General features: G+C 32.8%; 1 protein-coding gene and 1 long non-coding RNA gene across 2 annotated transcripts; one reads left to right on the top strand and one right to left on the bottom strand.

Annotated features, from left to right (window-relative positions):
* Positions 1-8,730: 8,730 nt before the first annotated feature.
* On the top strand, positions 8,731-12,833 carry LOC127725200 (uncharacterized). The gene is made up of 2 exons (XR_007992837.1): positions 8,731-8,894; positions 11,288-12,833. It is a non-coding gene; the product is annotated as an uncharacterized LOC127725200 (long non-coding RNA).
* A 5,105-nt stretch (positions 12,834-17,938) lies between these two features.
* On the bottom strand, positions 17,939-36,067 carry LOC127725196 (E3 ubiquitin-protein ligase XIAP-like). Its single transcript, XM_052232058.1, has 6 exons — positions 35,806-36,067; positions 27,275-27,429; positions 26,155-26,203; positions 24,368-24,493; positions 23,980-24,062; positions 17,939-18,281 (listed from the first exon to the last, which is right to left on the bottom strand). Exons 1-5 carry the CDS (start codon positions 35,990-35,992, stop codon positions 23,992-23,994), a joined length of 588 nt encoding a protein of 195 aa, XP_052088018.1. The 5' UTR covers positions 35,993-36,067; the 3' UTR covers positions 17,939-18,281; positions 23,980-23,991.
* Between the last annotated feature and the right edge of the window lie 27,522 nt (positions 36,068-63,589).

Raw genomic sequence — 63,589 nt, 5'->3', positions numbered from 1 at the left:
TTATTTACTATCAATGACTGTGAAACAAGAAAGGAAAACATTGTATATTATAAAACGAGAAATAATTAAAGTTAAATACAAATTCTTGTTTAGTGAAATCAAAAACGAAAAACGGAAACACTTTTGATTTTCATTTTGGTTTTAGAGAAATCAAAAACAAAAAATGAAAACACTTTCGTTTTCCGTTTTGGTTTTAGAGAAATCAAAAACGAAAAATGAAAACACTTTTGTTTTTTCGTTTTGGTTTTTGAGAAATCAAAAACGAAAAATGAAAACACTCTCGTTTTTTGTTTTTTGTTTTTGATATTTCAAAATGAAAAACGAATGGACGCAAATATACACGGACCGGGGGGTTCGAACCCCCCCCCCCCCCAATGGTCTTTCAATGTCCATGAAATTCGACGAAATCATAGAATCTGTATATATAAAGATGGTGTCAAAAGGATTGCTCAGGATAATGTCATCTTCGATATCTACGGAGGGCTTAGAATGTCACTTTTCAGCTAAAAATCGTCAAAAATTCAGGTCAAAGGGCACAGGGTAGTGGTGAGACCCCCCTGATCTCTCAATCTTCCTAATATTATGCAGACAGTTAGTTAATATGTAGATTCAAACGTGACTAAAAGGAATTTGGTAAACTTCCTGTCTTCTATGTTTACGTAGGGCCCAAAGTGCCAGTTGGATATTCAAAATATATAGCAAAAACCTACTTGAGAACGCTTAAATGACGGTGAGACCCCCCTGGTCTTTCAATGTCCATAAAATTCGACGAAATCATAGACTCTGTATATATAAAGATTGCATTAGAAGGATTTCACAGAATAAAGTCATCTTCGATATCTACGGAGGGCTTAGATTGTCACTTTTCAGCTAAATATTGTCAAAATTTCAAGACAAAGGGCACAGGGCAGTGGTGAGACCCCCTGATCTCTCAATCTTCCTAATATTTTGCAGACAGTTAGATAATATGTAGATACAAACGTGACTAAAAGGAATTTGGGTAAACTTCCTGTCTTCTATGTTTATGTAGTGCCCAAAGTGCCAGTTGGATATTCAAAATATATAGCAAAAACCTACTTGAGAACGCTTAAATGACGGTGAGACCCCCCTGGTCTTTCAATGTCCATAAAATTCGACGAAATCATAGACTCTGTATATATAAAGATTGCATTAGAAGGATTTCACAGAATAAAGTCATCTTCGATATCTACGGAGGGCTTAGATTGTCACTTTTCAGCTAAATATTGTCAAAATTTCAAGACAAAGGGCACAGGGCAGTGGTGAGACCCCCTGATCTCTCAATCTTCCTAATATTTTGCAGACAGTTAGATAATATGTAGATACAAACGTGACTAAAAGGAATTTGGGTAAACTTCCTGTCTTCTATGTTTATGTAGTGCCCAAAGTGCCAGTTGGATATTCAAAATATATAGCGAAAACCTAGATGAGACCGCTTAAATGACGGTGAGACCCCCCTGGTCTTTAAATGTCCATAAAATTCGACGAAATCATAGACTCTGTATATATAAAGATTGCATCAGAAGGATATTCTATAATAATGTCATATTCGATATCTACGGAGGACTTAGATTGTCACTTTTCAGCTAAAAATTGTCAAAATTTCAGGACAAAGGGAACAGGGCAGTGGTGAGACCCCCCTGATCTCTCAATCTTCTTAATATTATGCAGACAGTTAGTTAATATGTAGATACAAACGTGACTAAAAGGAATTTGGATAAACTTCTTGTCTTCTATGTTTACGGAGGACTCAAAGTGTCAGTTGGATATTCAAAATATATAGTGAAAACCTACCAGAGACCGCTTAAATGACGGTGAGACCCCCCTGGTCTTTTAATGTCCATAAAATTTTATGAACATTTAGACAATGTATATATACAGATGGTATCAAAAGGATTTTACAGAACAATGTCATCTTTGATATATACGGAGAGCTTAATTTGTCACTTTTTAGCTAAAAATCGTCAAAAATTCAGGTCAAAGGGCACAGGGCAATGTCTAGACACCCCTGATTTCTCAATCTCCCTAATATTATGCAGGTAGTTAGTAAATATATAGATACAAACGAGACCGAAAGCAATTTGGATAAACTTCTTCTCTTCTATGTTTACGGAGGGCTTAAAGTGTCAGTTTGATATTCAAAATATATAGTGAAAACCTACCGGGGACCGCTTAAATGACGATGAGACCCCCTGTTCTTTCAATGTCCATAAAATTCGAAGAACTTTTAGACAATGTATATATACAGATGTTATCAAAAGGATTTCACAGAACAATGTCATCTTCGATACGTACGGAGAGCTTAATTTGTCACTTTTTGGCTAAAAATCGTTATAAATTCAGGTCAAAGGGCACAGGGCAATGCCTAGACCCCCCCCCCCCCCCCCTTCCTGATCTCTCAATCTTCCATATATTATGCAGGTAGTTATTAAATATATATAGATACAAACGAGACCGAAAGGAATTTGGATAAACATCTATGTTTACGGAGGGCTCAAAGTGTCAGTTTGATATTCAAAATATATAGTGAATGAATTTATTCTGATTATAAAATTATAACAATGTTGAAATTTATACAATAAAACAGTTAAACCCGAACATCATAGAGACGCTTGTACAATTAATTTTTTTTTGTAAACATGACGTAAGTTATATAGCTATTGACAACAGAGTCTGCAAAGATATGCTTTAAATAAACATAGTTATGTGTGATATGAACTGGTACAATTCTAAAATTTAAAAGGTGACGACAGTTACGATGTTACAACAACGATTGAGTGGAAATACATTCCCAATAAACAGCACTGACCGATCCAAGCTGGAATAATATTTCAAATTTGACAACGGTATACCTCATTGTATACTAACATACCTCATGATGACGGAATACGATCGTGTAAGGAAATATGGGACTCGCGCAACATTTTATAACCACCTACCGAATGTTTAGTCCAGCTGCTTACTCTGGTTCTGAAATGCAAAAATTTTACCTTTTATGGTGAACATTACCTTCAGATAAATAAAACAGCGATGGGGACGAAAATGGCACCGTCTTACGCCAATATTTTCATGGGCAAAAATTAGAGAAACAAATCATTTCAACATTTTTATCCAAACCTCTGTCTTGGTTCCGTTTCATCGATGACGTTGACATGAAATGGATTGAATCCCAACAAAAATTGGATGATTTTATCAAACATGCAAACAACGCCCACCAGTCAATTAAATTTACATATGAAATTTCCGACTCTAAAATATCTTTCTTAGACACAACTACATTTATAAAGGACGGTATCATATCAACAGACCTCTACTGTAAACCTACAGATAAACATCAGTACCTTTCTCCCCAAAGCTGTCACCCCAAACACTGTACAAAAAGCATCCCGTACAGTCAAGCTCTCAGAGTAAAGAGGATTTGCTCCTCCGAGGAGGCTTTCACTAAACGGATTTTTGACCAAACGAGGTTATAAGAAATCGGACATAGATAAGGGGTTTGAGCGTGCTAACAATAACAGCCGCAATGACCTATTACAGTACAAACAGAAGAGGCGCAGCAAAATAGTTCCGTTTGTTTTAACATGCAACCCCGCCTTCACTAACCTTTCACATTTGATCGGTGCCAATTGGCAAATTATTGCCAAGCACCCAAAATTATCCAAGATCTTTCCCAAACCTTCTGTCTTAGCTTTTCGGAGACCAACAAGTCTGAAAGACCTATTTGTGAGAGCTGACGTCTCCTCTAATAAAAGCTGTTCAACTGCAGGATGGTGCAAGTCGTGTGGTAACAGACGATGTCTGACTTGCCAACAAATACTGAATACTCAAACATTTACTTGCCACTCCACTGGGTCTGTGTACACTATATTTTGCAATGTAACTTGCAAAACCCAGAATGTTGTATACCTTCTTCAGTGTCGATGTGGCATGCAGTATGTTGGCGAGACAGAATAGCCATTCAACAAACGCATGAATGGGCATCGAAGCGACTACACCTGCAAGCCCGACCTCCCCGTAAGTCGTCATTTGAGATCACCTGGGCACGCCCAAGCTGATCTCAAAAACCTTACCATCACAATCATAGACCACAACGAGGTTTGGTCAAGGGCCGACAGACTTGCTCGGGAAAGGTTTTGGATAAGAAAGCTAAGGACAGTTTCCCCAGAGGGCATAAATGAAAAAACATAGAATGAGTCACTCATTTTCCCTACCATCACTCTTTTCCTATCATCACTTGTTTCCAGTAACTTAGGCTTCCGTACTGGACTCTGACTTACTTGACTTAAACCACTTCGTCCCAAGGGGGACATAGGGCGACTACAGTTTCTCTCCATTTCTTCATGTCCATGGCTGTTCGTTTTGTTTCTTTCCAGGTCTTCCCAATTTTACTCAGCTCTGTTATTAGTCCCCTGCGCCAGGTGTTTTTTGGCCTCCCCTTTTTCGATGTCCTTGGGGGTTCCATTCTAGGGCTTGCTTGGTGATATTTGTGTCTTTTTTTCTGGAGTATGCCCGATCCACTTCCACTTTCTCGTACAGTTTTAATGAATATTTTTATTATACCAGTTTAAAATACAGTGTTCCTTTCATTTGGGAGAGATGTACAAGTACGCAGTCACGTTCAAAAATGTAACCTTAGTCAAAATTTACTATTATTTTTTTCTAATCATTATCAAACTGCTATTTGTTTGGGATGTTAAAATACGCAGCCTCTGTTATAAATACTCTACCGTTGTCAAATTGGAAATATTATTCCAGCTTAGATCGGTCAGTGCTGTTTATTGGGAATGTATTTCCACTCAATCGTTGTTGTAACATCGTAACTGTCGTCACCTTTTAAATTTTAGAATTGTACCAGTTCATATCGCACATAACTGTGTTTATTTAAAGCATATCTTAAAGTTTGCAGACTCTGTTGTCAATAGCTATATAACTTACGTCATGTTTACCAAAAAAATTAGAATTGTACAAGCGTCTCTATGATGTTCGGGTTTAACTGTTTTATTGTAAAAATTTCAAGATTGTTATAGTTTTATAATGAGAATAGATTCATTTTACATCATATTCATACTGATGAAGGATATCTGTTATCCGAAATATTTCACATTTGTTCATTTTATTGTTATTGTTTGGTGATGTTGTACCCTTTTAGACTTAATATATTATATTTTGTAGTGTACTGTATCATAACTATATGATCCATCGCCCCGTAAGATTTATCGTTGACTATTATTCAGTCATTTTATATATATATAAACTTGCGGAAAAGATGATATACCGCAAACAAAAGGTGCAAAGGTTTTTGTACACCATATCCGGATTTCGACAATTAATGTCTCTTCAGTGATGTTAGGAATCGAAACGGTATTTGGAAAGCCATACAATTTACCTCAATTTAGGATAGACTCTTAAATTCTGAGGAGTCAAAATAGGATGAACAGATCATATAAACCCGAAGGCAAATATAATACAAGCCCAAACGAAAAAATATAAACAAGTCTAAATTGAAAACAACGTTCAAACCTATGATTGCGTTGGATAAAAACCGCAATTTTTATACGTGTGCATGCAAAACAAATTTCTTGTTAGAGGGTTCTAAATACAGCACAAACAACAATTTCCAAAAGACCAAAAAAGTGAAAAAGTATATTTTAAGAAAAACGCATTTGACTAACAGGTCGAACAACAAATGTTCTTAAACCCTGCTGACTGCCATTGGCGATTGCCAAATAAACAGATCACCGATGTAATAAATGGATCTTAATTATAAATTTAATACTAAACAGAAAACAATAAACTTGCGGAAAAGATGATATACCGCAAACAAAAGGTGTAAAGGTTTTTGTACACCATATCCGGATTTCGACAATTAATGTCTCTTCAGTGATGTTAGGAATCGAAACGGTATTTGGAAAGCCATACAATTTACCTCAATTTAGGATAGACTCTTGAATTTTGAGGAGTCAAAATAGGATGAACGGATCATTTAAACCCGAAGGCAAATATAATACAAGCCAAAACGAAAAAATATAAACAAGTCTAAATTGAAAACAACGTTCAAACCTATGATTGCGTTGGATAAAAACCGCAATTTTTATACGTGTGCATGCAAAACAAATTTCTTGTTAGAGGGGTCTAAATACAGCACAAACAACAATTTCCAAAAGACCAAAAAAGTGAAAAAGTATATTTTAACAAAACGCATTTGACTAACAGGTCGAACAACAAATGTTCTTAAACCCTGTTGACTGCCATTGGCGATTTCCAAATAAACGGACCACCGATGTAATAAATGGATCTTAATTATAAATTTAATACTAAACAGAAATTAATAAACTTTCGGAAAAGATGATATACCGCAAACAGAAGGTGCAAAGGTTTTTGTACACCATATCCGGATTTCGACAATTAATGTCTCTTCAGTGATGTTAGGAATCGAAACGGTATTTGGAAAGCCATACAATTTACCTCAATTTAGGATAGACTCTTAAATTCTGAGGAGTCAAAATAGGATGAACAGATCATATAAACCCGAAGGCAATTTATAATGCAAGCCCAAACGAAAAAATATAAACAAGTCTAAATTGAAAACAACGTTCAAACCTATGATTGCGTTGGATAAAAACCGCAATTTTTATACGTATGCATGCAAAACAAATTTCTTGTTAGAGGGGTCTACATACAGCACAAACAACAATTTCCAAAAGACCAAAAAAGTGAAAAAGTATATTTTAACAAAACGCATTTGACTAACAGGTCGAACAACAAATGTTCTTAAACCCTGCTGACTGCCATTGGCAATTGCCAAATAAACGGATCACCGATGTAATAAATGGATCTTAATTATAAATTTAATATATATATATATATAATATATAAGTACGTCTGAACCAGTGACAACTCTACAACAGATTTATCCATCGGATCACCAGCAGTGATGGTGATACATGGCTGTGTACATTCAGTATATACAACTCGTCTCAACATCAGCCCAACAATGTTAGACCTGTAAATTTGCTTTCACAGATCTAACATTGTTAGGCTGATGTTTAGACGAGTTATATATATATATATATATATATATATTTATATATAAGTACGTCTGAACCAGTGACAACTCTACAACAGATTAATCCATCGGATCACCAGCAGTATGGTAATACATGGCTGTGTACATTCTTTATATACAACTCGTCTAAACATCAGCCCAACAATGTTAGATCTGTAAATTTGCTTTCGCAAATTTTTTTGTTCTTCCTTCGCCGGGATTCGAACTCATGCTACTGAGATATCGTGACGCCAAATCGCCTGCACTGTATCCGACGCGCTAGACCACACGACCACCTAGGGTTCACAATAATAAAGCTTTCGGTGGCCGGGTGTTACCTTTCCTCGTCAGTTTTAATCTAGCGTCGTAATACAGTACATGATATATATATATATATATATATATATATATATATATATATATATATATATATATATATAATCGACCTCATTACACTAAATGCTGATGGCATCATTGCTTCATACTGTAATAATATCCTATATTGCTCATATTTTACTTTATTTCTTTGTGTATTGTGTATTTTCACTAAAAACTTGCACTTTTTATAATAATTATTGTACTATGATGTTTATGTATCTTGCCTGGCAAGGGCCCATGATTGGTAAATAAAATAATTTCTACTCACTAAAGTCTATTGTCTTTTTCTGGTTTGATTGCCAAAACCTGAACTTTTTGCTGATAAATGATAACACTTCTATGTAAGTAATGAAAAAGTAAGATGCATGTATGCAATAAACACAATCTACAAATAACCCCATTCATAAAAAATGAAATAAAATTTAACAAACACATTTGCCACTTTTGTCTTCTTTGAATAAAAATTTGTATGCACAAAAGATGCGGGTTTACTTTTGTATTGCTTTGGTTAAACTTGACAGTCAGTATGATAACAAGAAAAGTGTTGCGTTAAAAGAAAAGTGACACCGCGATATAGAAGCATCAATTGAAGATAAGCTAATGTTAAACGCAACATATTTGATAAATGCTTTGATAATTTAGTAATGCCTCATACGTTTTATATCTGTATCGCTATATTCTGCATACATCGATCACGCTCTCTTAGCTGATACCACTGGACGTTAAGCAACAATCAATCAATCAATCAATATTGGCTGATAAAATCGAATTCATGTGGCATCATAGTTACTTCATTGGGACTTAAAGCGGACTTTTACCGGATATACCTTTCCATTTGAACCTCACCTCACTTGTCGCACACACACACACTACCTAGCAGCTTTACAGGTGTTCCTTAAACATAAAAAATGTGTAAAAAAACCAGACTGAAGGTGGGAGTTCCTTCTATATGTTAATAAACAGTATTGTAAGTTAATTACCAATGCTATTGGGATTGTTCGAAAACAACTTGTCAACTGTCAACATAAGATTTTATCTTTCCATTGAATGTAAGACTTCTTACAAATGATTTAAAAAGAAAAAATAGGAAATGAAAACGTGCGTCCTTTTAATATTAGATTAAAACGTCTTCCTAGTACACATAACTTATTGTTAGGAATTGGTCGGGTATATCAAATTCTGCGAAAATATAAATATATATGTACGAACAGTTAATGTTTATAAAAATAAATCATGGGTAAGAATTCAAAATTAGATTTTAAGAAAAACCTTACATGGTTATAGGAATTATAAATATAAGAAATAAGTTAGATCTTGTAAAGTAACCTAGTTATATAAGAAGTACAGGGGAATACGAACAAGACAAGAAAGGACATACATGTTTTGATAGTGATAAATTCCGAAACTACATTTTATTTTTCACATTAAAAATACTAAAGGTCAGAAGCTAACGGTGAGTACAATTATTACTTTTATACAAATGTAAATATGTACTGTAAAAATTCAGTACTTGTTATATAATTATATTCTATAATCATTTTTTTTTGCTTTACTACGATAGAAGAGGTACAATGATTCTGTGAAATACATTGAAATTCAAATAAATACAATTCAAAGTATAAAAATAATATATATATATATATAAACAAGTCTAAATTGAAAAGAACGTTCAAACCTATAATTGCGTTGGATAAAGGTCGAACAACTGATGTTCTTAAACCCTGCTGACTGCCATTGGCGATTGCCAAATAAACGGATCACAAGATGTAACAAAACAGATCGTATTATTACTAAACAGAAAACAATAAACTTGCGGAAAAGATGGTATACCGCAAACATTTGTACACCATATCCGGATTTCGACAATTAATGTCTCTTCAGTGATGTTAGGAATCGAAACGGTATTTGGAAGGCCATATAATTTACCTCAATTTAGGATAGACTCTTGAATTTTGAAAGAGTCAAAATAGGATGAACGGATCATATAAACAGGAAGGCAAATATAATAAAGCCCAAACGAAAAAATATTAACAAGTTTAAATTGAAAAGAACGTATATATATGGTGTGATTGCCTATGAGACAACTCTCCACCAGAGACAAAATGACATAGTTGTTTACAACAATAGTAAACAACTAGTAACCGTATGGCCTTCGACAATGAGCAAAACCCATACCGCATAGTCAGCCTTAAAAGGCCCCGAAAAAACTACTTTAAGTGTTCAACATGCTATTGTACATACGCTATAATCGTATATGAAAGGAATTGTAGGTAAAGTCTTGCTACCGCATGAAAGACAATTCCAATAGATAAAAGGAGACGTGGGTAATACGGCAATGAGACAGCAATCTAACAAGATAATTACTTGAACATGAACACATTATCAACAACATATATGTAAAGGAGAGGCGATAGATACCAAAGGGATATATAAACTCATAAAACAAACTGACTACGCCATGGCAAATACGAAAAATGACCAAAAGATAAACAGTATACAAAACACAACATAGAAATACTAAAGACTGAGGTGTTACTTCTTCTCACCACTTCTAATGGACTGTTGTTAACACAACATAGAAATACTTAAGACTGAGGTGTTACTTCTTCTCACCACTTCTAATGGACTGTTGTTAACACAACATAGAAATACTAAAGACTGAGGTGTTACTTCTTCTCACCACTTCTAATGGACTGTTGTTAACACAACATAGAAATACTAAAGACTGAGGTGTTACTTCTTCTCACCACTTCTAATGGACTGTTGTTAACACAACATAGAAATACTAAAGACTTAGGTGTTACTTCTTCTCACCACTTCTAATGGACTGTTATTAACACAACATAGAAATACTGAAGACTGAGGTGTTACTTCTTCTCACCACTTCTAATGGACTGTTGTTAACACAACATAGAAATACTAAAGACTGAGGTGTTACTTCTTCTCACCACTTCTAATGGACTGTTGTTAACAAAGAAACTCAATACTGAACGTATTGTGTGTACTTATGCAGCTCAAACTGTCAAAATATTATAACGTACAGATACTGATAATTGTATTCACCAATTAAGGTGCCCTTTTAAGTAATTATTCATAACATCAATAAATACGATGCACAAGTATTTCTGTTGCAAAATACCTATATATATTTGATGAAATAAATTAAATATCTTTAGGATGGTATACTAGTAATTTAGGCCAAGAGTTTTAAATATTTTTATATAATAACAACCTGCATTCCAGACTGAGCAAATGAAGCGAACCTTCCACATTTAGAAATGTATACTGCTATTATATTGTATTTCGAATTCTACATATATATATATTGTTAGAAAGACGTTTTTGTTTTGTTTGTTTCTATTGTTAGTTAAGTCTAATATACTTGGAAATTTAAATTATAAATAGATATTGGTATTCACCTTAGTAATTTATCTATTTTTAGATATTTGAATAACAATTTCGGGGGTTTTACTTAACATTTAAATGAATAATATGCACTACAAACCGACCAAACCTTTAAAGAGAACACTACAAAGAGTATAAAGATATATATACTGCAACACTTATAAAAACATGGAATTTCTTAAGCATGTTAAGGATGGTTACATTTTTTTTTATATATTACTTATAACAGGTACAAGACAAGATTTTTATTTTTAATATATGTATATATACAGAATAGTGTATTCAGTATATATTCAGTATCTAAACATATATTAAAAAAAATCTCGTCTTGTAGCTATGTGCCGAATGTATGAAGTCAAAGAATGTTGTCACTTCTCTCAATGATAAGGTTATATTACTTGACATTACATTAAATCATTGTAACTTGTTAATATTTTACAGCTCATTAATAGTTTTGAATAAACAGCTACATCAAAATATACAAAGGAACAAGAAAGAAACCAGCTAAAACGGAATCGAAGTGCGTATTAAACTTTACAGATTGCATGAAACAAACATGTGGAAACTGCTTCAAATACTTTGGGATGTTACTCGCCTTCGTAATCTTTGTTGGGCTCATAGTATTCCTGGCTAGGATAATGCCAAGTGGCGATAAAGTAACATTGCGGCATCAATCAAATAACACTCCATCAACTCGTCGGCCACAACTACTATATAAACCTTATATAGGGAAGCCACCAGTGTGTCGTATGAGTTGGGTGAGCTGGTTTAACGTGAATGTCACTGAATTTGTTTCTTATGATCACAAGACAAACAGATTTACCGTACAAGAAAGCAACATTTTATCACTTCGATTATCACTTAAAATTGATGGGGAAAATGTGAGGAAAGACACGATTAACGTTGTGTGTATTGAATATAGTGACGAGACACAGAAATGTAAGGCGACACTTTTCAAAAAGGGGGAACATGGGGTACTATATATCAAAGACAAAATATTCGCACTCCCTGGATTCACATTTACTATAACAGTTCTACATACCACTATACTTAAAAGACATAGTAAACACAATAGCTTGATAATAGCCAAGTCATTTACTAGTGGCCCGGAATAACCGTATTATTACGCATAGCACCATTCTACCTCAATCGTATTTACAATGCTCATTTCATATGATATACGACTTCCGTTAAAGATCTAAAGAAGCCAAATGAAGAAAATCAAAGTTTAAAAGGAGAACAATTGTGCAAGTGGCGACATCAGTCCAGTTATATCAAAATGTACGCACCTGCTAATGAAAATAGACACACTAGGATATGTGAATGAAATGATTTGATATGCAATAACGAAAAAACGAAAAATAAATGTACTATATGTTTTCAGAGCTATCAGAGAAGTAAAGTTTTACTCCCATGTATGTCTTGACGTTTGTACTGTATTGCTGATTTCACAATGATTTCATGTTCCCCTTATTATTTACCATGATTTAAGGATGTTCGCTCCTCTTGTTTTTGAATTTTTGCCAGATATTCGGAATCCTCTGGTTTTATCCATGTAGTGCCATTAAGATAAATTCCCCACTAACCCCTACTTTTCCTTTCATAATTTTATTACATATAGTTTACAAAGCCATCTTTGAAAATGCTATAAAATCCTTGTTATTTTTCATAATTTTTGGAAGAAAAAGGGTGCCAATGTTATATGTATGAAAAGTCTAGAGAGAATTATTTCCGCCAAATTTTTAATAACTTATATCTCGAAAACAAGCACACGGACCCTTAATTTTTTCCTGCTTTTTTAGTTCCATTATTTATATACTATCAGTTTATAACAGTCTTTAAAAAGCTTTATATTTTGAAACAGAGTAGCGAACATCCTTAACGTCCAATATGTGTTCAATAAATGTATGTATTCTAGACTTATACTCTTTTTACTACTGATGAACAAGACTGAAAAAATAAAAATAATAAAAGCGTAAAGCATGTTCATATTCAGTTATTTCAAACAATTCACTAAACAATAAACAACGGATGTAAATAGCGGTAATCATAATAGATATACATGTTACACACATTATCAAAAGTAATGGTATATTAAAGATATATAGATGTAGATGATTGATTGTTTAACGCCACTTTCAACGCTATTGGATTTATCGTTTAGGCCAGTTTAAGATCGGAGTCGAAGGCACCTGCCACGTGTGGGTATCAAACTCACAACCCCAGTGCTGACAGGTTAGTTATACTGTAAAAAAACAACATAGACCACTCGGCCAGCAAGGCCCTGAACCATATAGACCGTTTTTTTTGTTTCAAACGTGCGAGTTATAGATGCTTCCGGCGACATATGTTAGTATCTGACATATGTATAATACATTTGTAATAGGCGAGAAAACAAAATACATCTATATAAGTTATCTCTTTGAAGAGATTTTCTGTGATAACCGGAAGAGATTTTCTGCGATAACCGGAAGAGATTTTCTGCGACAACCGGAAGAGATTTTCTGCGATAACAGGAAGAGATTTTCTGTAATAACCGGAAGAGATTTTCTGTGATAACCGAAAGAGATTTTCTGTGATAACCGGAAGAAATTCAAATTAAATTGACACATGTTTCAATTCCCTTTACACATGCATTATGTCTGAGGAATTGTTATTTAATTACTGTCTGGAAGTTTCGTACAACTTTATGATATGAACCAATTTTGAAAAATTGATGTTATTATACCCCCGCTTTAAAAAAAAGTGGGGGTTTACTGTTTAACCTCTGTCTGTCCGTTTGTCCGTCCGTCCATCCGTCCGTCCGTTCAATGAATATTTTTCGTCGCATCTTTCTCAGTAACTACATCATAAGGATCTCTGAAATTTGGTTTCAGGGTTTATTTAAATCAGCTATACTGTGTACTGCGTTTTCAGATTCATCACTCAACAACTTCCTGTTAACCGAACACTTACATCATTGTACACATGACATCCAAGTTGAAAATTTTCGTCATGTTTTTCTCAGGAACTACATTACAAGGATTTTTGATATTTTGTTTCAGGGTTTGTATGAGTCAGCTATACCGTGTGATGCGATTTCAGATTCATCACTTAACAATGTCTATACCTAAAAAACATTGTGGTTTAAATATTCCAAATGCATATTTGGGCGGGGGTATCATCATTGAGCAGTAGCTCGCAGTTTCACTTGTTTATCTAAAATTGATTGTATCTCCTTAATCGACTTCGTCAAGAACATTAATGAAATATTTGCCACTGGCCGAAAAAGTAAAAATCAAGAAACCCTTAATCGAAAACATTTCATTATCGTTTTCAAATGCCACAGCTTAAGATTTGAATAACTTAATATAAATAATAGCCTCAGAATCTCTTATCGGTTTAAAGAGAACATACAACCTTAACATACAGAGATCTGAATTTTCTCCTTCTGCGCTCAGGATGAAATTAAAGAAGGCAATTAAAAATCATAATCGAAGAAAGACACAAAACTAGGAGGTCAAACGAACAAAAAAAACCACATATAAATATTTAGCTGAAAGAATCACTTGCAAATGTCACGGGGCTTTACTCTGTGTGTATTTTGTAACTAGTCATTTTTCGGATCTATGTATCCGGGATCGATTACTCCATATTTTCTCCATTACCTTACTACTGTCTATAACTAAATCTATTTAATGTTCACATGTTTAATAGAAAATGAAAGGATATGGAGTAAATGTACATGGGACAAAATCGCACACAATACATACAAAACATAGAAAATTATCAATGAACAGGGCTTTTATTCCTGTTCTTCATCTTGACAGTTGATGTAGGGTCTTCAACAATGAACGAATCATTCATACCCTACAACAAGGTCAAGACGGCCCTTAGCGTCGACTTAAGCGGTACTATTGATAAAAATAAACCACAGTTCACCTTCTTGCTCCCCACCCGCCTCGGAGTGCCAACTTGTGCGATGCTTGTGTACGACGGTTCTCCCGTCGAAAGCACAAGGGATACAAGAAAAGTGCAGTAATTTTGAAAGACATCGATCGCCGCTAAAATATGCCTTGAAGTTACACATGTTGGGAGCGGTCAATGAATTACATAATTTATAATTACGGGCGAGGTTTTTCAACATATATTTGTCATAGATTGCCCAACAAAAGACCAATAATTTCGAAATAACAAATGATAGACAATACATATAAAACTAAAAAACAAATGATAAACAGAACGGAGCACATCGAAATAAATGTAAGAAAACCTAGCAGTTTAAAATAGTATGAAAAGGCAATATACAAAACAGATGACCAGACCAGTATTTTGAAGAAATTTAACCAAACATGAAATTTTGACATGAACAAGCACACCATAACTGTAAATATTATAAGAGCATACATCTCAAGCACGGGGAAACGTTCTACTGCCTCCACACAGCACTAGAGACAAACTCTAGAATCAATAGAAAATGAAAGGATATGGAGTAAATGTACATGGGAAAAAATCGCACACAATACATAGAAAACATAGAAAATTATCAATGAACAGGGCTTTTATTCCTGTTTTTCATCTTGACAGTTGATGTAGGGTCTTCAACAATGAACAAATCATTCATACCCTACAACAAGGTCAAGACGGCCCCTAGCGTCGACTTATGCGGTACTATTGATAAAAATAAACTACAGTTCACCTTCTTGCTCCCCACCCGCCTCGGAGTGCCAACTTGCGCGATGCTTGTGTACGACGGTTCTCCCATCGAAAGCACAAGGGATACAAGAAAAGTGCAGTAATTTTGAAAGACATCGATCGCCGCTTAAATATGCCTTGAAGTTACACATGTCGGGAGCGGTCAATGAATTAATGTTTATTGATCTTCATATAACAGTACATGTGTAATATATATAAAAGTTCACAATTATAACTTCCAATTAATATTCGTGCATACAACTTGTTACTTTAAACTCATATATAAAACTACTTGTTACTTCAATCTCATCACCAATATAAAGTTTCTTACAAGATCGTGCCATTAACATCTGTTCTTAATTTAGGCTAAACATTGCTTTATAGTCTTAGAATATTTTGATAAACTTATCAATGCTATTGCAACTTTACTGTGCATCCCATGTACCGTATAAACTGTCACATTAATGAAGATGCAAGATCATTTAACTGATAAAGTATTGACCATCAACTCTTTGATGTAATTGACCAAGCCACACATAGATAGTTATTTAATATACAATCATATCACATCTCTATTTTTCTATACATGTATGTACTAAAAATCAGATTATTTTATAAGGAGAAACTCTGCACTTGTTCCAAAGCTCCCTGTTGCACATCTATAGGTATGTGTCACATTTGTTTTTCTCTTCTTGTCTTGGTAATAAAAGGGGAGTCTATACAGCTTCATGGGAGATAATTATCATCGCAATACTGTTTTAAGCATAAATCTGACCGTTGGTTTTTCTCTTTTGAATTTTTTCACATTTTTCCATGCCGGATCTTTATTTGACTTACATAATGATATGGTTTTGCTCATTGTGGAAGGACTACGGTGACCTATAAGTGCTTTCAACTCCGTCCTTTAGTTTCTGATGGATTGTTGTCTCATTGGAAACTATGCCACATCTCATCCTTTGTATACCAGTTTGCATAATTGATATTTACAACTAGTACTATTCTGACTCATTGCCAGTGGGAGAGTGTATGATATAATTTTACAAATTAAAAGACATTTCTAATCTATTGATTTATGTGTCAAATCGGCATTTCATTTGGTTCAATGACAATTATGTCGCTGTTTTGTTTATTTCATAGAAGATTATAGATTTACAAATGTTTCGGGTCAAAGAAAGACAATTCGGTTATTTTAAGAACTGAAAGGGTATGAGATTCACTATAGAAGTCTTTTAGAAAAAGAAAAAATTGAAAAAAAACCAATTTCAAATGGCCACAGCTTAAGAACTAACGAAAATAATGATGAGGGTTCTTCAGTAACTATTGTAAGACTATAATGGGATGATTTTGTTTTTGAATAGGTGGTGGTGGTGGGGGGTTGCTATTTTTTGTGGAGGGATAGGTGGGGGAGAGTAATTTTTACTTGATATGTTCCATTTTCAGAATTAGTTAGTGATCCTTCATTATACCTTCTATTTCAGCATACCTATATGGGGTGAATGTCCCCCCTCCCCAGACCTGTCGGGTAAGTCGTATCTGAGGAACCCCTGCAGAAATTGTTTTGAAGGTTGTTCCAAAAACACATTTGAAGGCATTTCCAGCATGATACAGGTTATGTGGGTACACATTTTAGGGGGCGGGAAATTTAATTATTGTTCTTTTGGGAGACTTTCGTAACGTTATACTGTTACAATGATATATTTGGTCTTTTTAAGATCTGCATGACTTGTCTATAAAAATGCATCAACAATGTTTACAATTCATAATTACTCACTACATTGGTTTGCATATTAATTTGTAACTATAAAGTCGCTATTTTACATAGTATGTTTTAAATTTCCATTTCTATAGATAATAGCTCGTGCGTTTATAATGCCAATAGAAGTTCATATCATGTGACGAGATTATCACATTAGTGTAAAACATATAAAAATAGGAAGATGTGGAGATAACTCTCCACCAGAGACCAAAATGACGTAGAAGTTAACAACTATAGATCACAATACGGCCATTATGTGAACGTTTAATATTCAAAGAAGCGTAAAGAAAAAAATCCGTTCATATTTTATTCAGGAGCCTGTAATTCAGTTGTTGTCGTTGGTTTATGTCTGTCATATTTGGTTTTCGTAATTTTTTTATATGAATTAGGCCGTTAGTTTTCTTGTTTGAATTGATTAAAATTTTTAAAGCTGACTATGATACGGTATGAGATTTTCTCATTGTTGAAGGTCGTATGGTTTCCTATTGTCGCTTATACATACTCTGGTGGGTAGTTGTCTCATCGACAATCATACCACAATTATAACATTATTCAAAATATCTTTTTTTTTCAAATTCTAAGAGCACCACATGAAAAAATAATATTCAATAATCATGAGAAATGAATACGTCTTGTCTATTGGAAATAAAAACAATGAGACAATATGTTTATTTTTTTATTTCTTGTAAAGCTCCGGAAGATGGATACAAATCAGCAATACAAATACTAAAACACATTTACAAAATGTACCATAACTGCAAAGTATCATAATGTTTAGTTTGTTACTACTTTATAAATAAATAAGAACATCAGAATTAATTAATCAAGAGTTCATTGAAAAAAATCAAATCACATGCAGCTGAACATGAACTATCTGTGTGACTAGTGTTTGTTATAGTAATCTATAATAAATGTATAGTTTTTGCATGATTCTCTATTCGTCTTTTTGTGTTAATTTTATTCCACACCGAACCGTTAGGTGCCTTTAAGATCACTTGATGGTGTCTACAAAACAAAACAAAAAGCAATAAGGAGGTGGGTAGGTCTGTAACAGAAAATTACACAATCTTATTCAACACTCTAATTGTTTGTTGTATATATACACAATAGACTGGATACAATGTACGTGTCTTTTTACGACCAATGAAATTAAAATTTGAAATAACAGTTTGTTGTTGATGACAAATATATATATTATTGCCTGTTAAATTTCTATCCCGAAATTTCTATTTATTCATATGTTATCACTAATACTTATTATAAATGGTTTTATTAAATTTCGTAGACATTTGACAACTTATTTTTAACGTTTGGAGGACGTGTTTTTCAACAGACTGTCGGAATTCAAATGGGAACCAATTGTGCCCCTCTTCTTGCCGACTTGTTTCTTTATTATTATGAGGCTGACTTCATACAGGAACTTCTTAGGAAGAAAGATAAGAAGTTAGCAATATCCTTTAACTTTACGTTCTGCTATATAGATGATGTTCTCTCTCTAAATAACACAAAATTTGGAGACTATGTTGAACGAATCTATCCAATCGAACTAGAGATAAAGGATACTACAGATACAGTTAAGTCTGCCTCATATCGAGACTTACATCTAGAAATTGACAATGAGGGTCGGTTGAAAACAAAACTTTACGACAAAAGAGATGATTTCAGCTTCCCATTTTGTGAACTTTCCATTTCGATGTAGCAACATTCCAGCAGCGCCTGCATACGGAGTATATATCTCCCAATTGATACGATATTCCCGGGCTTGTATTTCCTATCATGATTCCTTGATAGAGGATTGCTGCTCACAAGGAAGCTATTAAACCAAGAGTTCCAAATGGTGAAGTTGAAATCATCCCTTCGTAAATTTTACGGACGCCATCACGAGTTGGTTGACCGTTATGGAATAACCGTTTCACAGATGATATCGGATATGTTCCTTAAGTCGTAGCTACAATACCCTTCCCCTTTCACGAATGTGACCTACCGAATTAGACTATTTACCGGATTTGTAATAACATAAGCAACACGACGGGTGCCACATGTGGAGCAGGATCTGCTTACCCTTCCGGAGCACCTGAGATCACCCCCAGTTTTTGGTGGGGTTCGTGTTGCCTTGTCTTTAGTTTTCTATGTTGTTTCATCTGTACTATTATTTGTCTGTTTGTCTTTTTATTTTTGGCCATGGCGTTGTCAGTTTGTTTTCGATCTATGAGTTTGAATGTCCCTCTGGTATCTTTCGTCCCTCTTTGGTATAGTACGTATATAACAAACTGCTTGAGCTCAAAATGGTCGAATTATATCGTAACATAAACATCCTAGGCGTATTGTCTACTTGTTTACTGCAATGTTTCCACATGGAACTAACTTCAGAGCTAGTATAGCACATGATGTCATGATCATGGTTATTTTTATATTGACGTATAATGTTATGTAAAAGTTTGAAACAGAAGTTACACAAGCGTATCAATTTGTAACTAAAAAAGTAATTTTCACCGGAACTGTCCTTGACCCTTCCGGAACACGGTCACCTTAGATACTCCCGGTTTTAAGGTAGGGTTCGTGTTGATCAGTCTTATGTATTTTAAGTAGTGTTCGAGTACTTGATTTATTTTCGTATTTTTTCGATGTTTATTGAGTAGTATTTTGTGTACCTACATTTTTGTGTAATAATTATTTATGTATTCGTAGTTTATCGTTGTTTACTAAGTAGTGTTTTATGTAACTGATTGTGTTCTCGTAGTTTATTGTTGTTTACTAAGTAGTGTTTTATGTAACTGATTGTGTTCTCTTAGTTTATCATTATTTACTTAGTAGTGTTTTATGTAACTGATTGTGTTCTCGTAGTTTATCGTTATTTACTTAGTAGTGTTTTATGTAACTGATTGTGTTCTCGTAGTTTATCGTTATTTACTTAGTAGTGTTTTATGTAACTGATTGTGTTCTCTTAGTTTATCATTGTTTACTAAGTAATGTTTTATGTAACTGATTGTGTTCTCGTAGTTTATCATTGTTTACTAAGTAATGTTTTATGTAACTGATTGTGTTCTCGTAGTTTATCATTATTTACTAAGTAGTGTTTTATGTAACTGATTGTGTTCTCGTAGTTTATCATTATTTACTAAGTAGTGTTTTATGTAACTGATTGTGTTCTCGTAGTTTATCATTATTTACTAGCTAGTGTTTTATGTAACTGATTGTGTTCTCGTAGTTTATCATTATTTACTTAGTAGTGTTTTATGTAACTGATTGTGTTCCCGTAGTTTATCATTATTTACTTAGTAGTGTTTTATGTAACTGATTGTGTTCTCGTAGTTTATCATTATTTACTTAGTAGTGTTTTATGTAACTGATTGTGTTCTCGTAGTTTATCATTATTTACTTAGTAGTGTTTTATGTAACTGATTGTATTCTCGTAGTTTATTGTTGTTTACTAAGTAGTGTTTTATGTAACTGATTGTGTTCTCGTAGTTTATCATTATTTACTTAGTAGTGTTTTATGTAACTGATTGTGTTCCCGTAGTTTATCATTATTTACTTAGTAGTGTTTTATGTAACTGATTGTGTTCTCGTAGTTTATCATTATTTACTAAGTAGTGTTTTATGTAACTGATTGTGTTCTCGTAGTTTATCGTTGTTTACTATGCAATGTTTTGTGTACTTATAAAAAAAGAAGATGTGGTATGATTGCCAATGAGACAACTCTCCACAAGAGACCAAATGACACAGAAATTAACAGCTATAGGTCACCGTACGGCCTTCAACAATGAGCAAAGCTCATACCGCATAGTCAGCTATAAAAGGCCCCGAAATGACAAATGATTGTTTTTATTTTAGTCTATAGTTGTTTACAATAGAGTTGTCTGTATCTCATTAACTTAGTTTATCATTGTTTACTAAGTAATGTTTTATGTAACTGATTGTGTTCTCGTAGTTTATCATTATTTACTAAGTAGTGTTTTATGTAACTGATTGTGTTCTCGTAGTTTATCATTATTTACTAAGTAGTGTTTTATGTAACTGATTGTGTTCTCGTAGTTTATCATTATTTACTAGCTAGTGTTTTATGTAACTGATTGTGTTCTCGTAGTTTATCATTATTTACTTAGTAGTGTTTTATGTAACTGATTGTGTTCCCGTAGTTTATCATTATTTACTTAGTAGTGTTTTATGTAACTGATTGTGTTCTCGTAGTTTATCATTATTTACTTAGTAGTGTTTTATGTAACTGATTGTGTTCTCGTAGTTTATCATTATTTACTTAGTAGTGTTTTATGTAACTGATTGTATTCTCGTAGTTTATTGTTGTTTACTAAGTAGTGTTTTATGTAACTGATTGTGTTCTCGTAGTTTATCATTATTTACTTAGTAGTGTTTTATGTAACTGATTGTGTTCCCGTAGTTTATCATTATTTACTTAGTAGTGTTTTATGTAACTGATTGTGTTCTCGTAGTTTATCATTATTTACTAAGTAGTGTTTTATGTAACTGATTGTGTTCTCGTAGTTTATCGTTGTTTACTATGCAATGTTTTGTGTACTTATAAAAAAAGAAGATGTGGTATGATTGCCAATGAGACAACTCTCCACAAGAGACCAAATGACACAGAAATTAACAGCTATAGGTCACCGTACGGCCTTCAACAATGAGCAAAGCTCATACCGCATAGTCAGCTATAAAAGGCCCCGAAATGACAAATGATTGTTTTTATTTTAGTCTATAGTTGTTTACAATAGAGTTGTCTGTATCTCATTAACTTAGTTTATCATTGTTTACTAAGTAATGTTTTATGTAACTGATTGTGTTCTCGTAGTTTATCATTATTTACTAAGTAGTGTTTTATGTAACTGATTGTGTTCTCGTAGTTTATCATTATTTACTAAGTAGTGTTTTATGTAACTGATTGTGTTCTCGTAGTTTATCATTATTTACTAGCTAGTGTTTTATGTAACTGATTGTGTTCTCGTAGTTTATCATTATTTACTTAGTAGTGTTTTATGTAACTGATTGTGTTCCCGTAGTTTATCATTATTTACTTAGTAGTGTTTTATGTAACTGATTGTGTTCTCGTAGTTTATCATTATTTACTTAGTAGTGTTTTATGTAACTGATTGTGTTCTCGTAGTTTATCATTATTTACTTAGTAGTGTTTTATGTAACTGATTGTATTCTCGTAGTTTATTGTTGTTTACTAAGTAGTGTTTTATGTAACTGATTGTGTTCTCGTAGTTTATCATTATTTACTTAGTAGTGTTTTATGTAACTGATTGTGTTCCCGTAGTTTATCATTATTTACTTAGTAGTGTTTTATGTAACTGATTGTGTTCTCGTAGTTTATCATTATTTACTAAGTAGTGTTTTATGTAACTGATTGTGTTCTCGTAGTTTATCGTTGTTTACTATGCAATGTTTTGTGTACTTATAAAAAAAGAAGATGTGGTATGATTGCCAATGAGACAACTCTCCACAAGAGACCAAATGACACAGAAATTAACAGCTATAGGTCACCGTACGGCCTTCAACAATGAGCAAAGCTCATACCGCATAGTCAGCTATAAAAGGCCCCGAAATGACAAATGATTGTTTTTATTTTAGTCTATAGTTGTTTACAATAGAGTTGTCTGTATCTCATTAACTTATGAGTGTTTAATGTCCCTTTCGTATGTCTCTTTGGTATGTTCCTTTGTAAAAAAGTAAAATAACAAAATACCGAACTCCGAGGAAAATACAAAACGGAAAGTCCCTCTACAAATGGCAAAATCAAAAGCTCAAACACATCAAACGAATGGATAACAACTGTGATATTCCTGACTTGGTACAGGCATTTTCTCATGTAGAAAATGATGGATTACACCTGGTTTTTATAGCTAGCTAAACCCCTCACTTGTATGACAGTCGCATAAAATTGTAATGTTCTTTTGGTATGTTCCTTTGGTATGTCCTTTTGTTATGTCCCTTTTGTACGTTCCTTTGGTATGTTCCTCGGTTGTGTTCCTTTGGTATGTTCCTATATTCCCTTTGGTATGTTCCTTTGGTATGTCCGATTTGTATGTTACTTTGGTGCGTTCCTTTGATACGTTCCTTCGGTATGTCCCTTTGGTATGTTCCATCGGTATGTACCTTTCGTATGTTCCTTTGGTGTGTTCCTTTTGTATATTCCTCTGGTATGTTCCTTTGGTACGTTCCTTTTGTATATTCCTCTGGTATGTCCCTTTGGTACGTTTCTTTTGTATATTCCTCTAGTATGTTCCTTTGGTACGTTCCTTTTGTATATTCCTCTGGTATGTTCCTTTGGTACGTTCCTTTTGTATATTCCTCTGGTATGTTCCTTTGGTATTTTACATTAGTATGTTCCGCCACTTTTATTTTATTAGTATGTATGGTATCATAAAGTATGTCAGAATCCATATCTAAATGTTGATTATTGTACATACATATTTGTGCTCAATGATGATGTTCTTAATGTTTTTTTAGACTATAATTTAATTTACTAAAAGAATACTTAAATTTATTTACTACACGCATTACTATCTGAGTATATATAGTAATTTCTACTGTCAAAAAGACTATTTGTCAGATTGGCAATCAACATACTACATCTTCTTATCTATACATTAACCATGTTAACAAGGGGTCTCGTTGGCTGAGATACACTATTTCAATGGCTTGTCAAAACTAAAGTTATGAGTTCGGATATCAAACAAACCTCATTTCGTCTTTATTGTTTAGATGCACTTAACTGACTGTGGATAATTGTAGCGATTTCAAAAGCAGTAAACTCAACTTTTCCTACAAACATAATACGGATATGTGTTAGAAACTCACATTAACATTTATGAATACACCTTAATATTATAGCTCTTTTGAATGTCTATTTTTGGAAATGAGATAACATTTCTTTTCAAATTGAACATGCTATCTTTTTGATACAAATGTTTTGGTTTTGGTTGTTTGTTTTGTATTGTTTTTTTTGCATACAGGACACGTGCTCGCGAAGAAAATAAAATGAAATGTAACCAGATTTAATTAGTGTGTCAACATCATTATATATCTAATTTGGAAACTAGTCTCTTTCCCTTTACAAAGTTACATACCATATTTGTACACATATAATCGGATTGCTTCCCTTACATCTCTTGGTTTATAACATTGCATCTTTAACAATGCTTGTCCTGCCGTTGTAAAGATCAAATCATCGGTATAAATTGGTTTTGGTGAACCTGTAATGTTAATATAAGAACTATAACCACTAGTAATCGTTATATAAATTGATATCTGGTTATACATGGGAACATTTTGTTTCAGGAATATGCATGTGTTAGGACTCAATCGATATTTTGTGTCTGTTAGGGTTTGTATGTGCTTTGTATCTATCTGATGAATTGATTTTTATAGTTTGTCCTCATGTTGTATTGTTTAGCCACTGTCCCAGGTTAGGGGAGTGTTTGGCGCCACCGTCCCGTCAATTATTGTATGTGTCTGTCCCAAGTCAGAGCCTGTGATAAAGTGGTTGTCGTTTATTGCTGTATGTTAAAATGTTTTTCTTTTATTGTTTTTGTATATAAATCAGGCCATTAGTTTTCTCGTTTGACTTGTTTTACATTTGTCATTTTGGGGATTTTTGTAGCTTCCTATGCGGTATGAGTTTTGTATATTTTTTAAGACTGTACGGTTTCATATAGTTGTTAACGTCTATGTCATTTTGTCTCTGGTGGAGAGTTGTCTCATTGGCAACCATACATCATATTATATATATATATATTTGTAGTATTAATTATCTGAAATTAAGATACGTACAGTTTCATCAATTTGCATGTATAATTGACTTAAAGTATTGACGATCTGAATGAACTAAGATACCTATAGTTTTAGCAATTCAATAACGGACAGAAGATTAACTCGACCACTGGGGTTGCTACAGCTTTTTACAATGTCTAGCGTAAAATACAGCTCAAGTGCATTTGTTGTATTTGTAGTGATCTCTAATTGCTAACATTTAATGCTGGCTTTCGATAGACATGTGTTCCGTTTTGGCATCCCTTCTTAAAACAGAAACTGGTTCTTATTTATTCTTAAACCAAACTGGTTTCCTAAACTTATCAAACCTCATTGATTGGTTTGAACAGTTGTACAAACCAATATCATATAGTTTTTGACTTGTTTTAAAACTGGGTTAAAACCGATTTGCCACCACAAACAATTGAGAACCGGAACCCTAAACTGAAACTAGATCTAATTTAATACATTCGTTATCATAAGTGTTGTTATATAGATTCTACCACTGCATCAAGTGTGAAACGATATTTATCTACTCGAGACAGTTAAATTTTCAAATTGAAACGCGAGGCTCACCGAGCGATTTAAATATTTAAAATTTAACTGTTTCTCTAATGATTTTTAGCAAAAAGATGTGTTCCTTCTATGTGACGTCATCAGGCATGGTCGCCTTTTTTTCATGACATCACAATAGGAATTTCAGAGGAAAACAAGAAAATTTGACGTCATAATCGAATTTTGACCAATGACGAACTGAGATCGAACGAACCACACGTTGATTAAAAAAAATAATTATAACCAACAGGTCAGGAAAAGGATAAATCGAGTAAGAATTAGAGAAATGAATGTATTGCAATACGAGATTGTATACCATAGTTGTTTGATGAAAACTGATGAGAATAAATTCCAAATTAAAGTCTGTATTTTTTAACTTAGTATAACTATCAAACCATACGCTTGATCAAACTATCTACAATGTATGATGCTAGTTTGTATTGATGAAGTTTCACTCTCTTATCCTCTTTTACATTTATACAATCATATGCGCATTCTTCAAGAATATATAACCTTAAATTGAAAATATTTTTTATTCAATATAACTTACTAGGAGGACTGTCTGTTTCAATATCCTTCCCGGTTTCCGAATCTTTAGACTGTAAAACAATTTTGAAATCTCACAGTTAAATCAACTAAGACCTTTATTTGTTTTTATGTGCATTGCTTTTAACGTTGGAGAGAACGTGCAGTCTCAGATGTAAAGAACTTCAAATTATTGGAAATAAAACATGTTTTTGAAATGCCTCCGCCAATCGAAATTAAAGAATCGTATGAACCGTCTACGAAAGGCAATTATTAGATATTGTTTTAGCAGGTATAAGGGAGATGATCCTGTTAGAACCATGTTCCATTGTCCATCATAGGTGTACAAATCAAATCAATTCAAACCAAATCAAATTTTATTTTCTCTTATATCATATTATTCAAGTAAACTTTATAACAGTTATCGAATATCTGTTTGACAGATGACGACGGATATATTTGTAACTACAATCCCATCCTCTTTTCGTCAAATGTGATCCAACGGATTAGACTATCGCCGGTGTGTTACTTGCATGAGCAATACGATGGATGCCACATTTTAAGCTGGATCTGCTTACCCTTCCGGAGCACCTGAGATCAGCCTTCGTTTTTGTCCTTTAAAATTGTTGCAGATATTTATGTGACATGACTGTCATACAATTGGAATTGACTGGATATTATTTAAATAAAAACAAATGCTGTTAAAACACTTGTGAATCATTAGAAAATAAGAAATACATCTTCTCCATGCATTGATCCGGTTATACATTAAGTCCTTGGCTATTATATAACGATGAAACACACTTTTCAATTTGAAGAACTGGTCGTAATCTTTGAAACAAGAAAACTGATACAAGAGACTCTGATAGGTATAATAGTTAACCTTTCCTTGTGGAATTATTTTAATTTTATTTTATCTGGCAAAAATTTTTCATTTTTCATAAATGTTTAAACCAAAATCGTTCAAAGCTCGTTCAACTATTCCAAAGCTCTACTTTTTTTAAGTTATTCAAAATTTTTTTTTTTCTTTGTTTACCAAACGTTTTATAGGTCTTTATGGACTGTTCCTAAATCAATGTTTGAATCCACTTTGAAGTCAGTTCCGGTATGTATAGACTACGCCTTTTTGTTAACAATACACTTACGTAAAGAGCACTACCAATGAAGTCTTTGCCTTTCATATTGATGACAAACGGACAATTTTTGCCGTGCCGAGCATGTTCTACCCATGGATCATCTGATGGATCCCAGTTCCGGAGCTTAAGTCCGCAGTAAAAGCACTGGACAATATCAGATGTACCTGAAACGGTAACAAATATATGAAAGAAGACGTATCAATCTTCTTCATTTCTTTAAGTATAGCTGACAATATATAGTCTAGTCAATATGGTGTAATTTTTTCAACGTGATGTAATAATTTTGGCTTCGACGCAATTTCTGAATACATGTTATTTTGGATAAACAAAACAGATTTGTTCACATAGCAAATCAAAATAAAATTCACTTTCCTACTATTTTCACGAATTTTCTTTATCCAGGATTGATAAAATTTACACATTAATGAGTTACAATAAATATAAATGCATTTTGATAATAACTATTGCAAAGGTTTCAGAATCTTTCTTAAGAACAACCAAAATTATAAGTTTGTTCTTATTTTGGTAAATAGATGCATTCTTTGAAAAAAAATATATGTTCAGTATATACATGTGTGTATAATGTTTTTCCTTGCTATCTCTTTGTTGATAAAATATAAATGTTGATTAATCAAAAAACATAAATGCTTTGAATCAATGATCTATGTCTTGACATTTGCATAGGCATGTTAAATCAATAGCAAACTTGTACAGCATTTGAAACCAAAAAAATAAAAATATCTGAAATTTTTTCCAAATTTGAATAAGGCTATCTATGGATTGAAGTTCAGAACCTTAACTGTTTCGAATGAACAAAATTTTTCTTTAACTGTAAATTTTCAGAAAATTACCGATTAAGGCAATAGTGACGGTTAGACAAGCAAATGCATTATTTCAGAAATGTCTAATCATACTATTATTAAATATGAGGGAAGTACAAAGCCCACAAATAAAAAATTGTGTTGGTTTAATTTCAAATCCGTGATGTAAATTTGAAGTAGAAAATAAACAACAGGTTGTACGGGGACAAACAGTTACACCCTGCAACGGTTGTGGCTTCTTGTATTTTTTGGGGATCAAATGTTAACATGTTAAAATGAGCCGCAATGAAATGTTCTATTGGCTTATCTTCTGTTCTGAAATCATAGACAAGAATAGTATTTGGCATTAGACAAGATCCTGTATTCTTATCTTTGTCATGCAGTGTCTTTTCAATTCTGAATTTCTGTAAGGACTTACAGCGATCGATATTGGAAAAGACATAAAGAGGTGTACCACATGACCAAGGTACTACGCTTAGTGGTGTGCTTCCAACAATTGCGAGCAGTCTTTATTTGTTTTGCCCTCCAAGTCACAAATTTGATAGCACCAATAAATAAAAGGATCTAGGTTAATACACAGTCTTTACCATCTTCGACAAACTTTGTAATGAGCAGACTTGCTGCGGGAGTATTAACCTTAAGAATTTAAAATTGATATTGCTGCCTTTCTTTACCATGCACCGTTTAGGAACACTCATTTTTGGATGGATAACAAGATTTCATCATCTTTTGAGCTAGTAAGTTAAAAGTCAAGCCCATCATGTCTTTCTAGAAATAATCAGGATGCATTGGTATCTCATGAGTATGCTATTTGTTCTAACTATGCATAAATCTAACACCATTAATTCACCAATCAGTTTTTAATTTATTGTCATAAAGTTTAACACATTTCACACAAGTTCATGTAGAAATGACAGAAAAGAAGATAAAGATTTATAAACAAAAAACTGTGGTCTAAATAAACCTTGATTGACAAAACCCTAAAGTATAACATGTTTAATATATTAAGTAAGCGATTAATTTTAAAGGGGAAACTTCCTGATCGATAATTTCTTGATAATATGAATACTTATTTCAGTGGTATTAACAAACTTTTTTTTTAAATACCAAGACATGGCGTACTTCCTTGTGTATTGTGAAATGTCAAAGACAAAAAGATCAGTTAGGAATTCAGTTTTCAACACTACGTCTGCATTTGTGTCTTTCAAACAGAGTCAAGTTAACTGCACCTGGGGCGTATGACACTAAATATAAACATTAGAGACTCGACACCAAAATATTTGAAAAAATCCAAAAGTTGAATAATTGAGTATTTCATAAAATTCGATATTGCAACGATACGATATCTTTATTTTACTAGCTCAGGCACCCTGAGGTGCAACAGGAGCAATAATATACATAATGCATATGTCATAGAGTGAAACTTGCACATTTATTTCTTATCTCAGATCGGTATTTAATTGCCCACATTAATTTACTATGGTCAAGCGTGTTAAGTATTTGTAGATTTATTGTTTTCATGAACTTTAGCAGACTGTCTGATTGACCGTTAAATTTAATGTATGATGCAGCTGTGTTTTAACTGTAATCATTTCTAATTAGTAGCCGTATAATTTATGGTTCTGTTTGTTTATATTCTGTCCCTATACTTGTGTGATCTTGAGGCGAAAGACGATTTAATGTGTGAGAAAGTCATGAAAGTAGGAAAGGCCTTTTCGATGATAAAAAGTAGGTGAATGTTGAGATGCGAGAGAGTTTAAGATAGTTAGTGTTAGAGAATGGATGTGTCTCTATATTGAACAATGTAATTAAATGAAAGTGTATATATATGAACTTGTACATAATAAATATGTATATATGAAAATTAGTTTTTAAAGCCAGTGCCTTAGAATAGCTCCGTGACATTATGGTGGCCAGCGCAAGATTTATTTTGGATTTTAATTAAACATTTTGGACTTTAACTTTCAACTCTGCAATATGCCACCCAAAGGACGATCAAGAAGAAATAGATCGGAAGATGATGAAATTGAAATAAGGACAAACTTAAGTACATTTAAACCATCACCTACTAAAGACATTGTGAAACCAACTATATTTTATGGAAATCTGGACGAAGATATTGACAGTTGGCTGAAAAATTTTGATAGAATTGCAACTGCAAATGAATGGAGCCGTGAAAGAAAATCAAATACGCTTCCTGCATTTTTGAGAGACCGTGCAGCGGAATTCTACGAATCTCTAGAGGACGACAAAAAGGAAGATATAGCAACATTATGTGAATCTCTAAGGAAAAGATTTATGCCCAAGGAATTACAATCATTGTATTACAGTAACCTTTTTCAGGCAAGACAACGTGAAGGACAAAATGTTGAAGATTTCGCATCAGAAATTAATAAACTTGCAACACGTGCATATTCCGATATGAAAAGAGACCAGAAAGACGTTCTAATTAAAGAGCATTTTATTCAAGGACTCAAGCAGGATATTAAACGATTCGTCATGTTATCGAACCCTACAACATTTGAAGAAGCGTTCAGGTCAGCGAAAAGAGAGGAATGCAACAATACTTTGACAAATCGGGACAGACAAACAGTTGCAGCATGCGCAATAAGTACTAACAATTTGGAGGACAACATTAAAGATCTTTCTGAACAAATGAAAGTGTTGGCAATGCAGATGAACAATATACCCACGAGAGGAAGAGGTGGTTTTGGAAATCGTGGGAATAGATTTCAACAATCGAGAGGACAAGGAAGAGGACGAGGATATGGTAGTAACAGAAATTTACGTGCATCAGACGGTAGGCCGATTTGCAATTACTGTATGAAAGTTGGACACGTAGAGAGAAGTTGTGATGAGAAGAATTCTACTTATGCGTCGGGAAACTAAGAGCTGCTTCCTTAATAGGAGGGAAGGCAGCAGGAAAGGAAATGAATCCTCCTAATGTATGTGGAAATAGGAATTTCGGAAATTCGTCTGTCGCGACGTCTGTTCTGAATGATGTAGATATTAGTTCTGAAAAATCTTGTCTCGCCAAGGTTAGTTCAGATGTTTTAAAGGAAAATGAAATGAATCCTCCTGAAGTACGTGGAAATAGAAATTTCGGAAATTCGTCTGTCGCGACGTCTGTTCTGAATGATGTGGTTATTTCCGATGTTGTAAAGGAAAATGTTATTTCCTGTGAATTAAATCCAAAGTTTTGTGTCGCCAAAATTAGAGGATTAGTCAATGAGAAAAGTGTTTTAATGTTAGTTGATACGGGATCAACAGTTAGTATTGTAAATGATTGCTTTGTTAATAGGAGGGATGTATCTGAAGTAAATAATGTATGTATCACTTCGGCATCAGGTGATAAAATTGAAATAATTGGAAAAGCAAATGTGGAATTCAAGTTTGGAAAAAAGTGTGATTTTGTGTATAATGTTTATGTAGCTAGTAATTTTTCTTATCAGTGTATTATAGGATTAGATATTCTGTGTGATTTTTCATGCAATGTAGATTTAGGAAATAATTGTATTGTGATTAATAATGAGGAATCTATTAATTTTGAATGTTTAGAAGATATGCAGTTATCCGATAGCGATAATTTACAGTATGATTCTATGAATGGAATAGATATAGTAGAAAGTATTGATGAAAATACAAATACATTCAATATAGATGAAGGATTAGAGAAAAGTGAACTAGAGAAATTAGAAGTTCTTTTGCAAAAGTACAAGTCTATATTCGCATTTTCTGATAATCAGCTTGGAAATACTACATTGATGGAACATTCGATTGATATTGGTGAAAGCAAACCAATCTATCAACGTCCGTTTAGAATCCCATTCAGTGAAAGGAATGTGATAGATAATAAAATTAAAGTTTTATGTGATCAAGGGATTATTCGGAAGTCTAAAAGTCCGTTCTCTGCTCCGATCGTTTTGGTCCCCAAACGTGATGGATCGATAAGACTGTGCATCGATTATCGTCGGATTAATGAAATTACAAAAAAAGGACGTATATCCGATTCCAAGAATTGACGAAATGCTAGATGCTCTAAACAAATCGAAATACTATACCGTTCTAGATATGTGCCAAGGATATCATCAGGTACCTGTTAAGGAATCCGATAAAGAGAAAACAGCCTTTTCATATTTCGGTGGTCACTTTGAATTTAACTTTATGCCGTTTGGATTATGTAATAGTGCTCCAACGTTTCAACGACTTATGGATACACTACTTTCTGGATTATTGTGGAATTCTTGTCTTGTATATATTGATGATGTTATAATCTTCTCTGAAACCTTTGATGAACACATGAATAGACTAGAAAGTGTCTTTACAAGATTTCAAGAATCAGGATTAAAACTCAAGGCTAAAAAGTGCTTCTTTGCGAAACGGGAAGTCACTTTCTTAGGACATTGTGTAAATGAACATGGTATTTCACCTGATAAAGAAAAAGTTAGTGCAATCAAAAACTTTCCGAAGCCAAACAATGTCAGTGAACTCAGAAGTTTTGTAGGATTGATATCATATTATAGGAAATTTATTCCAGACTTTGCTAGTAAAGCAGACAGTTTTCATAAGCTTTTACGAAAAGGGACCAAATTCATTTGGGACGAAAATTGTGTAAGAACCTTTGACATGTTTAAGCAGGCCTTGACACAATATCCCATACTACACTATCCGGATTTTAATTTGCCTTTCCTATTGATGACAGATGCTTGTGATACAGGCCTTGGAATAGTCTTGGCTCAACAGGGACCAGAAGGTGAAAGGGCGATCGCGTATGCAAGTAGAACACTAAAACCGAACGAACGTAATTATGCTGTGATAGAAAAAGAAGCTCTAGCTATCGTGTGGGGTGTGAAATATTTCAGACATTATCTCTATGGAAGAAAAGTAACAATTATTACTGATCATAATCCATTGAAATGGCTCATGAACATTAAAGACCCAGCTGGAAGGTTAGCACGTTGGTCATTGACCTTACAGGAATATGATCTTCAAATTGAACATAGAGCCGGTCGAAAGCATCAAAACGCAGATGCACTATCGCGAATTCCTCCTATTGCGCCATTAAAAGACCATAAAATTGAAGATGTTATTCCAAAACTTTCTATCGATAGACTTTGTGAAATGCAGAGAAAAGATTCAAATTTGTTTGCAATAATAAACTACTTGGAAAAAGGGGAACTGCCTGACCAGTCATCGAAAGCGCGAGAAACTGTGATTTTATCGGATAATTATGAATTAGACAATAGTGGTATTTTATATCATTTATTCACACCGGGATCCAGAAAACGACGACAATGTTTAAGAAGACAATTAGCAATACCGAGATGTTTAATTGATGAGATACTGTATGCGTGTCATGATGATGCCACAGCGGGACATCTATCTCTAAATAAAATGTACACTAAGATTCAAGATCGATTTTATTGGAAAGGAATGTATTCTGATGTCGAATTTTGGTGCAAATCTTGTGTTGACTGTGCGACTAAGAAGACTCCGAAACACCGACCTAAAGCGCCATTAAATCCATTACCTGCAGTATCAGGACCGTTCGACCGTGTTGCAGTTGATGTACTTGGACCTTTTCCACCAACGTATAACTCTAATAAATATATATTAATATTTAGTGATTATCTGACAAGATGGCCTGAGGCAATACCTGTGCCTAATGCCGATGCTACCACTACCGCAAAAGTCTTTATAGAAGAAGTTGTTTGTCGTCATGGGGCGCCAAGACAGCTACTTTCAGACAACGGGAAAAACTTTCGATCAAACCTTGTTAAAGAAATTTGTAAACTTATGAACACGAAGAAAACATTTACAACAGCATACCATCCTGAGACTGATGGCTTAGTGGAACGTTTTAACGGAACATTAACTGCCATGTTATCCATGTATGTTAGTGGACACCAGCGTGATTGGGATACCTTTATTCCTTTTGTTTTGTTCGCTTACAGAACTTCGTTGCACGAAAGTATACAAGAGACTCCGTTTTTCTTAATGCATGGCCGTGATCCAGTACTACCAGTAGAAGCAGCGATGTGTCCGCCTACTATAACGTATACCTCGAGTGCTGATTACAAATCAGAAATGGTGACCAGACTACAAGAGGCATTTACACTAGCCAAAGACAATTTGCAAGCAGCGCAGCGGAAGCAGAAAGAACAATATGACTTGAAGTCTGATGTAATAAACTATGCTATCGGTGATAAGATATGGGTTTTTAATCCAAGTACAAAACCAGGACTATCAACAAAACTGTTACACAATTGGCATGGACCATATGTGATAATTGGCAAACTTTCAGATGTGAACTATAAGATTCAAATGTGTGATTCGAAAAAGTCTGAACAAACTGTACACGTTAATCGCATCAAACAATTTGTTGATCCAGATGATAGGCCCATTATAGACGGAGAGGACATTGTTCCGAACATTAATCCAATTGAAAATAGTGACAATACAATGGTGAAAATTTTAGATACAATGCGATCACGAAATGAGTCTAAGAGATTAGAAAAACATTATTTTGTACAATATGAGAATGGTGAGACCCAGTGGGTAAAAGAGGATGCTATTAAAGATTTTGCCATTATAAATGACTTTCATATTTCAAATGAGAACAATGATTAGACTTTGAATTTGTTTAAATGTGTTATAAAAGAAAATTAAAAGAACGAAATTTATTAAAAAGAAAAAAAAAATATTGTGTATGTATATATATATCATGTATGAGTAAGCGTGTGTTTGTGTGTCGGGACGTCACAGTTAATTGGGGAGGTATGTCATAGAGTGAAACTTGCACATTTATTTCTTATCTCAGATCGGTATTTAATTGCCCACATTAATTTACTATGGTCAAGCGTGTTAAGTATTTGTAGATTTATTGTTTTCATGAACTTTAGCAGACTGTCTGATTGACCGTTAAATTTAATGTATGATGCAGCTGTGTTTTAACTGTAATCATTTCTAATTAGTAGCCGTATAATTTATGGTTCTGTTTGTTTATATTCTGTCCCTATACTTGTGTGATCTTGAGGCGAAAGACGATTTAATGTGTGAGAAAGTCATGAAAGTAGGAAAGGCCTTTTCGATGATAAAAAGTAGGTGAATGTTGAGATGCGAGAGAGTTTAAGATAGTTAGTGTTAGAGAATGGATGTGTCTCTATATTGAACAATGTAATTAAATGAAAGTGTATATATATGAACTTGTACATAATAAATATGTATATATGAAAATTAGTTTTTAAAGCCAGTGCCTTAGAATAGCTCCGTGACACATATACATTATTTAGCAAAAAGAACAAAAGAAATGATGAAAACACAAACATTCAATGAGAATGACATCAACTAACTAGCTAAATATTTTATCTATTTCAAAAATTGCATCTTATTGACTTAGAAAATGGCATAACCTATAAATTATTGCAGTGATACAATTCATCATTTTGTATGGACCTTCTCAGTTCTGCAATTTGACCTTTGCTGATTTTGCTCATTATGGAGTATACTTTTGGCTATGGCAAATTTTGACGGAGGTTAATTAATTATTTTATTGTAAAGGCAGCATATTTAGTATATGAAGCTTGTGATATATTCCTTCTCGGTGATTATTATCATAATGGCTGGATAATCTGACATTAGCTCATATTTACATGTCATTGCTGTCCCATTTACGTATACCCCGAATTTCCATTCATTGATGTATAATTATTTACTTACCAGTATAATAAAATCCTGCTCTCACAGCATCTGCAACATTTGCACAGAAAGTACAAGATTGAAAAGATTTCAGTCTTGTGTTCTGGTCTGCAAATGATTTATATCTTGGCTGCTGTAAACAAATTCCTAATGAGTCAGCTGTCGATGGAGATTTATTTTGTCCGTTTTGATATTTAAGGTTTTGCATTGCTATTCAGACGTCTTTTCCATTTGTAGATATATAAATAGTAACTTATTCGTTGGACTAGGAAGTCAGATACAGTATATAATTACCTTACTGGGAAAACCAAAGTACATATTTATTGATTTTGGCAAGACGATATAGTTTATTTTACATTGTATATTTATATACATATTATTGTTTGGCTCGGTTTCAGTGTAAAAATATGACAATTCTTTTTTTTTTCCAGCGTTATTCATATTCCAAAAAAAGACAATGGATAGGGGATATCAGATAGCATCTTCTTTCCAGATGTATTTATAGATATCAAAATATGTTCATGACCTATTAAACACTAGATTATGTCATGAAAACAAGATATCTCACCTGCGTAAATCGATTCTATAGTTGTTGTTACAATAAGTATAAAGCAGATTAACTTTCAATACCCTAAGTGAAAGTGCTATTGCAAACTAATTTATTTTGTCAAAATTTTGAAAATTTCATGTCATTTTTAATCTTTTATGATATCAAGTCGACAATGAGCGATTGCGAAATTATGTATCAAGTCTAACTTTCGAAGATTTTGTTAAATAGAACGAAGAAATTATTTTCATCACGCACATTTTATGAATATTCCCTTGAATTTGTGTGGGTTTTGCTCAGTTTTTACTTTTCTATGTGGCGTTTTGTAGACGGTTGTTTGTCGTTTCGTCGTTTATTTTTTGGCCTAAATGTTGACGGGTTTTCTTTGACTTATGAAACGGCAGTTTATAAGAAACTAAGTTCTGATAACTGTTAACTGTCATTCTTGTTTTGTTCAGTCATACCACATGTATAAATTTATACCTTTTCAGTATCCATTTTCACGATTGAAAAACGCGAAATTAAAGTTATATCCAATCTTATTACTCGTTTTTCACATTTTATAAACACATAGGGTATAGATTTACATTTAAACGTATAAAACTAACATTGTCATGGTGTAAAAATAAATCATTGATATCATTAGGACATATTTTATATCTTTACTTAAAATTTGTGATTGAAAATGTATGGACATTCTACTTTACTGATGTAAAAAGAATGTAAACGAGGAATGTTTCAAAGAGACAACAACCCGAACAAAGAGCAGAAAACAGCCCATGGCCACCAATGGGTCTGCAACACAGCGAGAAAATCCCGTACCCGGAGGCAGGCTTCAGCTGGCCCCTTAACAAAAATGTCTACTAGTTCAGCAAAAATGGACGTCACACTAAACTCCGAAACATATAAATGAACCAAAATTAAAAAACACACAAGACTAACAAAGGCAAGAGGTTCCTGACTTGGGACAGGCGCAAAAATTCGGCGGGTTTAAACATGTTTTGTGAGATCTCAACCCTCCCCTATACCTCTAGCCAATGTAGAATAAACAAACACAGAAATACGCACAGTAAAACTCAGTTTAAAAGAAGTCGAGCCGAGCAACACTAAAGGGACATTTATTGTCGACATGCGCATCTGGTGCAGTAAAAAAGTCACTGTTAATGCGATGGTAAAATAAAAACAGAGCAACGCAAAGCCCCGCCTAACTTAATTTTGGATTTTATTTAAATTTTGCGGTTGACTGAGTATGAAAATGTGATCGTATAAGCTGAGCTGTGCATGGCATACATATGAAGGCATATTGTTGTTTAATGATACTCCAAAATCTATTATCTATATATGATTTACAATAAACTTAAATAAGAGTAGAATAAATTATCCTAGTTATATTTATAAATCTTTTTCAAACCAAACACTATTATGATCTGCAAATCGAAAGCAGAATGATGAAGAAAAGTGAACAGTACTACTAAACACGATATTGTTTTATTATTTTTGAGAATATAATGTAGTCAACTAAACAGAATTTCAAGTAGTTCACTTAATACCCATCATTATTCATTAATAAAATAAGAAGATCCCTAGGTGAATAAGTACACAATTGATCATAATTTTTCAATATTTCTTTATTATATCACATGAATGAGTCTCATCAATTGAACATAATGCAGAATCAATCTGTTGAAATCTGAAATTCATTTGATAACAAATCTAAACATAATGCAGAATCAATCTGTTGAAATCTGAATTTCGTTTGATAAAAAAAGATCCGAAGATAGAAATGTTAATTTTGTCTCCCTCAATAACATTTACAATGTTGGATAATGTAACAGGTCCCTGAAATTTGACAGCTGATTCGAACGGCTGACAAGATTGCCCTGACTTGTTTCTTAAACCATTAACACAGAAAACTGTTCGAATTCTTTTGTGTTTCTTTGATATCATTGTAAGAGTCAAATCAAATCGGAGATTTCCATTCATTGGACAAGTTATTTCATGGCCGTTCTTATTTAGTACAAAATGTGTTATCATTTTATTATTCTTTTTCCAAGGAATAACTGTTCCATTGGTCTGTTTGAACCATTTACCCTTGAACTTTGGGTTAAAAACAGCTACTGGTATTCCAACAGGTACGCCGCTGATACGTAAATAATTCATTGTAGTTAACAATAGTAAACTGTACATGTATAACATCCTGTTAATAAAAATAAAGAACAATATGTAAACAATGAAAATGTTGTATACACAAAATAACATAAATATGAATATAATTTCGGGGCCTTTTATAGCTGACTATGCGGTATGGGTTTTACTCATTGTTGAAGGCCGTACGGTGACCTATAGTTGTTAATTTCTGTGTCATTTGGTCTCTTGTGGAGAGTTGTCTCATTGGCAATCGTTCTTCTAGAATTTGTGGAAAGTTTGTTCAACGTGTGTTTAAAGTTTACTAAAGTCGCTTCACGAGTAATGCGTATATTATTGTAATATTTTAGTAATGATTAAAGCATTAATCTCATGCTTTTATAACGAATATCAATTATCAAAATTGAACTTAAAAAAGGTCAGAAGATAAAAATGGGACATCCAGAACTCATGAGTTGAGTAAAGACCGACAAAACATTGCACAGAATAAAGAAAAGACAGAACACTGGTTTCAACATTAACAAACAAACTAACGGCTAACATGTATAACGGTGGCATGTATTATTTTCATCTGTGTCCATTGGTTTCTAACCTAGTTCACAATTATACTACATCGGGATTATGTACCCTTTTGTTGTTTCAATGCTAAACGTATGGACATTTATAAATAAACCACAGCCTTTTCCCCAGTGTACTCTTATATTTGACATTTTTTAAAATAAAGATAATAGTTAAAACAAGTGAAATATGGAGGACCAACCCAAGTACACCTTCTATGGTGCACTCGACTTCAATAAGCATGAGGTTATTTTATTGTTAAGGTTGTTTAGGACTTTTTAAACAATAAACGCTTACACACCAATGAGAAACTAGTGAGTAACCCATGTTACAAATATTATAACGAATATCTCTGAAATTAAGTCTGTGGATTTTCTGTAATTTTTTTGGCACAAAATCCACTTTTTCTACAAAATGCAATTAGACAATAAACATTTCTGTTGACGAGGCTTCCCTTTGGTATATGTACAAAATGATATCATATCTCTTTTATTCTGTATCTTTGCTGTTTTGACATTATTATACTTTGAAAATTTGTAAATCAGAGTGCCACAAGATCATAAACCATTTATTTAGATTTTTTTTTGTGCTATCAGTGAAATTAAATACCAACAAAACAGTACACTTTTTGATTATATAGATCGTTTAAAATGCTTCGGTAAAGGCGGTTTATTTTACATTTAAAAGTAATATTAGCCTTTAAATCTTATTTGAGTGATTTATTAGTCTTAAATTGTTAACCTTTATGTATGAGATATACCTTGAGGGCCTAAGCTCGAATTGGTGTATCTAATTTACACCAAGATATTATTGTCAATGCAGAATGATAGTTTTCAAAAATTTAGGAGGGGGCTTCATTTAACGACATCTTGGTAAAAATAATTGAATTTGCAGTACACTTACATACACCTCTTCACACTAATACACAGGGTAAGCATATATCAAATGTGCAGAGTGTCTACTCTACTATTTATAGTCAAAGATCGTAAAGGCCTACAAAATTACACGTGTTAACATCGATTGAAATTGAAAGCAAAACTATATCAAATCATTTGTTCGACATCAGTACATATCAAATGAAAAATCATCCCATTGACTCAAGGTTTTAAATGTTTTTCTTTTAATTATCGGGTTTTTTTTTTAAACACGTGTAACTTTATTTTATTTATTTATTCCTGTCTGCTATATATAACTCTTTTTTAATTAAACACGATATGAACTTCATGTACATGTATTGGGTTTTAAACAGGCGTCAGCTCACATACACGCACAAACAATAGATACAAATGACAGAAGGAAAGAAAAGAAAACATAGTAAAAACCAAACTAGTGATGATTCAAGAAGTGTATATATAATATGTCTTCTCTCGTCAATATCTAAGTAAGAAGACACTATTACAAAACTATACAGTATGTTGGTTTAGTAAACGATATGGTTTTTAATTAACGTTAACGCCAAAACATACTTGTGTATAGTGACGCTACAGATTTCAAAAACGTTATATATGTATCACTGGTAAGTATCAATGATTTCTTTACAACAACTTACTTAAAATCGTTACTGCATTACTTCATAGACACAAAGCTTTGCTTTCAAAATTTGATAGTGCCTATAGATAACTTATAGCTAACGGGATGTAACATCCTGATGTTTATGGTGATGTAGTTTATACATCCCATGACTTTATATACAATCAATGTAAACGTATTGATCATTTGATAGTATCTGTAGATAACTTATAGCTAACGTGTGTCACGTCCTTATGTTTATGGTGATGTAGTTTATACATCCTGTGACTTTATATACAATCAATGTAAACGTATTGATCATTTGATAGTATCTGTAGATAACTTATAGCTAACGTGTGTCACGTCCTAATGTTTATGGTGATGTAGTTTATACATCCCGTGACTTTATATACAATTAATGTAAACGTATTGATCATTTGATAGTATCTGTAGATACTTTTTAGCTAACGGGATGTCACATCCTTATGTTTATGATGACGGCGTTTATACATACCGTGATTGTAGATACAATCAATTTAAACGTATTGATCATTTGATAGTATCTTTAGATAACTTATAGCTAACGGGATGTCACATCCTTATGTTTATGGTGATGTAGTTTAAACATCCAGTGACTGTAGATACAAACAATATAAAATTATTGATCAATATAATAAACTTACATAAAGAGGTTATCAATTTAACACAGTAATAAGATCTTTGAATGGTTTGTATCGGTACTTACATTGGTTTTGTTATGAATAAATTAAAGTTTGCCATTATATGCATTGCTATAAAGTTATGAACACTCAAGGTCGTACATTATGTCGATACTTAAATTATAGCATTGCACAAGGTCATGTTTTCTCAGACTGGTGATGACATCTTTACACTAAATCCATTTGATGTGTACTAATTGATAGTTCAGTCTGGTAAAAATGATTTATGTTTTAATAGTAATTTGATTTTTATTGGCTGTCAGTAATTACAGGTAAACTTAGCTAATTGGTAATATGTGTCATTCGTCTTTCTGATAGTTCTGTTTAGTTTTAGGCTTTTGCTTTTCTCGTTTAAATAGCTTAACATTTCATTTCAGGGCTTTTTAAAGCTTACAATGCGGTATCGGTTTTGGCCTGTGCGTACGATGACTTGTAGATGTTGACATCCTTATTCTTTCGTCTCTAGTGGATAGTTGTCTCATTGGCAATCAATTCACATCTCCTTATTCTTATCATGTAAAGTACTTGCCTTAAGCGGTTCATCAATCAAACAGTCAGTAGTAATTTGACTTTATCGGTCATAGCGATGTTATGAATTTGGCTTTATTGTATATAGCATTAGTTTGACTGTATCTATTACAGCGTTTTCATCATTTTAACTTAATCGTTTATAGCGTTTTCATTAATTAGACTTTATCGTTTATAGCGTTGTTTTGAATTTGACTTTATTGTTTATAGCGGTTTTTTTTCTAAATTGATTTTATCGATTATAACGTTTTTATTTATTTGAATTGGAATATCTCTTTGACTGTCCATTATATTCTTCTTTGTTGATAGATAAAGGTTAGTGGAGCAGGATCTGCTTACCTTCCAGAGCACCTGAGATCACCCTCAGTTTTTGGTGGGGTTCGTGTTACTCAGTCTTTAGTTTTCTATGTTGTGATTAGTGTACTATTGTTTGTCAGTTATTTTTTTTTTCGCCATGGCGTTGTCAGTTTATATTCGACTTATGAGTTTGAATGCCCCTTTGGTATCTTTCGCCTCTCTTTTAGATCAGTGAATAATGAAAAACGCCTACCTGTGACCTAGAAGTATGTGAGAAGTAAAAGGTAGATAGCAAAATGCCAAAGGGCAATTATGCATTTTTTTCTTTTTTCTTTTGTTTTGTTGCACGAGGAAAATACTATGTGTGGGTTAAACGGGAAAAGTCCGTTGTATTTGTCATAAGCTTGTTTATTTTCAAATTACAGATTTTACTACAGTAGCACAACTTGTAGTCTAATTCTTTTTAAATAGACTAAAACATTCACAGTAGCATTAAAAAGTTATAATATACACGTATTGAATAGGGATGTATTCCAAATTTGAGTGTGATCCTAACAGCTATTTTAGGAACACAGGATTTTACCTGTTTAAACATTGACAGTATAATATATGATTTTAAAATAAATAAGATACTCGTTTAATATATGCAAGAATGCAGCAGGTTGTTGTTATAGCTATTCCACAGTACGTTATACAAAATTTCCGTTTATGTGAATCTCCTTCTGAATATCTCAATACTTACATAAATGATGTAACGTAATAAATAGAACGATTCTTTTGGGTTTTTTTTTAGATATAGATTGAGTCATATACACTTAGATACAGTCGTAAGGTAGGATTCGACCCTTCTTAAAATAAAGAATAAAGAATTAAATGAAAATCACATTCTGCAGGGTCCCTACTGTGGATCAGCACATACGATGTGAAGATTGGTGCTTAACTTTAATATTTTAACTGTTAAAGCTTGTCGATTTATTAAAACAAACTGAAATTTTCGTAGTTTCCTTTTTTTTTCTTTTTCAGGGATACGTTAATTTGCTTTAGACTGATATATACACACTTAAATACAGTTGTTTTTGGGGTGATTTGACCCTACTTAGACTTACAACTACAGTTCCGATTAATTCAGGTTAATTTGACCTGAAGAGGATTTGTTTATTTCTTTGTCTCCATATGATCATATATAAATCCTTCCGTACTGCAGTAGCTTTATGTCCTTGACTTGAACATTTATGGGTTTGATTGTTTTTTATGGAGGTAAATCCCGACAAGATATTGGAGGGGACCTCATTTATAAACTGTTATCTTTAATTATTTGAATTGTTAAAGTTATTTTCTCAACGTGTTAAAGTTCTGACGCTTTCCTAAAAATAATAAACCGTAATCAATATTCTGTTACCCATTGATTCCCTGACCAGGACAGTACTTAATAATAATAATAATAATAATAATCTTTTATTCGTAAGCAAAACAACTTATAGAATATAAAGATTACAAATATTCAATTACATCAGTGAAATATATATAATACATTTAAACAATTAGTCAAATAATCATATAAGTAAGTATACCCATATAACAGTACAGCAGAGTATGATAAAATATAACACATATGCCATGCATATTCTATTAAACCTCTTCAACTACGTATTAAATTTGGCCTTAAAACTATTTTATTTGGAGCGCCAATGATGAGTCTTCTGTAGTCGAATCACGCTACTAGTGTACGAAACTATAAAACTGGTATCTTTGATGAGTTATACTAATTGTCGTATATATGGTTTATCCTGAAAATTGTACTTGCACCAGAAACAGACATAGGAAGTCCTTGTTCCAATTGAGCTATATGTGTCATTTGGTCTCTTCTGGAGAGTTGTCTCATTGGCAATCATACCTGTAACCTAGAAGTATGTGAGAAGTAAAAGGTAGATAGCAAAATGCCAAAGGGCAATTATGCATTTTTTTGTTTTTTTTTTGTGTTTTGTTGCATGAGGAAAATACTATGTGTGGGTTAAATGGGAAAAGTCCGTTGTATGTGTCATAAGCTTGTTTATTTTCAAATTACAGATTTTACTACAGTAGCACAACTTGTAGTCTAATTCTTTTTAAATAGACTAAAACATTCACAGTAGCATTAAAAAGTTATAATATACACGTATTGAATAGGGATGTATTCCAAATTTGAGTGTGATCCTAACAACTATTTTAGGAACACAGGATTTTACCTATTTAAACATTGACAGTATAATATATGATTTTAAAATAAATAAGATACTCGTTTAATATATGCAAGAATGCAGCAGGTTGTTGTTATAGTTATTCCACAGTACGTTATACAAAATTTCCGTTTATGTGAATCTCCTTCTGAATATCTCAATACTTACATAAATGATGTAACGTAATAAATAGAACGATTCTTTTGGTTTTTTTTTTTAAATATAGATTGAGTCATATACCCTTAGATACAGTCGTAAGGTAGGATTTGACCCTTCTTAAAATAAAGAATAAAGAATTAAATGAGAATCACATCCTTCAGGGTCCCTACTGTGGATCAGCACATACGATGTGAAGTTCGGTGCTTAACTTTAATATTTTTACTGTTAAAGCTTGTCGATTTATTAAAACAAACTGAAATTTTCGTAGTTTCCTCTTTTTTTTCTTTTTCAGGGATACGTTAATTTGCTTTAGACTGATATATACACACTTAAATACAGTTGTTTTTGGGGTGATTTGACCCTACTTAGACTTACAACTACAGTTCCGATTAATTCAGGTTAATTTGACCTGAAGAGGATTTGTTTATTTCTTTGATGTCCCCATATGATCATATATAAATCCCTCCGTACTGCAGATAGCTTTATGTCCTTGACCTGAACATTTATGGGTTTGATTGTTTTTTATGGAGGTGAATCCCGACAAGATATTGGAGGGGACCTCATTTATAAACTGTCATCTTTAATTATTTGAATTGTTAAAGTTATTTTCTCAACGTGTTAAAGTTCTGACGCTTTCCTAAAAATAATAAACCGTAATTAATATTCTGTTACCCATTGATTCCCTGACCAGGACAGTACTAAATAATAATAATAATAATAATCTTTTATTCGTAAGCAAAACAACTTATAGAATATAAATATTACAAATATTCAATTACATCAGTGAAATATATATAATACATTTAAACAATTAGTCAAATAATCATATAAGTAAGTATACCCATATAACAGTACAGCAGAGTATGATAAAATATAACACATATGCCATGCATATTCTATTAAACCTCTTCAACTACGTATTAAATTTGGCCTTAAAACTATTTTAATTGGAGCGCCAATGATGAGTCTTCTGTAGTCGAATCACGCTACTAGTGTACGAAACTATAAACCTGGTATCTATTATGAGTTAAACTAATTGTCGTATATATGGTTTATCCTGAAAATTGTACTTGCACCAGAAACAGACAAAGGAAGTCCTTGTTCCCATTGAGCTATAATTTCATAGTGGTACATGTGGTAAATGTGTCATCCACACGTAAGCTTAAATTAGTACGTGCTCATTGATAAAAATCAATGTTTACATGTAGTTTAAATGATGTTTTGATGATATGCAGTCTATACTGTTGCTCCGTGTTGAAGGCCGTACTTTGACCTATATTGGTTTACTTTTACAAATTATGACTTAGATGGAGAGTTGTCTCATTGGCACTTATACCACATCTTCTTATATCTATATAGTCAACGTAAGTTATGTGTGGGTTAAGGGTACATACAAATGGGTATTCATAACGTAATCGATAGTCAACGTAAGTTATGTGTGGGTTAAGGGTACATACAAATGGGTATTCATAACGTAATCGATAGTCAACGTAAGCTATGTGTGGGTTAAGGGTACATACAAATGGGTATTCATAACGTAATCGATAGTCAACGTAAGCTATGTGTGGGTTAAGAGAACATACAAATGGGTATTCATTACGTAGTCGATAGTCAACGTAAGCTATGTGTGGGTTAAGAGAACATACAAATTGGTATTCAAAACGTAGTCGATAGTCAACGTAAGCTATGTGTGGGTTAATCGTACATAAAAATTGGATATTCATAACGTAGCCGATAGTTAATGTTTAAATGAGAACGATTACATTTTGAAGACAAAGATCATACCTCATACTAACTGTAAACAAGTTTGCAGCACGCCACGTTTAGTTGAAGACAAATCTCATACTTCACACTAACTGTAAACATGCTTATACCACTGTCCCAGGTTAGGGGAGGGTTGGGCGCCCGATAACATGTTTAACCCCGCAAGATTCTGTATGTGCCTGTTCCAAGTCAGGGGTCTGTAATTCAGTGGTTGTGTTACTGTCTATCATATTTGTTTTTTTCTTCTTCATTATATTGTACATCAATCGTTTCTCGTTTGAATTGTTTTACATATGTCATTTCGGGGCCTTTTTATAGCTGACTATGCGGTATGGGTTTTACTCTTTGTCGAAGGCCGTGCGATAACCTATAGTTGTTTATTTCTGTGTCAGTTGGTCTTTTCTGGAGAGTTGTCTCATTGGCAATCATACCACATCTTCTTATTTTTATATTACAGTACGCCACGTTTAGTTGAAGACAGAGATTATACCTCTCACTAACTGTAAACAGGTTTGCAGTACGCCACGTTTAGTTGAAGACAGAGAAATCATATCTCACACTAACTGTTAAAAGGTTTGAAGTATGCCACGTTTATCTGAAGACAGAGATCACACATCAAACTAACTTTTAACAGGTATGCAGCACGCCACGTATAGTGTTAATATGTCTTAACACATATTAAAGAAATAATTATAGTTCAACTATGGTTCGTAAAACCAGAGGGAGTTTCTCTTCTGCATTCGCATAATAGATAATAGGAAATCTCTAGATCTGTATCCTATATAAAGTTTGTTAATGATCTTGCTCTTCTAGCCTTGGAAACTCGTTCTCCGTCAAGTAGTTTGAGATGGAGTGGTATCAAACAGAACGATCAAAGCGAAATAAACAACAGCGATAACTCATTTTCAAAATAGTTTAAAACCCGGATGTGTACTATGTCCAATAAAATGAAAGATTAAAGATTAATCAAATTCCTCATACAATACATTACATTGAATTGTTATCATGTCACAATAGTCGATTCCTTAAATACCTGTATTAATAACACTTTGATTATAACGTATAATCGATATAATAATGATTTCACAGCATTTAAATACAAATAAAAAACAAGTTAGTTTATGAATGAAATCCTTTTGTTTTGGATAGTTAGAAACGTTCGCTCCAAAAGGGTAAGTAGTTAAGGTCACTAGCTACAGTCACTGAAAGTTAGTGTAAAACTGTGATTCAAACGAAAAGTTAGTTATAATAGAATTTTAGTATAGCAAACGAATTTATAAAGGCCTTACTAAGGCTTTGAGATAAAATAAAAATGCAATACAGGAACTTTTTTCATTTGCGTGTAGTAGTTGACATTTATCTTCTTTCCTCTTAAGTTTCCGTTTGCTGGATTTGCGGAAGCATAAGACAGCCTGAGAAAATTTTCATTAAAGTTTCTTATTGCCGCAAAAGCGGGAGTTTATGGGTTAGAGAAACAACACTAACCTCTAGCATGAAGATTTGTGGTTACTAGGCATTTTTCTATCAGGGTTTTGAAGAAAGCACAATTAAAGATAATAAACTTTAATACGAAATCGTCTTGTATATGCAACAAACCGAATGAAGCATTTTCCAGTAAACGTTGAACAACCATCATTCAATAAACCAAAATTAATTGGGCTTTGCCATTTGTAGCTTTTCTTAGTTAATTTATTTGCCTTCATAAAAGGCTTGATCTTTTACCGCTGAATGTTATTTTGTTAATGTTGCAAATATTTTAGTCATATCATTGAAAATGCGAATAGCCTACCTGTGAACTGGGAGTCGGTGAACACAAAGATCTGCAGCAGAATGCAGAGATACAGTTTCTTATTTATAGGGTCTACACGAGGAAAATACTGTGTGTGGGTAAAGTTTAGTAAAAATAAAAAGTCCGTTTTATGTGTCATTCGTTTATTTTACAAATACGGATCTGCTTACTTGAGCACAATATTTGGTCTGTTTTTAAAGAATGATATGGATAATAAATGTTTACAATATAGGTCAATATTGAGTATTAAAGTAAAAATAAGCATTTACAATCTATTGATTTATTTCACATCTGTGTATTGTAACATGCATACCATGAATACAATGTTGTGATGTTAAAGGTACACGATATTTTACCTGTTTACATTTTTGATTTGAAAATGATCTTAATAATCAAAGTAATATATATTAAAACTTATTAAGCACCCGTTAACTTTAATTAGATACTCATTCAAACTAATGAGATACTAATAGAAACTAAGGAGATACTCATAAAAACTGAGGAGATACTCTTTTAAACTACTAGTAATGAGATACTCATTAAAACTAATGAGATAAATTTTCTGTCAAAAAAGGTTAGCTTATGTGTTAAAGTTCACATACGACATTTAGGAAGCAAGCATTTTAAAGCCTGTTTGTGAGATTTATTTGTTGTTTAAAACTTAGTAATTTACTACATTTTGGAAACCCATCGACGATATTAGCGTCTGAAGATATAAGATTTTTATTTTTATTTATTGTTTATTCAGGTCAAGAATAATTTTATTTGTCACATATTTGTTACGAAAACATTGGGTTTTGCATATGCGATAACCGCAGATTTGCCCAAGTCATATTTCAGCCCGGGGCAAATAACCGGTAATTGTGCGCTGTTATTTATGACGTCATAAACATTCCTAACAACAATGATGGAGGAAGAAGATGCTTGTTTTGTCAAAGTCGATTAAAATAACTGTGGAATTTGTTCATGAAATAAAGAACAATAATTAATACTAAAAGAAAATCACACTTTGACATTATGCTTTTCAAGGACTATTATTGTTTTGAACTGTTGGGGATTCTTGTAATAATGAAATTATTTGAGTGGAGGAAAAAAAGGTATGATCATAATTTTTCAACTTTGTTTAGCATTTGTTTAAATTGTGATGAATAGATTATAATAAGTCCTTTCAATATCGGCCCTGGTATCCGTCGACCCATATGAGCCCTCGGCTACCACCATTGACTGGTATGGCCGTTTTGGATGATATCAGAGCCGATATGGAAAAGGACATGTTAAAATCTATAAGTACATCAGTCTTCATCTTTTTCTCTTAAATGCCAATAAAAGTGTGTTTATATGAGTGTGTCATATCATTTTCCATTTCAGATAAAGACGTTTGCTTTCATCATTAACAATACCAAACCACTTACACTCTTTTAGTTGCGACAAAAAGAAAACAAGAAAATAAAGGACTATAAGAAATAAACCTAGTTTCCTTTATTCTGCTTACGAAGGATACTTTCTTTCGTTATTGATTGAATTTCGTATCGTAATATCAAGGATAAGGTGGACGTATCGTTCTGATATGTGTTCGTACCTTTGGTTAATGTAGAAAATGAAAATTAGAAAGTTGGTTTCATTAAAGAATGCCAAAATGTTTACTTACATCTATTTACGAAATTATTTCAGAGTGATGTCAATTGCAGTGAAGTTTGAGGTATTAATGCAACCTGTACATGACATGTTTGTTTATGACTAAATAGAAATGGCGTCCATGGCAGTTAGTAAAGTTAATAAAATGGAAAAGTGATAGATACCTTGATGAGGCAGCAACCCAAACGACACAAATTTCACATGATATCAAAAAAGCAACACATAGTCTTCAACACTAGTATTCTTGCAATATTGAATTTATTTTTTTTATTGTTTTTTTATGTTGGTTTTTTTTTTGCAATCTTTTTGGAAAAGAACTCAAAATTTGTCTTAGCTTATGCGAAGTGCGAATTTGTGTTCTCTTTCATCATTTTTAATATGGTCATTAAAATGTGTCAAAATGGTAATTAAAGATACTGAAAATATACAAGTGTTACAACTGGAATACAATTTCATAGAGTTTTAAAACGAAAATTGATTTGTGGGATGAATACGAAAGAATTAAGACGGTATTTTGTTTTGGTAATTTTTTCAATTACAGATGTCCTACATGAAAATAAATCCTGTTCAGGAAATAACTGTGTTGATATAGACGAGCCTTTGATTTTGTCCGGTTTAATGAACTTCCACCTTTCTTAGTTTCCATTTTTAATTCTTTTGAATGCCGATCTAAACCCTTATTAAGATTGTACCTTATAATCAGTGTGTCTTGTGCGAAAATATGTTGTTCTAAGTGAACGGGTTTTTTTCAACATTAAATTAATATTTGTACCATAAACTGACAAAGTGAAAAGAATGAAAACCATTAGCGGAATGAATTACGATATGACAGATATTGAATATTATAAATTCATAATGATTAATAAGACGGATGTGTACAATGATCTCTTAAATAAAATCCTTTACGTATTTAAATTCCTTACATATCTGTTAAATTCCTAAACAATCAAGTAATCTTTAAACAATGTTCTTACTTTTGCAATTATTGTAATTTATATCCTAGATAGTGTTATGATTTTAAAACATGTGAATACAAAAAAATACATGGTGAAAGCCCTTTTCTATTTATGACATCATGTTTTTGTAGTATTTGACTCTCGTTGTTTGAAAACTTATGTTAGAATTTATATTGACACTTCAACGTTTGTTGTAAAGTTGTGATGGTTTCTACATAAAGAAAGAAAAAAACATGATTATGATATCGTTGTAAAACAATTTCAGCAAAGACAGACAAAGATTGTGTCAACTCTATGAATCCTTTTGGAGCACCTCAGATCACATCCAGTGTTTTTAAGGTTCGTGTTGCTCAGTCTATAGTTTTATATGCTGTATTTTGTGGACTGCTTTTTGTCTTTTATTCGGTTTCCCTTTTTTGGCAATAGGGTTTCAGTTTGTCTTCGACTTATGAGTTTGAATATTGATTTTGTATCTTACACCTTTCTCTTTCAAGACAAGAACCAGATACAAATAACATTTCATTAACTAAAATAAAAAAATGAAGACATATCACAAATTGTTGAGGCTTGTTACGAGGTGTAAACATGCAAAATGAAATAAACATTCCTAAAGCTGCAATTATCTTATCCTTTTACAGTTTTGATATTATCCTGTTCTTCTAATGTTTCGGTTCTTATGCATCCTTGGCTTTCACGTATTTGGCTTTGACAATTCATGATGAAGCTTAATGTAAAAAAAGCATTACACATTTATGCAGTGTGTTTCATTTTTTTTTCGTGTTGCAGGTCAATTTCACTTGTAAACAAATTTTGATCTGCAAAACAGTCTTATTTGTTTAATCTGAAACGATCAATTTGATATCAACATCTGAACAATACATTATTAAGTAATTTTAAGTCTTTTCATTTAAAAATAAGGAGATGTGACATGATTGCCAATGGGACAACTATCCACCAAAATTCAAATGAAGTGGATCTTAGCAATTAAAGGCAATCGTACGGCCTTTAACAATGAGAAAAACCCATAACGTATAGTCAGCTATAAATGGACCCGACATGAAGAATATGAAAAAGTTCATTTGAGAAAACTAATGGCCGTACTAGTCAATTTTCATACTTATCCACTGCGTTAAATTAAGTACTGTTCTTAATTCGCTTGCAGTCAATTACAATCTGTTCAATCTATCTTCAGATTGTTCAGTAGTTGTTTACCTGTTTGCATCAACATCAAACTGAATTGTCGGAAAAGCTACTAAACAGTACTGGATTTACTACAGTGGATAAGAACTTAACATGACTGACTTATTTATTGTTCAGACTTTTCAGATAATGTTAAAATCCAAACGAACGTTTAAGACTTATATTCTGTAACTAGTGGATATGAGACTAATGTTAAATGTATCAGTAGTATCCTTTATTGATTTTATAAATTCTAGGTACTGACGTTGTTTATCATCTTAATAACGTGTTATAGTATTCTTTTATTTGTCTTTGTAATTTATTACTTTTACTGTTTAGCCTATTTTTGGCAGTATCCATTTGACGGGGCTCGGTACTTGTACATCCGTCATTGTGTTGTTGTGCTATGGTAATTTTTTGTATTCTTGTCTTTCATTTTTGCTAATGAGCTTTTTCTTTATGCCTTTTTGTTTGTCTTTGTTGACATATTTGCTTGTTTTTGTAGTGATTCATTTGACGTGGTTCGGTACTTGTACATCCCGTCATTGTGTTGTTGTGCTATGGTAAATTTTTGTATTCTTGTCTTTCGATTTCGCTAATGTGCTTTGTCTATATGCCTTTTTGTTTGTCTTTGTTGACATATTTGCTTGTTTTTGTAGTGATTAAGATTATAACACAATGTTGAATGCTGTACTCCTATTTTTTGACATTTTTACCTATTATGTCTGTTTGTTTTGTTCACACATCGTTGTCAATATAATGGAATTTTATGCGACTGTCGTACAAGTGAGAAGTTAAGCTAGCTATAAAACAAGGTTTAATCCACCTTTTTCTACATAAGAAAATGCCTGTACCAAGTCAGGAATATGACAGTTGTTATCTATTCGTTTGATGTGTTTGAGCTTTTGATTTTGCCATTTGCTTAGGAACTTTCCGTTTAGAATTTTCCTCGGAGTTTGCTATTTTTGTTATTTTACTTTTTATTGCATATTCGATGGAATAAAAGTGTTTAACATAGTAAACAAAGTTTGAATTATCTAGTGGGAGGACATCATTTACTAGTGTAAAGCGGAAAGTGAAGTTGAAGTCTAATATGAGCTTTTATCAATCTCCTTGAAGCTCCCTCTTGAATTCTGCATTTTTGGAATAAATAAACAGGTAGATTCAAATAGGAGTGCCGATCGTTTGAACGATACACATCTTTCAAACGTTACCAATACGGGATCAGTAAAAATTTAAACATTTTGATGATGTCCGTTTATGAGATTTTTTGTTCATGTTGTCTATCAGAGTGGATTTAACAAGGCATAATTTATCTCTTCCTGAGACAAGATATTTGTATCAACGTTCATCAGAATTTTAATGTGACAAAATTGGCGATAGTTTTTAATCTTTTTTTAAGTGTTAAATCCGAAAGATGGTGGCACCTTTGCCTCTTTTTTGAGGTAAGACTATTCGAATTATGACCTGTACATGGCAGTTTCATTGACCGATAACACCTGACTTTACTGAGTGATCTATAGATAACCTTATCAAAGATACCAAGCTTACACATTTGCTCGCCAGACAGGCGTTTCGTCAACTATAGATTCATCAGTGACGCTCGAACAAGAAAAGTTTAAAGGCCAAATCATATTCGCATTTGAAGAGCATTGAAAACCCAGTGATTCTTAATTAGCGTATCAATGTCATCAGAAGATAATTCGAATGGTTCATAGAGACAAATCTATCTATGCATAATCATTTCAGGTTATAACATACATTTGCTATGTTTCCTTAACCTTATGTTGTGGCTTAAAGCAGTACGACTTTTTAGGAGTACACGTGTATCCATTGAATACTTGCAAGTCCACACAAAGCAACCTTCAAATCCTATTCACGTCATATCATTATCATTATTAAAATATACTATGTTACAATGGTTCTAGTTGTCGTTATATTGTATTTATGTCAAAATTGATAACAATAAATACCGGTTATACAGAATCCCGACTGCAACTGAGAAAAATACATCACCTTATTACAACAGAACATATTGCATATAGATATTTTATAGTTTCACAGTTTGGATTTGTATTAAATTTTGCTGTTTGAATTGATTTCATACCTCGGCCATTTTTAGTTTATAACAATTTTATTTGCTCAAAGATACAAATAGGATCGAACACAAGTTTAACCAACTTATGAAGTCTTCTCCTTTACATAATATTACAATACCAAGTATACAGAGCATGCACAGTTCAGAAGATATATCTAAAAGGTAATAGTAAAATGAGACATTTGCAAAGTCTGAGAAAAAAAAGGCCTAACAAAATTAACAAGGAAAAATGATAGAGAATTGGGATAAATAAATAAAAATGAAAAAAAAAATAATAATAAAAATATAATAAAGAATAATAAATAAATAAATAAATGAAATTCTGTGGACACGGTGTTTTTGTTAATTCACATCTGATTTGATTAGGATAAGGCATCTTTTTGATTTTTTTATAAATTTAAAGACTTCTTTAAAGATTTCAGTTTTCCTCATATGTAAAGTTTGGCTTCCCTCAGTGAGCACCTGAAGATTTATTGTCACTTGAAAACGATGAATGTTGGTTAATAAATCGTTTCTTATATCGGTGTATTTATTGCAAATAAAGAAGAAATGAAATGAATCCTCGCGCGGAGCGCCACAAGCACAATAAGGACTTTGTATTATATTTGATTAAAATAGGTCGTTATTTAGAAATGAGGCTGAACATCGCAGTCGTGTTAAAATAACATACAATTTCCGCGGACCATACATAAAATGCTTAGTGTACACTCTTTGCTTCGTATGTATTATTGAACAAAGAGCGTTTGAACTTCGATGGGATATCAAGTGTGCGGATAGAATTATCAAGTTTGTTCCATTCTCTGATGAACGAGGAAGTAAATGCAGAATTTGTTAAGGAGATTCTACAAAAGGGGACTATTAAGTCATCGCCATTACGCAGTGGATAAACAGTTGTACTTAGTATAGTTGGGGGGATTCAATCACTTAAATATTGTGGAGCGAGACCATTGTTTATCTTATAAAATAATTGGAGTTTTCTTCTGTACCTCCTACTGTGTAGGGGTTCCCAGCCAGTCTCTGAGTATATATATTCGGTTTTAGTAAATATTGGCAATCGTGTTACAATCCTCGCAACTTGCAGTTGAATTTTTTTTAATTTGTTTGAATATCAGATAGCACAATTGTCCCACACTTCACAAGCATACTCAAATGAAGGTAGAATATATACCAGATACATTTTTTCTAAGTTCTGTCTATTCATCTTAAATTTTAATTTTCTTAAGACTTCTTAATGCTTTGTAATATTTTTGGAAATATTTTCTACGTGCTCATTCCACTTAGCGTCCTGGGAAAGAGTTACACCTAAGTGTTTATGGCTTGATGTGTTAGATATTGATCTTCCATTGAAAGAAAAACTTAAGTTACTTGGAATCTTTGTATTTGATATAAATAATTATTTCCGTTTTATCTGGATTAAAGGACATTAACTAATTTTTTTACCAAACATTGAGTTTGTTTAAATCATGATTAACTACTACCTCTAGGCCTGAACTGCTAGCGGTGGAATACCCCAGCGACGTATCATCAACAAAAAGTCTAGTCAGTGAAATTAAGTGTAAGCTAATATCATTTATAAACAGCAAAAATAAAATGGGACCGAGAACAGAGCCTTGTGGATACCCCCGCAGAAACAATGAACAATGACGAAGACGAATCTTTGATAACTACTTTTTGTTTTCTTTGAAAAAGATAATTTTTAGTCCGTAGAAGTAAATTTCCCTTTATTCCATAAGAGTTCATTTTAGGTATAAGTCCATTATGCCAGACTTTATCAAATGCTTTTAAAAAATCACAGAATACGAAGAAACTGAATTCTTTTTTTTCAAGAGAATTTAATATAGTGTTATATAGTTCAATAAGTTGGTGTACAGCTGAATGTTTAGGCAAAAACCTGACTGATATATATAAATATGTTTTTTTTTCCTATGTAGATGGTTATAAATATGTTTGTAGACTACCATCTTCATTACTTTTCCAACACAGCTAATTAGGGATATCGGTCGATAATTAGATGGTAGAGATGCAGCTGATTCTTAAATATGGCAATTACATTGGCTTTTTTCCATGAAGAAGGGTATTTACCTTGGGACAGGGATTTACTAAATATAATTTTAAGGGGTTTTGCAATTTTTTGGGGTGATATTTTTAGCATCCTGTGACTGATTCTGTCAGGCCCAAATTCTTTTTTAGAATCAAGAGTAAGAAGTGTATCGACTATTTCACTTTCTGTTATTTGGATATCACTAATTATACTTTCCGTTCTATTCTCAAATGGGGGCATCTCAATATTTTGTTCTTCAAGTTTTGATATTGACGCGAAGTTTTTATTCATTAGTTCACATTTGTCAGTATCGTCATATACGATATGGTCAAAATTTGGCTGATTATTTATATTTTGAATTGGTGGAATTTTGTTATTAGATTTTATCAACATCTTCATTATTTTCCAGTAATTTTTAGGACTGGAATTATCCATTAAAAAATTATCCAAATTTTTTTCAAAATTTTCTCGGGCAGTTTTTTTCATATTATTTACTTTATTTCTTTGTTTTTTGAATCTTATTTTATCACTTTATTTATTATTTTTTAGAACTGCTTTCCGTAACCTATCGCGAATTCGTATTTCCTTTCTTAATTGATTATTGAACCAAGGTTTGTCATTACATCTTATTGTTATTTTGTTTGTGGGTATACATTCCCTAGCTATTTCCAAAAAATGTTTTTGTAAATTCATCACACATATCATTGACGTCCTCAAAATTTCCTATCTTGTCACTCCAAATAGTTTCGTCCAGATTGTTATTAAATTTAACCAGATCTATTTTGTCATATTGCCATATTTCCCTTATAAATGTAGTTGATATTCCCTTTGGGCAATCAATGTATGCAATACCTGCATCGTGGTCACTTATATCTTTTGAGATTTTAATAACATCAGAATATGCGCATTTAAGATTTTCGCTTAATATAATACGATCAAATAAAGTACTTGAATTTTCCGTCACTCTAGTAGGCTTATCAATAACATTTGAAAAACAAAAAGAATTCAATATATCAACGAGTTTGTTATTGTTTTCACAAAATAAGTTAGATTTACAGTCACCGACCAGCACGATATTTTCGTTGATCTGAGTGGCCAACTCGATTGGATATGATAATCTGTGCCAATAATCTGGGTCAGTCCATAGTGCTCGAAATGAGTTACATAGTAAGAAAGACTTGCCTTTGGAATTTATTTTAACCCAAATAGTTTCGTCAATGGGATTTTCTAGTTCATGTTTTCGTACCATTCTAATCTCATCTTTGGCATATACAAGTAGACCACCAACCGCATTTGTTCTATCTTTACGTTGTATTTTATTTGAGAAGGATTCTAGAAAAATAGTACAATCGTCAATCCGTTCGTCAAGATGTGTCTCGATTAACAAAAGTATAAGTTTTTCGAAATACTAAGGATTTTCTTATCCCAGACATAGATTACCTTAGCCGTATTTGGCACAACTTTTTAGAATTTTGGGTCCTCAATGCTCTACAACTTTGTACTTGTTTGGCTTTATAACTATTTTGATCTGAGCGTCACTGATTAGTCTTATGTAGACGAAACGGGCGTCTGGCGTACTAAATTATAAGTCTGGTACCTTTGATAACTATTAACAATAGAATATCAATATCTTCACCAAAGTCATGGAGAAAGTCTATTTTGTTCCTTATACTTCGGATGTTAAGATTACAAAGTGAGATTGTATTGTCTAAAGTATTATTTAGTGAACTGGATGAACTTGATCTTTCTGGACCCGGATTAGATTCAATGTTACCTACCATAAGTATAAAATTCAAAACGAAAAGAAAAATACTGCATTTACATTTGGATTTAAGCTTTGTAGACAGAGCAGGGCAGCAAAGAGGAACGAGCAACGCAAATTAGTTAATAGTATATCTGTATATGAAGAAGCAGGGGGATTTACAATATTTCTTGATTTCCTAGTAAGAGCATGATACATTCCTATGGCCGCTTTATATCTCTCTATGCTGTTACCCATTCGGTAACAAGACTACGACTAAACATATTGAGCGACCAAAGTTATTTTTCATTTTCAGTGTGATAAACAAGCCATCGTGTCCACAGTCGTAAAAAAGAATAAAGTATGAACAAATCGTAAGTAAGTGAACATAGTAGACTTTACAAATAAATCTACAAAAAGTTGAAAGAAAATTAAATACCATTTGCTATGGGATCAGTGTTTTTGATAAATGGGATATACTCGTTTAGTTAAGTTTTACTTACGATACAATAGTATGTTTATAACAGAAGAAAAGATGTCATTTACAAAAGAAAATAGCAAGACTTCAATCACATAAAGGAGTAGGCCCAGTAAGACCCCTTTTTGGCCCCGAAATATAGCAGTTTTACATTATTGTTAAAATGTAAATTTTTAGCTATTTATTGGAAAGAAGAATACTTCTGTTACATAAATGTGGGCTGTTTTTGACAATACAATGCACATGTATCGGGTACTAGCATCATTAAGTCATGCTAAATTACTGAAATCTTCGAAATTTTAGCATTTTGCTTAATTTTTAGTCGGTTTCCGTCTGAAATGGAAGTGGCCGCATTTGTGTTCATTCCTCATAGTTAAATGTAAGTTGTATTTGATGATAATACATAACATATATAAAGGTTGAGAATGAACACGGATGCGGCCACTTTCATTTTTGACAAAAACCATCTGAAAAGTGACATATTATGGCATATTTGATAGATTTTTCATATTTTAGCTTGAATTTGAGCGTCTTTATTGACTAAATCAGTTCAAATCTTTTACATAAACTAATTGAATCGACTAAAGTAGACACTTAAGTGTTTAAAAAGTGTCCAAAATCTTTCATCAGATGAACCTGAATTTTGAGGCCTAAATCGGCCCTTACCGGACCTACTCCTTTACAAACTTACATAGAAACATGCATACATTCACCACATTGACTACATACTCACATTCACCACATAGACTCACATTCACCACATTGACTACATACTCACATTCAGCCGTACAAACATACAAATACATAGATACATTAAACGTAGTATATACAAATTTCAACGCCCATATTGTATTGATGTTTGTCCAAAATTCAATATGGAAATGGTTTTCGAAAGTTAGGGAAGATAGGCTATTTAGATAGAACTTCCAGGTAAATAAATTAGGCAAGTTTAAAATAACAGTATAACAATTAGTATACTCGTTTCTCTATTAATGCGACAGGTTCTTATTCACTGCAGGCATATTTTTGATTTGACTATGATTATGTATATATGTTCATCTTACCTCCTATAGATTTATGGGGATATGATTGGTTAAAGGACTATACGTGGTGACTACATATATTTGATATAGGGTGTCCTAAAAATATTGGGTTAGTAACCAGATAGGGTAAGTTACCATATGGGGTTAGTAAGGAGTTACTTCCCTTTCAAAACAAAAAAGAAATCTGAAAGGATTCAACAGACGAAGAAATTGATAATGAACGATTGAAATAAATCTAACAAGTTGTTATTGTTGGCATTTGTGTTTTGTATAGACAAATGAAAGTAGGTTCTTAATACTAATTATTAATTAACTACACTGTTATTGGACTTAATATGATGTAAACTGCCTATGCAATATAAAGGTGTCAACTCGGCCAATACAGAATAACTTGGCCAATATAGATTTTTTTTCTGTATTGGCCGAGTTCTGATCCGGCCAATACAGGATTTCGGAACGTCTCTAGTTTTTAGATCGAAAGTCACGATAAACACAAACTGAAAGTAAACAGTTGTTTGGAAGACGCAGTTTTCATTTACTCACCATAAACATGCTGAAACGTTCAGTATGGCAATATATTTCAGGCTAAAGACGGTCACATTCATTTAGAAAGCATTTTGAAAGCAGACGATGGAATTATTTCAGGTTTGGGGAACGAGTAGATTATCACAAAGTTCATTTCTTGTCGACCTCATAATTTCACGATGCCGATGGTACAAATCGATTTACTGTTTACTTTCGCTTCTCATGTTTTGTAAACTGTCATTTATTTTTAAACCCGAACCAGGCATATGCATTCTGAAAGGGTGACCTGTAATTGTGCAAATCTTCGTTCTTTGGTCAGTTGGCTTATGGATTATTGTATCATTTTCAACTCCTACATTATTATTTTTTAAATATTCAATTTGTTTCTACATAACATGCAATGGCAGTACCTTTCCAATTACTATTTATGTGTTGTGTCTAAATTTAAATTGTAACACTTTATAGTGACTGGAAAGGGTAGAAAAATTCATCAGATGAGAAAATGCTGAAGACACCTGGAAACGGCACCAGATCATTAGATATTGCATCTTATAAAAAGAAGCTGAGATTTGGATAGTTCCACTTCAAGGTAAAAATGTTTATCTCTTGTGAAATGAAATAAAAAAAATATTGTAACACTGTAGCTAATTAATAAAGATACTATTACGTGTATTTCTGTATTGGCCTTGTTATTGGTCTTCGGCCAGCTGTATTGGCCGTCGGCTTCGCCTCAGGCCAATACAGCAAGCCTCGGACCAATAACAAGGCCAATACAGAAATACTCACGTAATAATATCATAGTATTGAAGACTTAATCACTTTGATAGGCCGCTAGTCTAAATACCACATGTGAAGATAGTCGGTAAGATAAATTCGTTTCACGGTGTGCTAGTGACTCACCCCATATGGAATTAACTGACCCCATATATATCGTATTAGGTCACTAACACACCATGTAACCAATAATATATATATATATATAAATATACATGTACTGAAAGTATGTAATAGCGTCGTCGCTGAAGGCACAAGTTACATTAATATGAGCAGTGCCTAAAGGCATGAAAGCGTTATCAAAAATTTTTGATTTAAACATTTAAACATTTGAAGAAAGAAAAAAGAGAAAAGAAAAGAAAACAAAAATATTCAAGAATGTAATCTTTTAAGAATTTATTCTTAATATTAATTTACGTGATTTCGCAGTGAAGTGTGAAATTAAATCATGTGATAAAAACACCTGTTTAATTTCATATGGAAGCTTTTATAGTTATTTGAGCATTTGCCATCAAGGGTGTGTTTGAATATTGAATTTGATAATTACGACCAACTTTTTAAGTGTATCGGAATGATGACAATTTCACTTTGAAATATAAAATGTACTGAACAAGTATAGACATGAAATATAAAAGGTACTGAACAAATTCAGACAAAAAACAAAACAAACATGACAACATAAGTAAAAGAAAAAAAAATACAAACAAAGAGTTTACAGCACATATGATATTACTTTACGACGCTCGATAGTTAATCGTGGTCCTTATCACTCTGATTATTCTCGTCCTGTGCATCAGTGTTATTACCAATACTTTCATCAGGGTCATTGCCTCTTAGCAAGTCACGAATATCATCGTGGTTTAGAAATAACTGTTTATGGAAGCTTCAGTCTTTTTAACATAAATGCGGCCATCATTTGTTCAGTAAGCATGTATGGAATGGCGGTAATTGAGATCAGCTAGCTCTTTGACCAAGTTTGTTCTATAGGTTGTATGATTTTCAGTGATGAAAATTTTGCTCGGATCACCCTTTAAACCCTTTTTTTGCACTGAACACTTTTTCGCGCTTTGTATAAGAAATGAAGCGCACGATGACTTGTGATTGACCATTTCGGACTTTACCGATGACATGTGATCTGCTAATGTCTGATTTTTGGATTCCTAGATCAAGCTTTTTGTTACAAACATCTAATATAAGGTCGTCGGTATTAACTAGATGCATTACTTTACCATATCTGTCAACCGGGACCGGCATATTGTGAAATCGAAGGCTGGTTCGTCGGGAATACTGTTCTTGATTTTCAAGACGATTTTCTAGTAGCCCGATTCTCTGGTATAGATCGCCAATCTATGAGTTGTAATCATCTAGTCGGGGCATATTTTCAACTACTATTTTGTTTAAGGAAAGATGGTTTGCGGAGTGTACTGTTATCACTTTTCTTCTACAGTGGATTTGACCATAGCCTGAATTGTTTTAATTAAGGAAAGTTCAATTGACTCACATAGTTTTTCTGTAATTACAGGTATAATTTGGTCCAGAACTTCAGGACTACTTAATGCTTCAACAACTTTGTCAGCAATAGATTTTCTGAAACCTGGGGTTTTCTTGGATGTTATAGAACTCTAGTCCCCCACCGTGTTTCGTCGTCTGATCTGACGGGTAACTTGCCTAGCGGTCCCCGGTAAGTCCTCAGGACTATATGTTATGAATTTCCCTCGGAGTTCGGTATTTTTGTTATTTTACTCTTTTTTTCATAATGTTCATACACATATAAATGAAATTATCTTGATTTTGAGTTAAACCGTCAATTAACCCGATGAACTCTGTGTTTTCATTTGATTTTGATAGGTCAACCCTCTTCATTCAACATAAAAGTATGGCTGATTTTATTTTTATATTTTCAAGTTATATTTGTTCGTGGGTTCAATTTCAATTTAAGTTGTTTTTTTGTTTTGTTCTGTTTTTTTGTTTTTTTGTTTTTTTTTGCTACGAGGTATTTAAACAATACACAAGATGTTATGGGTCCTATTGTTGTATTCCTTGTTGTGCGTCTTCCGTTAATATTTAATACATTTTTAACACATTCCGTTATTGTTGTCTAAAAGTACAAAACCCGGCAGTTAATTTGCTTGGCGAGCGATTCAACCAACATATAACGCGTTGTCACAAATAATTGATTTGCAGGAAATTTGATGATGAATCATATTACTGCAAAAAGAATAGGTAAGGTAGTAAAATATTTGCTCATAAAAAAAATTGAGTTAACAAATTTACTTCAACTGCTATACTGATGTTGTATGTAGCTATCAAATTCCGTTTAATAGTCGACTGAAGGATGACGTCAGCGTCAATAAATAGAATCGGTTTATTTAAAACATGTTGCGAATTTCGTTTAAAAAATTCGTCAAAAATTCTTGAAAATGATGCTTTTGCTAATACTAACGATTTTATAAACCAATCACTACTGACTTTCTATGTCAATGGATGTATTCATAAATTACAAAAACCTGCGAGTCACACGATTTAAAAGAAGAAGTATCCTTCAGTGTTTCGTATATTTAAATAAGATTGGACGCATGGTAGGTTTTCACGATTGGAAAAGTCACAAATTGCAGTGCGGACAATGCAGTTTAGTAATCCTAATCGTATTTAAATGATATTAGTGTTATTAATATTATGTATTGAATATTGTATTCACATGCAATATTTTACTGTATATTTATCACTCTGCCTCACATGTATAAATAGTTCAGCAGTGTTACTGCAAAACAACTTCATTTTACCGTCCTCTTGTTCCTGAATTGTTACATGCCTATTGGACTCAACACTGAAGTCGTCTTTATCATGAACAATACGATGAGTGCAACAAATGATGTTGGATCTGATCACATTTCCAAAGCATTTAGCATTACTTCAAATTTTTGGTTTAGTTTGTAATAATAGCTAGCCTTCAACTTTCTTTGTGGTGGTTTTTGAACTTGTTTTTTCTTTAGTCGTCTTACATTTCTTTCCATGGTATTGTCAGTTTCTCCCGATATTTTTTAATTTGAATATTCCCTTGGTATCTTCGGTTTTGTCCGTCAAATAAATTCCCAATGGTCAAA

Source organism: Mytilus californianus, unplaced genomic scaffold (assembly GCF_021869535.1).
Source record: "Mytilus californianus isolate M0D057914Y unplaced genomic scaffold, xbMytCali1.0.p SCAF_15, whole genome shotgun sequence".
NCBI lineage: Eukaryota > Metazoa > Mollusca > Bivalvia > Mytilida > Mytilidae > Mytilus > Mytilus californianus.
Note: the sequence above shows the minus strand (reverse complement) of the source record. Positions and strands in the feature narration are given on the sequence as shown.

Coding starts and splice junctions, on each gene's coding strand:
- LOC127725196 (XM_052232058.1), bottom strand. CDS start 35,992: ATGCAAAACCTTAAATATCAAAACGGACAAAATAAATCTCCATCGACA. Junction 27,430..35,805: donor AGCAGGATTTTATTATACTG/GTAAGTAAATAA, acceptor TTACCGTTTCAG/GTACATCTGATATTGTCCAG. Junction 24,494..26,154: donor TGAAACAGACAGTCCTCCTA/GTAAGTTATATT, acceptor TTAACATTACAG/GTTCACCAAAACCAATTTAT.